The following is a 63,432-nucleotide window of genomic DNA, read 5'->3' on the forward strand; positions in this document are numbered from 1 at the left end:
AGCTAACATTAACAGTGCAGTGAATCCTGCTTGTGCCGTGATATTCAGGACTGCAAACCGAGCAGCATCACTGACTTTCAGCTTGTTGTGTTTGTGGATATATGACTGACTTTAATTATCCACAAAATCATCACATTCTGCCGTCTCAGTGTGGACGGGAGGCCAAAACGGAGAGAAAACGATGTTTTTGTATGAAAACGCATTAGTGTGGACGTAGCCATAGATAGAATAGGGGGGTAGAAACATCCCCCTGTGACACTCTTATCTGTCAGCCTGTCTCAAGTATCGCAGTCTAGAAAAATTGGATGACCTGAAGTTGAGGAATGGATATAGAACTTGCAATTTATTAACTTGAGTGTATACAAGGTCCACATTCATACAGAATTTGCAAAGAGCTAGAGAGGAATACTCAGTTTTTGGAGACAAAATAAGAGGCAAGACATGGTTTGGACATGTGCAGTGTAGCAGTGGTGGATGTCTTTGACAAAGGTTGTTGAATATGAAGAAAAAGAGAAAGAACTTGTTGAAGATGAGTTGGTGCAGGGTTGGTGAGACAGGGGAGGATGCTAGGGACAGGGCGAGAGGGAGGCAGACGATCGGCTGTGGCAAGCAGCCAAAAATAAAAGAAAGTTCATGCACCAAAAAGGTTATTATTTTTGTTTTCCATGCCAGATGTTACCATCAGGTTGACGTTGTTAAGTCTGTGTTTGTTCGTGTTGCTTTCTCTAGGAGCACAGTGTTGAGACTCCACATGGCGTCCTGCACGTGACCCTCCATGGCACGCGAACCACCCGTAGGCCCGCCATCCTCACCTTCCACGATGTGGGTCTGGACAGTGAGTAGCTCTCTCTCCAAGTCAAACAGTCTCTTGCTTGTTACCGATTGCGTTTTTTCCTCATTATCTTTGTTTACTCTGTTTTTGTTACCTGGCAGGTAAGAGCTGCTTCTCGCCTCTGTTCAAATTCGAAGAGATGCAGGAGATTGTCAAGAATTTCACCCTGATTCACATCGACGCCCCAGGACAAGAGGAGGGGGCCGCCGCCTACCCTGCAGGGTGAGACAGTCATCGTGTTTGATAAGGTGTCCTGCAGTAACCTTGCAATTTTTTTTTTAAAGTAAACTTTTGAGAAATGGAAACAATCTTCCGTACAGGCCTGAACCTAATCTCTTCTAAAAATCCTTACCATTCTCCTCTCTCACATCTCCCCCTGCACCATCTCTGTTCTCTAATGCGCTCTTGTCAGAGGTTTAAACAAAATCCCTTCTTTTCTCCCCCCGTACTTCTTATTCCTTCCCCCACGAGTACTTCTCTATCACTCCCTTTCCTTGTGAGATTATTTTAGTGGCTCAGCAGGATTTTGTTTCATGTATTGTGACAGATTCTCAGCTCTGACCCTTCGCTTCTGCCGCTGCTTCTCGAAATTGAAGCTCATTCTCTTTGTGGTCTTAAATCCTTGTGGATAGAGGTGTTAGCCGTCGTATTTACTTATGAAATTTATCTAATGGATCAGCGCTGCCCAGCTACCATGAATAGGTTGAGGAGATCTTAGATACGAATGAGTATTTCCTGGGTAACATAACATTCTTCACATATTTGTTTTCATATTAAGCCGCTTAATTGCATTAAGCTCATTTGTGTGTGCTGTTGTAGTTACCAGTATCCCTCCATGGAGACCATATCAGAGATGATCCCAGCTGTCCTGCAGTTTTTCAAGTGAGTTAACCGTATTTATAGTGATGTGACCGCAAGCAATTTTTTGGGATTTGTGTAACAGAGCTAAGTGGCCTTGAGACACACAGCACTACCTGCTGTGGTGACCTTGTTGAAACTGTTTTGCCTCATATCTTTGCAACTATTTCCATTTTCTTGTCAAAATATAAAGAAAAGGGTGGTTCAAGAATTTTGCACAATGCTGTAGATATATAAATAACCAGAGTGTTCAGCAACAATTAACACTGTGTGCACATGTGTATGCTGTAGGTGTTAATAACCTTTATCGTTCTGTCAGCTTCCGTACTGTAATCGGAGTGGGTGTGGGAGCAGGAGCATACATCCTGGCCAGGTTCGCGGTAAGCATCTTTTTCTTTTTTTTTGGTAAAGCTGTCCTGATGAGTCATTTCAGATCCTGCTTTAGCACTCGACAGAGGTCTTATTTTGCATTAACACAGGATGGTGTCAGTTCTTGTTTACAGTTTTGCGTGGGGCTGACTGTAAGAGAGAAGAGTTCAGCAGGAACACTTTGTAAAATAAATATGTTAAACTGTGACTCTTGTGGATATTTATGTGCAAACCTCTTAAAATAAGAAAAAGCTGAATGCTCATTAGCTTTGGTTTAAATGTGAAAATCAACATCATCTCCAGACAAAACGCGTCCACAAAATTAGTTTTCTTCTGGGTCACTTCCTGATGTCGAATAAAGAGTTCCCAAATAATTGAAATGGTTTTTAATTGATGTTAAAACTTCAAATTCAAAGGGCTTTTTATTAACGAACATTAAGTGCAGAGAAGAGGTCACTCGACTTTCTTATAGAGAGTTCTTCGGTGGCCCAGAGAGGCCAACCAGACTGCAACTTAAGAAAACACCAGCAATAAGAAAAATGCTGCAAAAGCACACAAAACACAATGGAAATAGGAAAAACAGATTTCCAAAAGCACAATGGAAGTGTTTCTGGGGAGACAATAATCCGACGGACCAGTTGCAGGAACCCAAAACATGGTAGATGTGTTTTATCATGATTCATATAATACTGATGACGGATTTTTAGGCTAATAGTTAAGCTAACACACTTACCTCTCATCTTTTCTTTCCTCACAAAAGCGATAGATCCTCCACTTCTTTTAAGTGTCTCCAGCACAATTCTTAGCATATTTTGGTTCCTGCAACTGGTCCGTCAGGTTATTGTCTGCCCAGAAACACTTCCCTTGTGCTTTTGGAAATCTGTTTTATTTCTGTTTTAGTTTTTCCTATTTCCGTTGTGTTTTTGCAGCATTCTTCTTATTGCTGGTGTTTTCTTAAGTTGCAGTCCGTTTGGCTTCTCAGGGCCACTGTAGAGTTCTGTGCCGTTCTCCAGAAAACAGCAGATCTGGCAGAGCTGCCACCGGTGAGGAGCTTCTTACTGAGCATGTGTGACAGATATAAAAGAGTCTGGACATCATGCTGCCTGAAATTTCCTGGTTTATTATACCCTGTTGTTCTTGCCCTAACTAATGTTAGGGCAAGAACAACACTGCTTCCAGTTTCGACTTTTCCTCCTGTACCAACCCTGATGTGGAGGTTTTGTGTGAATTGTAACACCTATCGCTCAGGAGAACACTATTTGTGTCTTCAGCGGTGGTATAACCAGTACAGAGCTGTGGCCACGTCACTGTTTGCTTGCAGCTCGACCGATGTGACTAGTTAAACTGGCTCATGACAGGTCTGGCAGTGGGTCAGTGATGATCTGAGGAAGCAAATCCTTTGAGGGTCACACAGGCCTCCACCTGTTAACTAACAGCACTCCTGTTGGGTACCAGGGTGAAATCTTTAGACCTTAACCTTATCTTTGTGCAGTGGATCCTGGTGTAAGACAGTGTCTAGCCTCGTAGTCACTGTACGTAGGCAGTTCCTAGAAAACGACAGCAATCATGTCACTGACTAGCCCGTGATCTGAATCCAAATGAGAACTTCTGGGAGTATCAGATTCAGTCAAATAAAGCCACTTACGGTCCAGGAGATCACTGAATCCCTGAACTTGGACGAGATCCCAGAGGACACCATCCTGCTTCTCATCAGGATCATGCACACACATTAGAGAGTGCATACATCCACATGGGAAGCACACATTCATATTACCGAACCACATTATGCCTCTGATTTTAATTTTTATCTGACTTTTGGTGGGATTTTTGAATCCAGCCTTCAAAGAGTTGATGGCTTTGGTTTCTGCAAATTAAATAATGTCAGCAAAGATCTTCATCCTGAATATTTCACTCATTAAGATCCGATGTGCGGTTTGTTTTCCCTTCACCACGTGAGCCGTAAATATAGATGTATGTGAGATAGTGTCACACTGTCAGTGAACACTTCTGCTTTCTCTCCTCAGCTCACAAACCCAGATGCAGTGGAAGGTCTGGTTCTGATCAACATCGACACTAACGCCCGAGGATGGATAGACTGGGCTGCTCAAAAGGTTTCTTTCTCTCTCGCTTCCTTCCTTCCACGTCAGGGCTGCAGTGGCCGTGTACACAGAAACATCATTTAATCTTGTTAGTCCTAATGGGAGTTACTCTTCAATGTAAAAATAGCTCTGGATATGAAATTACGTGACTTCACGCACGGTCTGTGTGTTCTGTGCTATTGATCATGTAATTGTTTATCGTATATTTCATCGCGCTTGATTAAAATAAATAAACTGCCTGAATGATCCCCCCTCTTTCCTCTCCAGCTCAGCTCCGTGACGTCCTCCCTCACAGAGCAGATTCTGTGCCACCTTTTCAGTCAGGTACATTATTAGATCCATAAGTGTTTAAATGACAGGTTTTTTTTTTGTAAGTTAAATAAAAAATTGAGAAAAAAGGATCAAATGTTAAACCGTTTTTCTAGGAGGAGCTGTCGTCAAGCACAGATCTAGTGCAGTCTTACAGAGAACGCATCTCCAAAGCTCCCAACCTGTCCAACATGGAGCTCCTGTGGAAATCTTACAACAGGTAAACATAACATGCTGTCGTGCATCATGACTTAAATACAAATAATCGACCTTACATCAAACTACCACTGACACCATTTCTTTCTCCTTACAGTCGTAGAGACCTGATCTTTGACCGCAACAGCGCTTTCAAGTAAATACCCACTCTCTGATTTTTTTACTAAACATTAATCTCTCAAATCTTCAAACTTCTAATCAGCACCTGTTTCTGTTTGACCCTCAGATGTCCTGTGATGCTGGTGGTGGGCGATCATGCTCCCTATGAGGATGCTGCTGTAAGTTTCTTTTATTATTTGACACTTACCTGAACGGCTGTTTGCACCGATTGTACGTTTCTGTGCAAAAAAAGGATGTGATGGGTTGTAACAAAGACTGTGTTTCTTTCTGTAACCACCAGGTGGAGTGCAACAGCAAAATGGACCCGACAACAACCTCGTTCTTAAAGGTGATTTTCATACCTGTGTCCTCAGTGTCTGCATCGTCTATCTGTCTTTGTTTTTTTTCACCTTTACTTACGTCTTCTGTCCTTCTGCAGATGGCTGATGCTGGTGGTTTGCCTCAGCTGACTCAGGTAAAAACACCTTAAGATTTCTATAATAACACACATGTGACATAGGTGTGGATGTTAAATCCACCCTGGGCAATATTTCAATGTGAAAAGAACATCTTGATACTTTTCCATTGTGTCACACTCACAGGCGCCTAATTAAAAAACAAGCCAAATTTTGGCTTCTGTTCCCACATAGCTGTCATGAAAGGAAGATTTAACTACAGAGATCAAGATCCATTTAAAACAAAGCAGTAAATATATTGATGTCTTGTTGGTTTGTGGGGATTGACTCGTGTTAGGAGTCTGCTACAGGTAGCCACAAGGCGAATTGTAGTTTTTCACACATATGCGGTAGCTTCATTGTCTTTTAGCCCCAGAGGTTGGCAAATGTTTTTAGGTGTCAAAACTAAAACGGATACCCTGGGCTTCCACACGGGGTCCTCAGTGAGCACCATTATTCAGTGCAGCAAACGAGTTAAACATGTTTTTGGCCTGATATGTAATGTCCTGTGTCTTTGTTGCAGCCTGCTAAACTTACTGAGGCTTTCAAGTATTTCATCCAGGGCATGGGCTACAGTAAGTTCACTTTATCAAGCAGTTATCTTCCTTATTTCTACAGAGACATGGCTTTAGTATTGTTTCCTATTTGCTTCATACTTTTATTTCGATACTCTGTTTAGTTACATACCCTCATCGTGAGCATGAATGTTGTGGTCATTTGGGCTTTTAATGATTTCTTTGAACTGTTCTTTTTTCCACGGTGTAATGATTGTACAGCATACATCTGACTTTAAAAGCTTTGACTTCTGGAGTGGACTTTGGGAAGGCCATTCCAGAAGCTTAATGTTAGCCAGTTTTATACATTCCAAAACCAGGTTTGATGTGTGTTCGGGATCCTGTTGGAACACCAAACCGTGTTTCAACTGTCCAGCTATTGATCTAAGAGGAAGTTGAAGAATTTGGAGGTAGTCTAGTGAGATGTTAATAGGTCTTGGCCTCATCTGACCCTGTGCAGATTAGAGAAAATTCAAAATGAATTGAAAATTGCCCCCCTAATCCTTGTTTTTTTAACGCTATTAAAGATGTATGCTGTATAGTCTTTCCATGCTGGAAAAATAACAATTCAAGTAAATGATTAAAGGCCACAAATTGTCAATCATGTCCATTATGAGTGTGGATGACCACAACTATGTGTTGTCAGCAACATTTCCTTACCTTTTGATACCTGACTGTTTCCATGACTTGTACTCTTACTGACCGTTTCTCTGTGTTTCTCCACAGTGGCTTCATCTTGCATGACTCGCCTGTCCCGCTCTCGTACCACCTCCCTCTCCTCCTCCTACTCCATGGATGGCTCCCGCTCTCGCTCCCGCACCCTGTCCCAGGGCTCGCAGGGTGGCCAGATGCCGCCCAGCCCCTCTCAAACGATGGAGGTGTCTTGCTGAAGCAAAACAAAATGATAGAAAGAAAGAGCGAGAGTGGGATGAGAGGAGGGTGGAAGCAAAAGGAAGGGAAAGATGAAGCATGACAATAATGCAGAGACAAGATGAATGGGTTACTTATTTGTCACTAAACAACTCCTTTCATTCCCCACAAAGAGCATAGGAATATGGATGGTTAGAGAGAGGGAGGGAAGGAGGAAGAGGAATAGAGTGACTTGAGTGGAAAATAGAAACCCTTCTCTTTACAACCTCAGCCCAAAGCAAAGTACAACCGGCTGTTCTGCCATAAACATGAGTCTTTAAAAGGCATGAAGAGATTATTAAAGCAAAGGAGGGGGTGACGAACAGCAACTAGTCCTCTCTCCCTCTATTGTCAGCCAATAGAGCCCTTTAATTTAGATTTACAGTGCAGCGTACAAAACCAATAGTAATAATCCTGAAAACGGTATTGTGGATGTTGATGCTGATGATTCTGATGTTCTTGATGATGATGATATTGAAGCTAATGATGATAGAAAAAAAACAGTAACTTTTCTCTTTATTACATAATGACTTAAAAACGACATAGACAAAAAAAAACGTACTATAGCAGAGATACTTATAACAATGTGTGTCTACTACTTTTAAAGCTAGTTTTTATTGTGTTCTTCTTTTTTTTTAATCATTTCTTTTATGGGATTTTTTTTTCTTCTTATATGTAACCTGTCTCAGCAAGGGGCTGAAGATACTGATTGGCTGACCCCATCATATGGAGACAGCCAATGAGAGCCATTGTAGTGACTACTTCCTCCTTGATGTTGCCAGATTGTTTATGTCTTCCATTTGGCCCTCGTCTATAAGTGACTGTAATCTTTCCCCCCCTCCATTGGATTTTGATGTGATGGACAAGAACATTTATTTTATTTTATTTTTTCTTCTGGACTGTTTGGAAGTTGCATGCCTGCTATCAACTCATGTTAATATTGAATGGATAATTTTGTTTTGTTTTGTTTCTTTTATATTCTGCTAAGTTGTGTGAATCTGTGTCCGTGTGTGTGCTGTTTCGAGTTATGGCCTGGAGGTAAACATAGGTGAGACTGAGGGTGTTTTGCGCTCTTTAATTATCACCCTATTGATAGTAGTCGCCGCACATTCAGAAGTGCTTCCAATACTGCTGGCAGTCTTGCACTGCGTGTCTTAATATCCACACTTGTGTTCTACCACTCACCAGGGAGCATCCCATCATCGGTAGCATGCTCGTATGGATATTGCATTTCAGTGCTCGGTGTGGCCAGAAAGGGATCACTGTGTTCATCATCTATCTGGGTTGTAATCTCTTAGCCTTGCCCATGCACGGATACCTCCAAACAAACCCAGCTAGCATACTTGACTTCATGTGTGCTGCGGTGGTGGGGGGGTGCGTACTCCTCTCCACCCACTTTATTCACCAACGGGGACAACAGAGTCATGTTTGCATATGTTTATACTGATATGTGTGAGTGTGAGAGGGAATGTGTGGGGGGAGAGAGAGAGCAAATGTCAGTGCTCGTGTCTTGTAAGCACAGTTAACCAATGAAGATGGAGAAAGGCCCAGGTTACCTACAAAAGTTTTAAGACCAATAAAACCCCTTGTGACTTATCAGTGACAATGAACCAGCCCCTTCACTGCCACCATGCTCAGATAATATATAAGAATAGAAAACAAGAGTTTCTTCAGCCACTCTCTGAACTCTGAGCCAACCGGTTGGAGCCAATAAGCTTAAGCATCCTGCCAAAACTAAAAGCCCCTCAAGAATCGAGGTGTTTATTGACCAAATTCTGCCATCAGAAGTGCTCCGAGCTAAACGTGCACCTTTAAGCATCAGTTATCATAAATAAATTCATCCAGATTCTCACTGAATTTCTAATACTTAATAATTGCAAATAAAGTCAAAGCTTACCACTGCCCTGTGCCAAGTAGCCATTACACGGACTGTGCTTTTAAAGGACCATGTTTGAGCCCAGTCCATTGCATGCGTTTATAATCTAATGCATGAAAGCACGGCCACTGAGTTGGAAGATGCCTGTTTCATTTAAATGCTATTTAATTCTCCTTTTTCCAAACCTGACTCATGAAGCGGACATGGTTGTGATGCGATGGAAGGCCTTAGATGTGAGCTTGGAATTATAATTGATGGTCAGAATGATGACGGCAACCTGTTTTTGAGTCACTCCCCTCCGATCCATAATAGGCTGCTTATGCAGTGCATAAATGGCCTATTGTACCATCAACATCTTTTGCAGATGTGGAAAACACAAATACTGATGATATCATGCCGCATGCTTGTGCATGATAGATTGTGGCATTAAAGCATGTGGGTTGCAGACCATTGTGCTGGAGTGTACAAAGTAATTGTTGGGCTCATTTCAGGATTAAAGACTAGAAATTTTAAAAAGGCCAAATAAGGAAATCAGAGTGGTTGAACAGGGCTGTGTGATTGTAAATGCTTGTCCATTTTGTCTTTTTTTTTTGTCTCATTTAGTTTTTACAATTGAATTACATTTTTTCTTTCCCCTTTGATTTGTTTTAATGATCTTTCTTTGTTTTATGTATGTGAAGTGTTAGTTTACTGTCCCGATGTGCTCACAAGTTAGTTAACCGTGTGATAGTTCTGGAGTAACTTTTTTAGCATTAGCGCTTATAAGGGAGAATAATATAATTAACAATTAAAAAAAAAAATTAAAGAGAATCAAACTTGTGTGGCTAATTGCTCTGTGTAACACAATGAACATCCTAAAAAAAAAAAGCAAAGAAAATAAAATTAATAGAAGCTTAAGAGAACTGTCTTGTCTCCTGACTTCTTTTTTCTGTGTTGTGTTCAGTATTGTACAATGTATAGGCTAGCTTGTACCCATTGGTGACACCGATGAGCTCAGTGCTGCTGAGCAGCAGTCCAGTGAGGGCACAAGAAATTAAAAAAAAACAACTTTTTTAAAGATGTTTCGTATTTGTTCTGTGCTAACCAAAGATTTTTTTATGTTTTTATTTTTGTATTATTCTGGAACGTTAGGGATGCAACGATACCAATTTTTTCAAACCGATACGATACCGATATTTGGATCTGAGTACTTGCCGATACAGAGTACGAAAACCGATACTTCTACCACACACACACACACACAAATGCAATGAATTGGAAGACAGGTTTTATTTTATTCTCTGCCGATAATAAATAATATCTTAATAAAAATGACAACAAAAAAATTTCAAGTGAAAAATAAGCACTTCTGTTAAATTATTGCAGAGTCTCCACATTGTAATTTAACAAAATATCACTGAACTATTGGCACTGTCTCGAGCTTTCGGAATAATAAATAAACACTTCTGTTTGGAATAAAATAAATACAAATTAGGTTTGAGAATAAAAGAAACTTTTAAATTGTTGCAGAGTGTCCATATTGTAAACAAACAAACAAAATAACGAAAGTATTTGGCATTGACGAACGAACTCCCCATCTGCCCGTGGATCATCAGTCCACTGTGCCGTTAAACCAAGGACTGACATCGCGCACACACTGCTTGTCTTTACCTCTTCAGAAAGTTTTGGCACCATTATCTCCCTGATGTGTGGGTGGCTGGGAATTTCATATCGCAGCTCGAGTGTGCTGAGAAGAATCCTATGTTTTCCACGACTGGCATTGGCTGGTCATCCAGAGCGATAAAATGAGTCAGAGCCTCTGTTATTTTAACTGCCCGTGGATTTTCTCTTGACATTTTTCATCGCTTTTTCAAAACCTGAGTTAAAGTTGGCTGTTCCGGTCCACACTGCTGACATTTTGTTTAGCCTAGCTACAGCAGCCTCCAGTTTCTCTTTTTTTATCTGGAGCTGCCAGTCTGACTCGTCTAACCCTGTGCCTGTTTAGCACGGGATGTCCCCCTAGTGGCCAATCTAAAAAACTACAACAAAAATGACAAGCCACCCTCTGATTAATGAAATAAGTTAGTATCGGTTCATGGTATCGGTTAACTTTTACGAGTATGAGTACACACACATTTTACAGTATCGGCCCCGATACCCGATACCAGTATTGGTATCGGTGCATCCCTATGGAACGTCAATAGTTGTTCACCTGGAACTGGTGGGTTCACATGGTAAGCAGAGTAGTGCCATCAAAGGACCAACTTGCTAGCATATAGTAGTAGTCTATAGTACTTTTTAAGCTAGCTGTCTTTTCACTTTTCTTATTGTTACTGCCTACTAACAATTGGAAAGATAATTTAATATTAGGTTCTGTTCCACACAATTTTCTCTACAAACACATTGCAATTTTCACATAAATGGATAAATAGGCTGGTACATGCTAAAATTTATTTTGAGCTCAAAGCTTTAGCATAATAGAATATTAGCATTTAAACATGTACATTTTAATAGATCTCATTTCTGAGGTTTATTTTCCCTTTATGAAAAGTTTTGAAGTAGATTGTACATTCTTTTACTTTTGAGTCCAAAAACTACACATTAGAATTTTTAACCAGTATCAGCTCTTTTACTTACCTGCAAATAAAAATCTATGATACTGCTTTACTGAGTCCAGTGCAGGTAAGCTTCACTACTACATTTCACCAGACAGTGGCAGCAATGAAGTGTCTCGTGCTTCTGGATGTAGCGCTGCAATTAAAATGTGATTAATAGATAAAACTACTAAGCTCTAAACAGCCACAGATAAAAGAAGAAATATAAAATCTTTGCTGTTGAACAATTTCATAGTGTTGTTTCTAAACGGATGTGAATACAGTGGAATTTTAAGTATATCAGATAAGTAGTCATTGACTATCATGTGGGCTGATATTTGTTTTGTTACACTAAATCAAAGTATCTCTAAGTAATAAATAAAAAGAGTGCATGTCTTTACAGTGCCTCAAAAATGTGTCCAAAAATTACTTCTGCAATCCTGCAATTTACATTTCCATTGTTTCCTACATTTAGAAGCGTTTTACACCTGTTCTTACAAAAAAAGCATAAAGATGTTGAAAGTACCCAAACACCTGCATAGATGAGAGGTGAAGGTAAAGAATTTCACATTTTGTAGCTGATAATTCTAATTAATACTAGCTTTTTTTCTCATCTGTCAATAACACTAATTTCTAAACTAATACACTCTGAAATCTTTAAATGATAAATGGCCTGTATTTGTATAGCGCTTTACTTAGTCCCTAAGGGCCCCAAAGCACTTTACACATTGAGTCATTCACACACCGGTGATGGCAGCTACATTGTAGCCACAGCCACCCTGGGGGCGCACTGACAGAGGCGAGGCTGCCGGACACTGGCGCCACCGGGCCCTCTGACCACCACCAGTAGGCAAACATGGGGTTAGTATCGTGCCCAAGGATATTTGCCATGTAGACTGGAGGAGCCTGGGATCAAACCACCAACCTTCCGGTGAGTAGGTGACCCGCTCTACCACCTGAGCCATAGCCACCCCCAAATAGATATAAATTTTTTTTTTTTTTTAAATGATCATAACATTGCTTGATTATAATGTCCAGTGTCTGCAAGCTTCAGTATGACGTTACACCAGAAAGTAGCAGCAATGAAATGATTATCAATGTTATGATTATCCCTGTTCAGCCTTTATGCTTTTGCCTCTAATGCTGAAATGATCTCCTGAACAGGGAGATCATTACTCTGGCTCTAAACAGGAGGACACAAAAGAAAAAGTGTAAGTATACACTACCAGGACATGAGAATTGTGATGCAAAATTTTATAGTAATATTTCTAGAAAGTTGTGAATACAGTGTACTGTTAGATCATTTGAAGTATAGTAAATAGTCACTGAGCACCACACTCTGCGTGGTTATATAAGTGTTTTGTTGAACAAATTCAGCTTGACTAAGTAATAGAGGAAAAAGTGCATTATTTTATAGTGCTTCAAAGTTGTGCATAAATTACTACTTGTAAGATAAAAACACATTTAAAAGTGTTATACATTCAAAAAACAAAAGACAAACCCCAGACATTTTGAAAGCACATACATTTGAATGCCTTGGTGCCTTGGATGAAGCTAAATGCATGAAAATAATAAATGCAACTCCACAAACCGTCTCACTTACTGCTGAACTTTATTTACATATTTCTATGGTGATAATTGAATTCATCAGGTAGGATCTCAACACTTAAAGGAACTAAATGTGTTAATGTCACTATGATCTCTTTAAACTTGGTCAAAACATATGTCTCAGCAGTCAACAAATGCTGGTAACTGGATGCCAAATAACTCAATTTAACAACAGCATAAAGTATTAAGTAACATAACCTTATGGTCCATAAAGCAAAAAACCCCCGAAACAAAACCAAATCTTAGAACGTTATAAACCATATGACATCTTTTCTTTAGTAATAAAAAAAAAGGTTAAATTAAGATAAACATTTCATCCATCCATCCAGTTTCTTTCTATTTCCTTGAGTTCAAGTCATGGGAGTAAGCCGCCTAAGCAAAGAAGCAAAGACCTCCCTGTTTCCAGCCACCTTTTTCAGCTTCCTTGAGATATACGGGGAGTGTTTGGGTAGCAGTCAAGGACAAAGGTCCTAAAGGACTAATAACTAGCTATCAAAGATAAATGTTTCAATTGTACAAATTTACAGTCATTATATTTTAAACATATCCATCCTCCATACTGATTCAGATACCAATACATCAGTAATTTTATACAACACGTTACAGGCTCAGTCTCAAATAGTGCAAACAAAGCAATGCATATATTACATATGATATTCATAGTCATAAAAACTGCTAAATAGAATTCATGACATTAGTGTTTTAATCAGTACTTTAAAAATATAAATAAATGCAAGTAAAAGAAAATCGTAGGTAACTTTTTGCTCGTGTAAACTGAAAACAAATAATGGAAGGGACACCTGCTTTTACTAGTTAAGAGATTTAAATTTGTATTTTTCTTAGTCTTGAAAGGATGTGGCTTTCAGTTTCTTTAAAATAGCTCTTGTTTGCTCATATTCATATTGTTTTGCTCATGCGTTGGAATACCTGTCTTCTAATCCGAACTTTGCTTTGTTTTTAGTGTCCTTCCTATTTTTGAGAAAAAGCCTCCCAGCGAGAAAATTGTGTCTAAAGTATAGATACAATTCAGGCCTAAAGATTCAAGACACCTAAGTTCATTTAGAATATCAAAGGAGGGGTCACTGATGAGTTGTTGCCGCGCCAGAGGGTTTCTAGAGTGGGTTACACGGAGTGTTTCCAGTGAAAGGTTAAATGAGGGCAGGAGATACCCCAGTGGAACCATAAAGTAGATTAGACTCTCTTCCACTTTTACATTCCCACCCGTGTCTCTGCTCCTCTCCACCTTCTTTATGGCCTCTGTAATGTTTTCTTTAAAAAAACTTAACACACTGTATCTGGCTGTGAAGTGTTTGTGAATTCTGCTGGGTGAATCACTGCTGTGGTTCTCAGTGTGCTGTTTGGAGACTCTATAAGTGACCTGAATTTGGTCACAGTAAAGCTGAACAGACTTGAGTGCATTTTTCAAATCATCCAAAGCTTGACTGATGCAGTCTCGACTCTGAGCCCTGTTTTGCTGCTTCAGAGTTGTAAAAGCTCGGTTGTAATATGCAATAGCCCCCCAGCAGGGGTCTTGCTCTGTGGCTTTAGTGTACATGTCGATGCTCTCTGCAAAGTTCCCCTTTTCGCGTAAGTCATTACCAAAGCTAATGTAGTGGTAAAGATTAGAAGAGGGTGATTCTCGTTGCCTGAGTTTTAGCCTAGCTGCGTCCAGGTCTCGCTTTAGTCTGCCTTTCAATTCCTCAGTAGAGTCTTTGGCATTGAAGCTTGTGAGTAGCCACATACCCCAAAACTCATTCAGAGCAGACAAATCTGAAGCTGCTGGCTTGTTGTTGCTGCTTTTGTACAAATCATCAAGTTCATCCAGATACTGATTGAAGAGCTCCTCCTTCTTCTTTATGTTTGGGATGTCAGACTCCAAGTAGCTTGATAGTTTGTGAGCCACTGAGCTCTCTCGGCCATTTTTAGCCAAGTTTATTTCTGGCTCTGACTTTAGAGTCAAAATTAGTTCCAGTATTGAAGACATGTCTTCAAATCGTTTATTATTGGGGCTTTTTTGATACATCTTAATCTGTTTCACAAAAAGATGTTGGTTAAGTTTAGTTAAATTCAGTAAATCATCCATTAAAGAGAGAAGGTTCCATGGTAAAAGCAGCATTTGAACTGGATCTGACAGATGACTAGAAGAGATGATGAGCTGAGCAGATCCTGGAGCTCCTTGTCTGGCACTGCGACCAAAAGCCTGCGCCTCCACACGAGCGTTCTCAGGGAGGAAGGTCTGCACAACAAACAAACCTCCGGCTCTCTTTACTTCTTCAGTAATCTGAAGGTCAGTCCCACGACCTGCGAGGTTTGTTGCAATTATAACTTCTCCTGCTTTAAGCTCCTTGGAAAAGATTGAACTATTGTCCATGTTGTTGTTTATATAAAGACTTTTCTCTTTGACTTTATCACCTAGAGCTTGGTGAATAATGTTTGCACGATTGATGGTCTCACAGATGACCAGCGCAGCTCTTGGATCCCTGTATGATGTGCGCGTTGTTTGTGCAATGACAGCATGACAGATTTTTTCAACCCATTCTTCTTCACTGCTCACGACCACGCCTTCAACCTCAAACAGCTTCCTGCGTTTGAATGAAGGGATCTGACAGGTTTTGATACCATCATAGATTTTCTGCAGAGTCTTAGTTTCCACTTGTTTGCCAAGAGTCCCAGACATCCCATAGATCTGATTGCCATACTTCTGAAGCAAGCCAACATTGGACATGTAGTTTGTTATGGCTGTCATGTCACTCAGCTTTGACTCGTGCTTCATTTCAAGAAACTGTTGTAATCCATCACTCCATTTCATGCAGTTTTCAACAACACCTGTGCAGCTGTAGTCTACAGGCACTATCCCATGTTTCTCTATGACATATTCATGATCCTTTGTCATGGTTTGTGCATAGAATGCATTTTTAATCCAAACATTTAATTTCGATTTGACCAGATCTGAAAAGAATCCTGGGACATAGCAGATGATTTCAGCTAAGCTCAGTTCACATGGAGTAAAGCGCAGTACACTTCTTACTTCTTCTTCTGCAGCTCTCAGTGCAGTGCTTTCATCAGAGTACATGTACTGACAGAGGCCGCCACTGGATAAAAGCAGTGACACTCTTTGTGCTTCTCCATCTTCACCTTCTGCCTCTTTGTTAAGTTCCTCTATTGTGCCACTGCTGTTTATGCAGTACAGAGCAAAGTGGCAGGATGGGAATCTCTGTTCTACTCTGTTAAAGAACTCAGCCAGCTCCTTAACAGTAACACTACTGTTGACACTTAGTAGAGTTAAGGAGCCTTGACTCTTTCTTAAGTTCTCGACTGAGCCGTTCGTCAGTATGCCTGTGTCTTCAGCTATCTGAAAAGTAATAAAACCATCATCTTCACCCTTTATGCTTTCAAGCGCAACCTGACAACACAGGTGTTTTGGCCCTACAACTGTTTTTGTATCAATCTTACCGTACTGGTTAACAGTGTTCCATATGAAAGCCAGGAGTGGGTTGAGATGCTGCAAAGCAGGCATGTCGCTGCTTAAATAGACCATATGATGCCCCTTGTCCAACATCAGTGAATCCACTTCATCCACTATTGCACACTGAAATGTTCTCTGCCCAAGTATGTCCTCCCTGTGAAAGTGGTGTCTAAGCCAGTCACCAGCAAACTGTTCAGCAGTGCCATAAACAACTTCACACTCGTAGCACTTTTTTAATTCTTCATTTAATTTGTTTGTGTTGCAGTCTACGCCGATCTTCAGAAGTTTATAAAATCTTTGCCATTCCCCAAAATCTCTTTCTGCAAGAACTGATGAACTTGACATGATGTCTACTTTTTCACCTCTCAGAGCTCTGAAAGCAGCAAACATGGCCACTATACAGGACTTGCCCTCCCCAGTCCCAACCTGAATTAACCGCCCTGTTTTTGAAAGAGCCATGAGACACCAGCTCACCATCTGTGTCAGTCGTGGCTTATATTTAAACGTTTTTTCCACTGCCCAACAGAGCTTCTGCAAGGTGTTTTTCAATTCCCTCCTCACAGAATCATCATTGCGATCCTTTATATGAAATGTTGATACAATGTCTCTGACGTCTTCTAGAAGTCCATCAACCTGGTTCAAATTTTCTTGGCGGATTTCATCAAGTATTTCATCCAGGGTCTTCTCTCCGTCTTCAGCCAAAAACTTCTTTAAGGTTTCATCTGTTATACTTTCATCTTGGACAAGATCCAGAAGTCTCTTTTCACCATTATGTCCGTCTTTCTTTTCAAGTTCCTTTGACTTTTCATCATTGTATTTCCAACGTGGAGAAATATAATGAATCTCTATGCAATGCAACATTTTTATCATCCATGACACTAGATTTGTTAATTTGTCATTGGTTGATTTTTCATATCGTTTCAGAAGAGCTTTGAACAAGTCACTGACTTCCTTTGGGCCCCACTTAATGTTTGTAACCAGACTGTCCAGCTTCTTGAGGAGAAGCTCCTCATCATTATCCATTTTCGGAAAAGAAGTAGAAAAATCTGGTCAGAAAAGAACTTAAAAGGTTGAGGTTATCTCTCTGAAATGAAAAGAGCTGCAGTCATTCTCAACATTGCATATTGTGAAGAGACAATCAAAAACTAAAACCTGCAACAAATTTAGCAGTTTTACGTTTTTTGTATTTTACGTCTGATACTCGCCTGTTAACGAGATGAGAACACAGTCGACTTGTGCTTGTCAACTCCTCAGATCAACTGCAGCCTCTTGTGTGTCATACCAGGTCTTTATTTAGTTTGTTTTACTTTCTCTTTCACCTGCCTACAAGGGAATTTCCTGCAATTCCCACCTTTATGATGCATTTAGTGTAATTTATTTACCTTCAAACTGTGTCCTTCAAATACAAAGAAGCAGATCTTGAGGAACCAAAAAATGTATTTTATTTGCTACTTAAAAACTCATCTACAAAAAAGTCTATATGTAAAGTCTATATTTTTGCCACAGCAAAACTTTTATCTGCATTTGAAAACAATACTTTCAAATCACATCTCTCTCTCTCTCTCTCTCATATGGGGTTTTTAAAAAGGGAATAAAGCTTTCATAATCATTTTATTTATTTGCTTTATTTATCTGCTTCATCCTTTCTAGACTTGGTGCCCTTCAGGTCAGGGCATTGTAACTTTAACTAGACACCGCAGGCGTTGCCTGTTTGGAAAGAGTCATGCCACATCTTTGGCAAACTTGTTTGTCTGCAGTAAGTAAGGTTGGGCGATTGGATGAATATATAAACTATCGATTTATTTATTAAGAGCGATTTATTTGTCCATGAGTAAGCTAATAATGTTGGTTGAAGCTAAGAGAAGCAGTCAACATAAAAAGTAATAGCGCTGTTTTGACAGCACCCTCTTCCTCATCAGAGTGCGCAAAATGCAGCGATTGATTTAAAATTGATTACGATTACAATTGAGTTATAATCCAAAAAGTAGCTTTAATAATACTGAAAGAAACAAGAGAAGAAGGCAAAATATTCCCTCCAAACCAAACTTATAAATTCTAAACGAGCAAATCAGTCGTGATTACATTGCTCCGCCCATCAAAAACTCACCTGAGTGACTATATCACCTATCGTAATTTAATGGGCTGACGATTGTCGGTTGGAAAACTGTTACATATCACCCAACCTTCCTCTGCAGAATGAATTTCATCATATGTGTTACACATGTGTGTAAAATACATGTTATTTTGACATGTGTAGGTTTTTTCCATCCCTTTGACAATCATGGATTTTCTTGATAGCAAACTATCAAGTCTAAAACACTTTATGCTCTGATTAACTGATGCAAGCATTTTTAATTTAATGTGATTAAACATTGAATCAGATCTAAATCCCTATAACTATTACAATCAATCAATTATAACTATAAACATGCTCCTATAGCATAACAGAAACATGGGTCAAACACTCATGGGCAATGATCTTTTTCTGCACATACTATTTTGGGCTTTTCCCTGTACGTGTATCTGACATGCCTCTCGCTTGCATCTTCAGAACCTCTTTAACTGTCCCGAAAGTGGACTGTGAAGAATGTTCACAGCAAAAATTAATAATTAACATCGTCAGAGTTGAACCCTTCAGATGCATTTTTAATATGTCCATGATATTTTAGATATGGTTGGACATATAAGAGTTCTATAATAATAAATAAGAGTTAGATATTCAGCCTCAGACTTTTCTACTAAACACTTCTGGAACTTATTGCTCTGTAGGGCAGGACATGGTGACTATAAACAGCCTGCCTGTTTGGCTAAAGTCATGTCACTTCTTGGAAGGCTTGATTGTTTGTAGAACGAATGGCATGATACGAATCATTGGTTTTATGGTTTTTCTTTCATTTCTTTGACACTGTAACAGTTTCTCTGTAGCAAGTATTAAGCCTAAATCAATTTGTCTGTCGTAGACTGGCAGAGCACAGTAGAAATTATTATTAGCAGACTAAACAGAGGGGAAAAGGCAGTAACCACAGAGTGAGCATTTGACATTTGAGCAATTTAAATAGTGGCAGTCAGGCATTGCATACTTCACAGGGCACGCACAAACACATGAATAGAGTTCATACCTGGCCTCAGGTATGCTTTTATCTCCTCAATGTGTTGAGCTGGTGCTAATTGGCCACACCTAGTCAGGTGTGGATGAAAGTATACCTGAGGCAGGCTTTTCAGGGAGCTCACTAGTCTTTGCCTTGGTGGCACCAGCCAGTTCAGACAGCAGGCTATGGTATAGCAGGCTGGCTGAAATGGCTGGTGCAGAGGAGTGTAACAGCTGGTGAAAATATGCTTTTCTAGCATGCTTAAAGATATCATTTTTAGATGTAAATAACAACAGTATGACTACCTTTTGAACAGTATTTACTTTAGATGGTCTATCAAAGTTGGAGAAATCAGTTCTCAGACTTTCAGTTTAACACTTCTTGGACTTACTGCTCTGCAGGGCAGGACATGATAGCCATAAAATACAGGTAATTCCAGCTTGGATAAAGTCATGCCATGTTTTGCCAAGTTTCTTTGTTTGTCTGTGGAAAGAATTGCATGATGTGTGTCAGTGGTTTTCCTTTCATTCTTTAAAAGTATTTAATTTATTGGTATTGGGCCAAAAATAGTTGATCCTATGGTTAACTGATACAAGCATTTCTTTGTAGCTTTTGATTAAACATTATAAGCCACGTGTTAATTATTATGAATAATTGTGTTGTTTAGCTAGATTTTTGAAAGAAATCCATTTATAAAGTATCTGTATTATTTTAGGAAGTTTACTCACGTATAGAGAAACTTCTGGTGGCATTTTACTGTTTGTTTACAATGAACTGAATAAATGATACAGGCATACAAACAAAAAAGGACAGTAGCACGAGCCAACCAGAACCATCACTGCTCATGTTGTGTCTTTTAATGAATGTGCTGGACAACACTACACAGCATTGTCTTTGGGATGGAGGAAGAGTAACACCTGTGTGAGAAAGAGCACACAAAACTTAAAAGATCCTATAAAGATTATGTATTAGAAAATAAAGAGTTACATTTGAATATGCTGTGTGTTGACATGCATGTGTGTCAGTGAAGCTGTTAGTTTCCAGTCCGTATTTAGAGTGGGCGTGGGAGAAGATTGAAAAGCTGATGAGCTTTTGAGCTGTCTGCGAGCTTGGTCTAATGAGTCATTTCAGCTGAACTTCCTGTTTGAAGGTTTTGCAGAGGCAAGCAGGTGTCAGCACATTTTACAGTCGCACATACACTTTGTTATGCTGTATTTTACAGTTTTCCCATACAAATAAGACCATTTCTCACAATCAGATTATACAGATCTTCTATAGAGCTTCTGGCATTGTTAAACTAAGAATCCAGTGTCTTCAGTCAGCAAAGGAGGCAAATCTTAATAATCTCCCTGAGTGGCCACATACTGCTATTCTTTGACATGACCAAAGCCCTGGAGTAACAAGGGGCTCTGGACATGAGGATGGCTTTTGTTCATATGGGTTCACTACTTGTATAACAGTTCAACTGAAGAAGAAGATATGATGTATTTCCTGTTATGCATTTCCAAATCTGAACAATAAATTGTTATTCAGTCAGTCTGCGTCGGATTTCATGCCATTTGTTACACATTAGAGAGCTTTGTTGTTTTCAAAGTAGGTGTCATAAATAACAATACACCGTCACGTCCGCCTGGTTAAGCTGGGAGAGGATAACCGGTCGGTTCGCACTGCAGCTAAAAAAACATCAAGAAGAAAAGCAGCTACGACAAGCCGGCCGAACAGGTAAGAGACCGGAAATTTACCTTCAAAATAATTGTGAAAAAACGGCTCTTAATTTAAACAAATTCAGAAGCATAATTTTTAGCTGTGGTTGCTCAACCTTGACATGAAAGAGCGATCAAAGGACAATAACAACGGGAAATTAAACAGGTGCTATCAAATTGTTATTATCGTTATTATTATTATTATTATTATTATTATTGCATTCTTGACTTTTTAAATGGCCGTGACAAAATTAAAGCATTAAAATATAATGTGTAGAGGTCTAAGGCACTGTTAAGCCGTGAATTTTGGTGTTATTTGGGCTTCAAGTGGACGGAACAAGAATCGCATGTGCAGAAAATCCTCTTATTTTGAAAATCCTCAGACCGGCCGACCTGTCACAGGTGAGTGAGACTCAGCTAATTATAAACGCCACTCCAGTAGGTCCAGAGGAGCTGCTGCGTTTAAATGTAACAGTGTGTAAAGGATAACTCACACAGGTGGGGAAACACATACCGGTTCAACTTCAACATCAAAAATTAACCAGTTTTGCTCATCATGAGGGAAGATGCGGCTGTGAGTATTAAAGAATTTCAAGTAAATAGCGAGTAATCAGTGTGAGACTGTTGCAAGCTAATTAGAATGTGCAGGCTGACGCTTTGAGGAGGTTTAAAACTTTCCATTGTCAGAAACTGCAGCTTCATTGTTGGTAATCAGTTACTTTGATTTGTTTGAATATTGTAGGAAAATATCGAGGGAGGGGACGAACACGGAGAGGCGACAACATCAGAAGCTGCATCTGGAGAGAGACGACGTGTGAGTACTTAAAAGTGCACTACTCAGTGAACCACTCAAAAGAAATTACAGTTTTCACATTATGTCCTCAGACTGGTAAGCACTCTCTCTTCATGGTTTCATGTGTCATCGCCAGTTTCCCTGTACTGCTGCTGGCATGTTGTGCTGTCTTTATTCAGGCAAACGAACTAGATTGACATACCCAGAATATCAAGATGCCTCCTGTCATGCGTGCCTTTTGCACAGCAAAGCTAATTTTGTGCGATCACTGCTGTTGGACTCTTCTCAATCACAAACATACAAATTCAAATCAAATTCAAATTTTATTTGTCACACACACACACAACCATACACAGTATGACATGGGGGTGAAATGCTTGTAGCTGTACAATGCCCGACCATTAAATGACAGAAGAAAAGTTTTACAATATTTACAATTTACAGTTTACTACAAAAATTTACAAATTAACTTGGCAATTTACAGTAAAGTACATACATTGATTCATTTAATTTCTAAACACGAGATTCTACAGGAGGAGTAGGCTTACCGGATTTCATTTTAAAGTAGATGTTGCGTAATTTCTTTATGTCATGCAACAGTCTAGTCTAAAAGTAAAGCTGCTTTTAAGCCTCTACATACTGTATGAACTGTGAATTAAAAGTAAAAGAAGAACCTTCTGCAGGAATACATCCTTAAGTCTCAGAAAGTTACATGTAGCTATTTTGTTTAGATAATCGTCATCATTTTAACTGCAATCTGAAAATATTCCATTGATACCAAACTCACTGGTATTGTACTCGCTGGCTCACAACAAAGAAAAGCGGACCATAATCCATGCATGTTATCTTTACAGAGTATTGCGGAACTGCAGAATATGCTGAAAAGAGTTCCCCAGAGTCCTTTCCATAATCGGTACAAGGTGAGCAGACACACAAATGCACGCTCTTGCTTTCTATCTACAATCCATACTTTCTTTGGAGGAAGAAGCGAGGGGGGTGTCAGAATTTCAGGTTGTCTAAAAATTTTGACGTAACAACTAAAGTTTGGTGTGTTGGTTTTTTTTTTTTTTTTTTTTTTTTGTTATTTTCTCCAAAGTTTAAATGAGAAAGTTACAATTTGTGACAACCTGAAATTCTGACTAATGAATGGCAAAAAAAAAACAAAAAAACAAAAAACCACAGAGGGTAGAAAGCAGTTTTTCACTTACACAGAACTGCAGGTTGTGTAAAATTTTTGGATGTGCCTCCGTCATACTTGTGAGTTATGGTTTAAACGGCACCAAAATAAGAGTTAGTGTTTAATGGACAGGTGTGGGAGTGCATGTCACATGCCTGAAAAAGTGTATTTACTGATTAGCATTTCAGGCAACAAACACATGATACGTCCTGATAATGTCATTATGTAAACACTTCACTCTAGAAATCTCTTTTTAGTGTCAGTGACTTTTTGCCCACAGGGTGGTGAGTGGTCAGATGTGACTGACAACGTTGAACCACAGGTGAGATTGTGTTATTTCAAACTCATCTTTGTGTTTTTATAAGTCCTCCTCTTCTGTCTGTGTCACAGGTTAAAGCTGCACCCTTTGTCTAATCACGCTGTTGTCAAGAGATCTTGTCTGACTGGACTTTTCTATTAATAAAGTGCCTTGTCAGCATGTTGTAGCATTTAATCTTAGACTGTCATTAAAAGAAGCATTTCTTAGCGATGCTTTCCAAATGACTTTGCGAGAGGAACTATTCTGGTGTGTGGCCATTGAAATATTAAGAAAAGATCAATTGTGGGCGATACTGAAGCAACTAAAGTTAAACTTGGCATAAATACTACCCTGCCACCATGAAACAATCTGTGTAATTGTTTGAGGAACATTTCCTGTTAAGCCCTGAGATGTTTTTGCATGACATGACTAAAATCACTTCCATTTCTCTCCTTTTAAAAGACGAATGGAGTCAATGGGAGTTCTTCCAGGATGAACCCTTTCTATGCATATTACTTGGTATGTATATTACACTGATTTCATGCTTTTAAACCCAGATGACAACATCACGTTTTTGTTTTAGTTTTTTGTTTTTTAAAGAATAATCTTGTGCTCCACTATCAGGAAAACAAAGGTGACAGAACAGAGGACCAAAAAAAGAAAACTTCGGAGAGCGTCGACTGTGATTCCCTTTTTGTGTCTCCACCTGACTTTCAGAGCGATTTTCCCTCTGAAAATAGGACTGAGGAAAATGGAGGCATGTTTCCTGAACCCAAGAACAACCTGTTCAAAAGCCAAAATGACAACAATGACCAAGACCTCTTCCACAGATCAGCACCAAGTCATAATGCAACTGTTAATGGTTTTCATGACGTGACCCTGAACTCTCCAAACTTATTTAAAGCAACTCCGGCTCAGGGGCAGAACCTCTCTAAGAGTTTTCCGTCCAGAAGCTCTGACCTCTTTAAAGGCGAAGAGGACGATCTTTTCCAGGCTGATAAAAAGGAAGATTTGTTCGAAACTGCATGGGCTAAGAAGGCGGACCCTTTTGATAAACCTGCCAGTACATTTGTAGACCCATTCACATCTCCTTTAAATAAGGAGGATGATTTGTTCCAGACTCCAAAATCTACTGTGGCAAATCCATTTTATACTGCCACTGAGAAGGCGGATGATCTGTTTCAGTCACCACAGCCATTTTACACAGCCCCAACCAAAGAAACTGATTTATTTCAGGCAGATTCAACAAAGAAAGACAAACAAGATACTAAAGAGAAGGAACTTGTTGGCTTGTCTTCTAAAGAAAACTTGAGTGCGTTTTCCACTTCATCGACGAATTCAGTTGATCCATTCGCAAGCCCGATCACAAAGGATTTATTCCAAGATGTCTCCAGTTTGGGTGACCCATTTGGTTCCACTCCCTTTACAAAATATGACCCTTTCCAGGATGTTTCTAGTGGGACCCCAGACATTTTTCAGCGACTTCCATCACAGAGAAGGGCCTCCAAAAATATTGCCTCAGATTCCTCATACTCTTCTCTTAACAGTCCTTCAGAATTGAAATTGGATGTGCCAGACGCATCATCTTCACATGTATTTAAAAAATCAAAAGCTCCGCCACCAGTTCCACCAAAGCCTTTCCAAAAGCCACAAGAGATTACCTTGACAACTCCTCGGGGAACCAAGCATGACATTCTTCAGCCGACCCCCATCATTCAGGCCGGGGATCTGTCTGACTCGCCCAGCCAATCTCCAAGTAGAATGAGCAACGTATGTAACGACCATCATTCATTATCTGTACATTCAAGTGTGCTGTGATGAAGTTCCCTTTGTGCAGTAGGTTGTATATCAGCAGCAAAGTTTAACTCTGATTTGTACGACATGCGCCTGATAGTTTCTTTTATAATCAATTTCGCAGATGCAGTCTTTTAAACGTCCGCCGAAGCCGCTTCCTCGAACTCGACATCGAAGGCCAGAACGGCCACCACAGCCAGAAAAGCCACTAAAACCTGAAATGGCACCACAGTTGGAATCCCCTGTAGGCTAAAAACTAAGTTTCCTCTTGTTGAGCTGACAAATATGCTGGATTTACTTTGCTTTTAACTGCCTTCTTTGTCTCCTCGCTGCTGTGTTTAGAGTGAACCTGAACCAAGCGTACCGAAGGTCTCTCCCAAACCATCCTTCAAAAATCTAAAACCGATTACTCGCCGTAAACAAAAAACTCCGGTACGCCATGGGGTTCAAATTTCAAATTTATGTGGCTAATTTGTTTGCACATAAGAGATTAAAACGGTAGTTTTTTATTTTTATGATGCTCTGAATAGGATATATTATTTTTATAAATATTAATTTATTATAATTGTGCAGGAAATGAAACCAGTGGAGCCTGAGAACTATGTTGTCTTTGAAGACATCCTGTTTATTGGGCAGGTAAGTTTCATTAATCAAATATGAGACTTTGATCACAAATTTTCCAGAGATTGCGATAAAGATGAGGACTTTCTACAGAAAGACCGAGGCGACACCGTTTATGAGATCCTATGGAAATGTTGGATGGAATGAACATTAAGACACTTTTACTACTGGATAATGTCAGTTGGCTTAATATGCATTCCATACAAAGATACAAGACCAGTGAAGCCAAATTTTACCTTTATGACTACCAATCGATCACATTCAAGGCAGTTTGTCTATTGGAAAATGTTATTATCGAATGATGAACTGATGCTGTATATTGACCTGATGGTAAAGAGAGACTGCGTCACATAAGCTCTTATGCTGTTGTTGTAACTTATTGTAACATGAATTATTACAAGAGGGTGGGCAGCTGGCAATATAAAGATCTGTTTTATTAACATCTTAAAACAGGAAAGGTGTGTGGAAGACTGGCCTGATGACAGTCCTCAGCTAGACCCAAACTTCAAACCTGTAAGAACACATTTCTTAAAATTGACCTTGGAGAACATCATGAACTCATGTCTAATCAAAATTATGCTAAAAACATTCAAGCTACTAAACCTGTGATATTTTTTCCCCTAGTCAGGAACACTGAGACTGCGAAGGGAGTCGCTGAAGGTCAGACACGTTCGTTATTTGACTAGCTTTTATTTATTTATTTATTTTTTATCGTTATTTTAAACCAAAAAGTAGCTAAAAGTCAAATATTTTCTTTAGGCAATGGCCGATTCTGATGGAGGAAGTAGTGAAGATGGGAGTCACAGCAAGAGCAAGGTATCATCGATCTCATTTTATTCATTGTTACACATTCCCGGCTGTTTTACATCCTATGTCTTGCATGTAGCTTCACCTCCAGTATTTCTTATAGAAAAAGAACAAGGCATTCAGAATGTCCCACTTGTCCAGGAGAGGATCAAAGGTACGCTACCAAAAACAGTTTCCCTGCTTCTTTCTGTGTGACTGTTTGTCATTTTAATGCCAAGGATTCTCACTTTTTAGAGCAAATCTCCCGATGTCATAAATAATGGGAAGAGCAACACGCTGCCCCTCACGAGTAAAGCGTCCAAGGTAACACTAGATTGTCCAAATTCTCTGTGGTTGTGCAATATTATAGGATAAAACTGGAAAAAAAAATGGGAAAACATTATTCTAGGAAGAACAAATAAAATGATCAATGCTTTGAGAAATGGTTCAAGTGGGAAACATTCCTGTACCTTGGGTGATCTGTGCCTTTCAAATGCTAGGCAAATCTGTAAACCACTACACTCCCAATAGTTTAGAATTTCCTTAAAGTTTTATAGTTAAAGTAATAAATATTAATAAAACCTGGGCATGACGTTTCGCTTCACCATAAAGTTGGTCATTATTAGATTCCTAGCGAGCACACTAATATAAGTGTCGTTCTTATTTTTAGGAACAGTTTTCAGAGCTGCAAATGTCTGCAGGAGAGTTTGAAGATAACAAGGAGATGGACTACAAAGTATAGATTATGTTCCTCCCTCTTCTAACATTTCAGTAGAATTCATAACTTTGTTCATTAACAATATGTTTTTATTACCAGAAGAAAAGTGTGAAGCCAAAGGTTGGTCACCTGTTTAGGAGACCATCTGCCAATTCCCCTGTGCTGGAGGAAAAGGACTTGAATGGACATTCACCTTATGCATCAAAGGTAGGTTGTGTGAATGTGTAGTTGGTATGGATACATTAATTTCCCCCAATCTTTGTGTAAATGCTTTGAGTTGCTGCCATGTGATTGGGGCCTGATATTTGCATTAACAATGGATAATGTGCATTTTACAGGGGGCAGCTTTGGAGCAAAGTAGTGGTGAAGAGGGGGAAGAAGGGGAAACTCACGGAGAGGTTGATGCTCTGAAATTTGTTTGCTTTTGTTATGCTTATGATAAATAACAGAGTCTGCAGACTGCCGTGCATTTTAAGAAATATGGTCTTTTCTCTCTCCAGAAAACCAAAAAGTTATTGAAAGTAAAGTTTGTGCCACGCAGAGGATTCGTCATTGCTCCAGTTAAGGTATTACACACACAGAGCACTATTTAAATTTCAGCTTTTACTGCTTTGTAAGTAAAAATCATGTAATTTGCAAAAAACAGTTTAAAAAATGCAAAAATGTTTTAAATCATTTTCTCTTCAGACAAATGGTGATTCAAAGGGAGCTCATGGTTATACACCTCATAAAGGCTCAAAGGTAGGAGTGTGTAAACTAGGACTCCTGTAGTTTGGACGTTGCATGTGAAGTTGCTCAAATGTGGTATTTGTGGTATGAAGGCATATCACATTCTTGAAACTGTTGTTTTTCCATGTAGGAGAAATCACATGACGGAGCTTTTGGTGCACATGGCTACACACCTGATAAGAAGGTAACAGTCAGATTTGGCTTGCATAAACCTGTCTTCTATAACTCGGTGTCCTGTTTATAACCAGTTTGCTCGCCCTTTAAAAAGGGCGAAGCAACAGAGTTAGCATGGTTTTGTTTTTAAGCACTTTTTATAGTCGAATGAAAATAAGTAAATAGGTACATCAAAAAGATCTATTCTTAACTAACCTAATTGTCATTATTTATGTGTTTAGTTTTTGTAATGAATTACTATTATTGATTACATTCCATATTAATTGCTATTTAGAAACCTTGTAGTTTGAAATGGTATTTGATGTAATGAAGCCTTGTAATCACTCTGCTCACCAATATTGTCATATTGTGACGTTAACATCAGAACTGATAAATGAAATTATCACATGGATGGGAAATTCAAACTGCAAGCTTACCAGGAGCTGTACCGATGAAAGGGGAAATATTTTCTATCTTACGATAATACATAGAATCTGTTTGCCTGCAATTAAGAGTTGCGCAATAAAATTTGACACATATTTTGGCTCCTTGAAAATGATCTATAATGTGATAATTATCTTATCACATTATGTCTTCATGTTGCCAAGCAACCACCTACCTACCAACGGGCTTAACCCATATTCTTTATAGCATTGCATGATATTATTTCACAATGCTAAGATGTTGTTTATAGCCACTAAATTAGGACGATGCCTCCTATGACACGTGTTGTTGCCTAGCAACCACCTGACAATGGACTAAAATCACAGACCAAATGAGCATGTACTAGTGTTATTGAATGCATGAGTTAAATGTGACTCAATGAACCCACCTTAAATCTTAATAGGACAAGTTTGCTTTGTTTTGATTGGCCATCGTTCATTTCATACTTTACAGATGATTGTGTCCTCGAAAGTTTAAAAAGATTATTGGATTATGCAAACTCAAGTTATTGGTTTCCTCTGAAGGGGAAAAATATGGCTTCTGTATCGCCTTTAGTAGCTTTTTGTATGCTTTGTGAATGACTTGTCCTCAGCAGGATTTAGTTACAGCTTTAAGGGTGAATTCATAACAGATTGAATATTCAGGAATTTTATTCTAATATTTTTGCTCTGAGTAATACTATCTGGATTCAGGATGGTGAGTAATGAGTTTTTGATTTCTGATTTTCATAAAGTTTCTTCTTTTCTTAATCTGATAAAGACCAGCTGGTGTGCAGAGGAGCTAGAAAGTGAAGAGCTAAATGAAATGGAGGACTGCAAACCGGTATTTTATTTTTTATTTTTTTTTATTTAATATTTCTCAAATTTGTGTTTTGTAACATTACCATTAAAATCTTTGAAACAAGGTATTTCCTTTTTTTTATTTATTTATTTATTTTTTTGCCGAGTGACTTGGAAATTGATTCTGATCTATTCGTGCTGTTAAATACATCTTTGTGCCGTCACCATGACAAATAAAATTGTTTTTTCCCTGCCAGAAAAAAGCGAAACCTAAACCTCCCCTTCCTGTGCCACGAAAAGCTAAGACAGCCAATGGACAGAGTGAACTAATCGGATTCAGCTACCACGCACCCCAGCATGCATCAAGTGTATGTTTATCTTACAATCATTAGCATAACACACTATTGCTAACACTTATTGAGCTTTGGGTTTCATTTATTTACTTCCTGCTTCTGCAGAATGTGTTTGCTGAGGACTACACGACAGACAGAGATTTCACGAGTCCCGGAGAGATGTATGATGAAGATAAACAGGATGAAGTGGACTTCTACAAACCGGTACTCATTTCACTTTGATTTACTTCTACTGCTTTCTTTTGCCATCATGTAATATATGACTGAAATACTTGTGTTTTTTGTCCTCCCCTGCCAACAGAAAAAGGCCTCAAAACTTCAAAAGTTGCCCAAAAAAGTCCCCAAAAAACTGAAACATAAGGTTTGCTAAACTTTGCAGGAGTTTTTCTTATTGCTGTCTGGTCTTCAGGTACAAGACCGCATCATTACTCTGTCTGTTTCATAGAACAAAGCCGCACATGCAGAGAGTGAAGATCCACCAGGAGCTGGTGACTACTTATCAGAGGCTGCTAGGGTGAGTTCACAACTTTTAACATGAAAAAAACCTAAATGTTACAAAAGTACTTTGACTTATACAGCAATGAATAGTCTGTCCATAATGCTTATCTAATCACACCAGTATTGATGTCCTAATAAGAAGCATTTACTTCCTCTCAGGTTATTCTGGAATGTGATACACATTCTTGACTTGACTGAGTTTGATAACAACTTCAGGCTCAGTTAAAACATTTTCCATCGAATCATCTTCATGGAGAATTTTACCTTTAAATAATCTTTAAATTAACAATGCTGTCATGATAAACTTGGAACACATATCAGTGCTGGGTACAGCGTTGTTACCAGTTTTACTATTTTACACTAATAACTCTGTTCTAAACCTGATTTAGTAAATGAAGAGTGTGTTGCTGTGACAGAACCAAAGCCTAAAACAGGATCAAACAAACTGTTCTGAGTGATTTTCTTTCCTTTCCTTAAGGACACTTTGTCGTTATTTATACATGGCAAACTTTCGTTTCTCAGTCGTCGGCTGCTTTTTGACAATGAAATGTTTTGTTCCCCACTGCTGCCTTCGTTCTGTTTCTCTCTGAACCACATTCCTTTGACATGTGGCCAGACTGGTTTAGTTGCGTAGTCTGACACACCAACTACAACTTGATATGTGCAAGGGCTCAGCTTGTTTTGATAAGTCATGTATGAATGTGTGCTGCAGAGACTTGTTGACTCAATCACTGGTTTGTTTTTGGTCACGTCCACCCCTCCTTTCCAATTTAGGCAGAGTGGCGGGCTGCTCAGATGGATGAGCAGGCTTTGGCAGATAATGAGAATGAAGATGAGGATGGGGTCAGTCTTTGGGTTTTTTTCTGTTCTTTTTTTTTTAAACACTGCAGATACTCTATTTTAAACAGGCTTGTTTCAAGTAAACCGTCACACTTCATTTTCACAGGACACTGATAGTTTGATGGAGTGGTGGAACACAGTGGAGCGTGAGTCACAATCAGACTTGTTCACATTGAAATAAAGGAAGCTAACACTTTGACATATCTTCAAAGCTTAAATAACACCTCTTGCTTGTTTTGCATTACAGAATGGGACGAGGTGGCATCAGACGATGAGGAGATAGTCATGAAAGATGAATCAAAGTACGTGCAGTAATTTGCAGCTTGATACCAGAAGTTAATGTTGTGGTAATCTGTCATTCAGTAAATAAGTACTAACCCCTCCTTTTTAAAATATTTTTTTCTAGGCAAATGGGTGCAGTGCTCATTTTGTTTTGTTTTGTTTTTTTCTTTGTGTTTGGTTTTTTTTTTTTTTTTTTTAATGTTCAAAAACGTGTGGAAATACAGTAGATAAGGTGAACTAGTTTGTAATGTGATTGAAAGTTAATTATCAGGTATTGGCCACCTTTATTCTTTATAATAGACTGAACTCTCTTAATGAAGCTTTCTTATAAAAGTGCTTCTTTGCCCCGTTGGCTGCCTTCTGCTCTGTTCCCTGACATTTTGATCCCATTGATGTCATTTTGATTTTAAGGTCACATTACATGCCATGTGTTGTGAATCATTTTGGTGGTGCAAAATTATGCCTGGAAAAAATAGCATTGCCTGTCAAATCTATGATATTGGTTCACTTACATTCTGGCTAAACTGGAAGCCAGGAAAATTGGCCTCTTCAGGCCAGGTCAGCAGACAAGCTGATGGGATCCCAGATGTTATTTTATCAAGAACCCGATTTTAACTCGCTACTTCCAATTCTCTGCTTTGGCTCTCGATTACTTCCCAGGTCGTTCACCATATTGGCAGACAAGGTTCATCGAGGCCTGCGTGTATTCAACAAGGTCTTCACAGAGCGAGCCGAGGTCCTTTGGCAGGACATCATCAAGCTCCACGCCATTGCTGACGACATCAACGAGTTCCACCAGAAAGCCAAGATTGCTGGCATCACTGGTGGCACCACCACAGCTGTGGGCGGTGTGACAGCTATTGCTGGTTTAGCTCTGGCACCCTTCACTTTTGGCGCCTCTCTGGTAATTACAGCTATAGGTGTGGGTGTGGCGACAGCTGGAGGAATAACTTCGGCCTCTGCAGCCATCTCGGACAATGTTAACAACATGCAGGACCAGAAGAAGGTAAGCTGCAGTTTTATAAAGCGCAGTGCTGTAGATTACTTGGAAACTTCTCAGAGCAGTGTTTTTACTTTTCGTTTGAGGATTTAATGCAACTTTTTTGTAAAAGTTAAAACTGAATATCACGTCTCATCTCATGCTTGAACCTGCCTTTTTTCTTTTCTGACTCTCTTTAGGTTGAGATAGTGCTGCAAGAGTATGAGACTCACCTGCTGGACATCAACAAAATCCTCCACTTTGTCAATGAGGGCTTGTACAAACTGCGAGGCCATCCGTTTCTCAGGTCTGGAACCCAGCATTACTCAGAGGACTGGGAGATCCGCAGGGCCGTCCAAATAATAAGCTTGGTCGACTCCCCCGTGATGCGAGCGACGGAAATGACTGACGGAGCGGTGGCCGCAGTGCAAGGACTCTTTGAAGGCATGGATAAGTTCTTCACCAAGGACTCCAGGGAGCTGAAGAAAAGCTGCAAGAAGGAGATGGTAGCTAGACTAAAAGAAGTTGCAGCCGTGCTCAATGACACAATAGTGGAACTAAACGCCTTCAGAGAGGAGCTTCAGGAGGCCACTGGAAGTATTTGAGCAACTCCAGCACATTGCTACTCATTTATAAAAGATTACCAACACCCTCTCCTGGCTCACTGATCGAACTGTTGATTCATTTTGCACCTGCCTTTAAATATGAAGTTTCAGATTGGTTTATTCTATTCGAGGTACTTTGAGTAAATTACAACTGTGCTGCAAGGAGTGCAACACATGTGACGCTTGTAATGGTCACTTTGGCTGCAGACAGTACAATGCAGTTTCATGATTGACATTCCTGTCACACGTATTAAAATGTTTGCAGTGGAAGTATTAGTAGTATTGTGTTTGGTAAATTTTACTCTTGCAACTATTTTTTATTTTTTTTTAATTATCTGTAAGAAAAACTTTAGAAGAGCTGAACTCATTTTAGATGTTTAAAGAGAAAATGTGACAGTGCTTCATATTCACAATCAAATGTTTGGGTAATTGTAATTTATTGAATATGTTAATTTATTTTTAATATATCATTGTACTGTTCTTCTACAAACAAGCCTAAAGTTTATGAAGAGAAATAACCCATTTGCATGCGCATTATGATTTTTTTTTTTTTTTTTTTTTTTATACTGGTGATGTCACTATAATGCAGCTTTTTACTGGTAATTTTTTTTTTTTTTTTAATTATATTACATGGCATGGATTTGAGATGTTCTGTGCTGCTAGATATATTACAGATTACTATCGATTTTACTTTGTTACTTTAACATTTTCCTTTTCTGATGAGAACCCTTCTTTTATTTTTGGTAATCTGAATGAGCCTCTATATTAACTGCTATATTGAACCTAACTATGAATCAAGGAAGGCTTTAGTTTGTGAATCTTCCTGCATTAGTTTTAACCTGAGTAAGATGTTTGTCAAGACAGTGAAATAAAGAAATATGCTCCTGTAACACTGAACCTTTGTCCTGTTTGGCAGATTCCTGCACTTCTGGTTGCATAAATTGAAAAGGGGTGATTGTATTGTACTGTAGACTACGCACAAACTGTTATTTGTGTACTAGTTCAACAGCTAAATAATCATAAAATGTAATTATATGTAATTTAACTAGGTCTTTAAAGTAAATATTTACTTCTATAATTTGACTTGGCAAACCTAACATAAATAGACATGAAATTAGCATTAGAGCTCAGTAAGTATATATTATGGTAGAATTAAAGACTGGGCCCACAGTTTGACGCTATTTTCTTCATTTTGTGTTTTGGCTGTCAAAAGCAAGTTGTTGTAAATCTATGGAAAATATGCTTTAATTGCTTTAAAAATGAAGTCATGAATAGAAAAAAAATACCAAAACAAATTAAAAATCAAAGAAATGAACAGGCTGTTATGTTAGTAAATAGGTTTGTAGGGTAGAGATGTGTATTAGTGAGAAGCTAGAATAAAAGGTTTGTTTGTAACTGAGTATTTACTGTCATAATTAAAATGCTAGAATCAATAGTTTGGGTTACAGAACTGATTCAAAAAAAAAAAAAAGACAGTGGAGGCACTCATTTTTCACCTCATATAATCTATCCAATATCCTAAGACTCTCCTTCACAGGACAGCTAGTTTATTCCATCTTGTCTAGGTGACTGCTAATGCACACACTGAGTCATGTCTTTGTCCAAAAAATGAAAAATCAAAAAAGCATTAAAAGATTCCGCTGTTAAGAAATATCATTTAAAAGAAAGGTGAGAAGAGCACACCTTACAGGTTAAGAATGTTTTAGCCATTAGCAGCTAACAATAAGGCAACTTTAAGCTGTGAAAATAATGATTCTTGATATTTCTTAATTTCTTTAAAAAAAACAACAACCACAGAGTAAAATATCAGAAAGTCCCTATCCAACTGATGTGAAACAAAGGTGAGTTCATATCCTGGAAACTAAAAGCAATCATTTGTATTGACAATTTCAGCTGAAAGCTTCGCAACACTGACATCAAGTGGCATTAGACACACTAAACCAGTGTGCCATTGGGTAGGTAAGGTATTTTAGAATAGAATAGAATAGAATTCAACTTTATTGTCATTGCACATGTCACAAGTACAAGGCAACAAGGAATCCAAACAGTCAGAGGCTGATGAAAGAGCATTTTAAAGTACCACAGTGACACTGCTTACTAATTGAAAAATAAAAATAAATCTCTAATGCACTTTGGGTCAACTTTTCTTGTTTAAATGTTCTATAAAAAAGGAGACGTCCACACAAAAAGGTTCATACAGTTTTCACAGTGCATGTTTGAGCTGTGTTTGATAGAAACAAATTACTTTCAATTCAATTCCATGCTATTCTATTCAATTCATATAGCTCCAAATCACAACACTGTCGCCTAAACCTTCTTTATATTGTAAGAAAACACAGAAAAAATCAGGACAGACCCCCTGTGAGCAAGCACGTTTGGTGACAGTGGGAAGGAGAAAAATTTTTTTTAACAGGAAGAAACCTGCAGCAAAACAAGGCTCAAGTAGGAGCAGCCATCTGCCGCGACCGGTTATTAGACAATCGCACTACCATTGATTCTGTACCAACATCAGTGTTGGCAGTGATACTGTAGATATCGGATACTTCCCCCACATCTATTTGAAGATGGTGGGAAGGATAGTAGAAAGGAGAATTAGAGGCACATAAAGAAAAACAAATTATTGAGCATTTTGAGAAAAAAAAGTCAAAATGTGGACATTACAGTTGTATCTACTGCCACAGTTGCTATGACCTCTGAGTTAGTAAAATTGTACTTCAGAATCAGTTTAAGTGACAACAAAAGACATTATTTTCCTTTTGTCCCATAAACATAAACTTGGAAAAATGCATTTGTACAAAATGAAACGTTATCAATGATTAGACATTAGAAGAGGATGTACCATTGTCACAAAATATGCGTCGCTGGCCTAGCAGTTTATCTTGAAACAAGAAATGTAATCTACTCAGTTTGATTTTTTTCTCTCAAAGTAAAATTCTGAAGATAAAATTCAAAACAGGATTTTTTCTACAATTAAAATTAGGACTTTAATCTCAAAATTTTGAATTTATTCTCAAAACTATCAATATTCTTCTTAATGTGGTGCTAATACTTGTTTAACAGAGAATGTTAAAAAAAAAGTCTTAGAAAACTAAGACTACCTTTGTAAAAAAACAAACAAACAAACAAACAAAAACTTTAATCTAATCCTTTTTAATCCTGTGGCAATTGAAATGAAGAAAACTGCACAGTCTTAAGTTTGATGCTCCAGGCAAAACGTTAAAAAAGTTAACCATGAGTAGGCTACAGTATGTTGAGAAATAAGGGCTGAAGATTGTTGTGTAATCCTGTGGGATGAATTATGTGTTAATTAAAAAATAGGTATGACAAATGAAGAAAGGCCCACAAAGGGTGTTTATATCCAGGCCAAACAGTTTAGTGTTGCCTCTGTGGATGTTTAATGCTCAGTCAGCTCCACATTTCTGGGCACACATTCAAAACAAGCCCCAGGGAATGGGTAAACGCAAAGCCACGCCCCTTATAGGTAACACGGTGCCGCAGGTAAAAACTGGTAGAATTAATGAAAGCATGGCGTGTCACGTTCTGCCTTCTCACAGCTGTCAGGGTGTCGAGCAGTGACGCCAAGTAGCTGTTGTTGGCCAATGTGCAGCAACACTGTGCTGAAATCAGAGCACGGTGTGACTGCCATGTCGCCCCTCCCTTAATTCTGAAGAGGAAGCGCACTACTCTGCGGTGTACACGTCTGAAAACTCGTTTGTGTTGTTAGGTTAAACACAGGCCCATTTACTGGGGTCAAGCTAGCGTCCAGTTTGACAAGTACAGACGAGCGAGTCCCCACTTTGTTGTGTGTTTTGTGTGTATACTGAGTATTATGGTAAGTGACGTCGAGACCTGATTTCAAAATAAAAGCCACATTCGATTGATTAACCTTCAACATTAACAAATACATCTGCCCATAATAACAATAATCAATCCACTCTCTAACGTTAGATCCACAGGACACACCCTGGTACTCTAGTAGTACCTCGTCAATATCAAAGCTGTCTTCTTTGGGATTTCAAAGTCCTCTGAATTGAACTTTTTGAGGTATTCTTTTAATAACTTTAGTTAAAAAGAAAACTCCAATTTCTGCATACTAATTGCAGTCTATATTAACAGTACCCTTACACTGGTACCATGTTAATATCAAATCAATCTGATTTTACATTTCAAGTAAAAGCCATTTGAATTTGCCTGTATATGAGCTACTCTTTGAGTAACTTCAGGATGCTGTTAAAAGTAAAATTCCTGTTTCCACAGACTAATTGCAGTCCATATCATCAGTAGATGATTCTCATGCTGGTATAACGTCGATCTCAAGTCAGCCTGATTTTAAAAGTAAAAGCTCTTTGAAATAACCTGTATCTGAGATACGTTTTATAATTAATGGAGGACGCTATCAAAAGGAAAATTCCTGTTTCCATTGACTAATTGCAGTCCATATCATCAATACATGCCCTTACAGTGTATCATGTCAACATCAAGTTCATCTGATTTTGGATTTCAGAGTAAAAGCCCTCAGAATTGACCTATTCTTTTAGTAACTTCAGAATGCTGTTAAAAGGAAAATTTCTGTTTCCATGGACAACAGTTCATGTCAACATATATCACATATAATCTAACAGTGGAGTCTGTAAAGGTTTTTATAACCAAAGATGGTCCACTGTGGAGCAGTTTGCCAGACAACTGCTTAGGAACAATAATAAGAATAAGAAAAAAATGTATTGATCCTAGAGGGTAATTCATATTTAATCTGATATTTGTATGAGAATTGAAAAGCCTGATGCTGTGAGTGCAAATAAGGTCTTTAGTGTCCATCTTTCCACTACCATTTCCATCGTGGTTCCAGTTACAGAGCCAGTTTTTCCCACTAGCTTGTTGGAAACAAGGATGCTTCCCCAGCAGAGTGCAGCAAAGAACAGCAGACTTTCCACCACAGACTGGTAGAATACTTTCCGTGTGTTACTGCAGAGAGAGCTTAGCATTCTGAAATAAAGAGGCAGTGTTGCACCTTTTTGTAAAGTTTGTCTGTATTCAGGGACCAGTCTAGTTTGTTATCTAAGTGTAAAATTATATATTTATATATTGTCACCACCTCTATGACCACCCCAACAAACTTTGACAGGCTGGAGGGGGGCATGAATCGTCAGAAATCTATTTATTTCCTTTGTCTTAGAGGTGTTCACTATGAGGTAATTTTTGTGACTCCAATTTGTGAAGGCTTTTACAAGACCCCTGTATTCAGATTCAGACACCCACTGCAATAGCAGTGTCATCTGAGTATTTCTGGATTTGGCAAGAAAAAGAATGTGAAAAAGAATGAGGCCAGGACGGTCCCCTGTTGAGTCCCTGTGCTGCTCAATAATGTCCCAGTAACGAATTTCCTGGATCTGACAAAGAGTGGCCTTTCTGTCAAGTCGTCTATCATCCAGGAAACAAAAGAGGAATCTACTCCAATCTCTGTGAGCTTGGTTGGATGGTACTGAAAGCAAATCAACACAAATCAATTAGCCAAATTACAAGCGTAATGCCAGGTTGACCTGTAACAGTTGTTTTCTAAATTCAAAAATAATACAATTACCAAAGACCTTAGAAACAATGTGTCTAACCAGATACTTTCTGAAGATGACCTTACCTAGGCCACGGTATTACTGTCAGGAACGTGGTTATTTTTGGTCAGTATATGTATATGGACTCCCCATGATGTACTGATAACTTGTTCTCCTCTACTCTCTCTTTCATTTACATGTACAGGTCACTATTAACTTTCATTACAGTATAAATGAGTATATAGTATAAATCTGAGGAAGTGTACGAAGTGTATCAATGTTTTCACATTTCGGGACGGACAACACAATAATTCTAAAACAACATATTATAGCGCTGAAGATCAACATCCTGTTTTTATATATTTTTACTATGTTGGTCTTCCAGTTCATCCAGTTGTAATCGAGGACACCCGGGCAGTACTACTGTTTCAAAATGTCAACATCCTGTCCCAGGATAGAAATTTGTCTTGTAGCGATAACTCTCTTTAAGAAATCAAAGAAGAAATCCAAGAGGCTAATTGGAGCTCTTTACTGTGACTGTTTCAACAAAATCCATTCTGAAAACCATTGTGTTTGCATCAGTAAAATCAGAATCTGATAAAGAGACAAGAAGAGAGAGCAAGGGACACCGGAACAGGATCGATGACATGGACAACAGAAAATATCTGAGCCCTACTCGCCCTCTCCCCTCACATGCCACGTGAGGAGTAACCAGATCAGTAAGGTGAAACCACACCCATTGTGACAATTTCCTGAAGGTGTTCTGAAGGTCTGAGACGTAGAAGGTGAAAGGGGTGGAGAGATCACTGTCTCCAGTGGAGCTCCTGTACTACACACCATCAAATCATACTGAGCTCTGCCCAGTCTCACATACTGTGGCCTGTCTGACAGCTGGCCAGCAGTCCATGAGATGGTGGATGTGCTTGCTGGCTTTTTGTGTACTGTCTCCCTCAGTAGAAGTAGAATGATTGTGTTACATTCACTTTAGAAATCAAACAAGGTGATGTTGACTTCCGAAGTTCTCACTGTGTGGCCACTGTTATCAGGCTAGGAGGACACTCTTAAACTGTGACGGTGTTGATTCATCAGGAACTGGGCAAAATATGTACAACATAAAATGTGTGTAACATCAGTATCTTCTCCTGCTTCAGAAACATTTTGTAAATGTTACTCAAGATCATAGACAGCTGGGAGAGTGCTCAGAACCCTGGGGCTAATACCAACCATAACCTGTCCTTCCTTACCCTAGTGTAGTTTCTCCAACAGTCTGCAACATAACCAGGACCGAAGTCATAGTCAAGCAAAGGATGTTTGTCAGGTTTATAGCAACAAAGTTTACTCGGGGATAAGAACAGGAGGAGCAGTAAAGAATCATAGGCATTAGAGATGTTTGGAGGCCAGAGTGTGCGGTGTAAGAGGCAGTAGAGACCTGTAAACAGAACCCCATGAAAAAATTGTTCACCTCATTTGCTCTCTACAGGCTGCTGACTGGTTGCCTGTCATCAAAACAAGAATATTCCTTTTAACAGTGTCCTTAACGTTCAAAAACTAGTTCATACATAGGTAAATTCAAATGGCTCCTACTAGCATCATGAAGTTCTTGAAAGTGTACCTCATATACAAGGAATTTCAAAGGACCTTTACTTTGAAATGCAAAATCAGATTGATTTGATATTGACATGGTACCTGTGTGAGGGTGTGTACTGTTGATATAGGCTGCATTTAGTATGTGGAAACTGGAATTTTCCTTTTAACGGGATTCTAAAGTCATTGAAAGATAGCTCAAAAAGGTAAAAATCTGGGCTTTTACTTTGAAATCCAGAAGAAGAGTGCCTTGATACTGACAGGGTACGACTAGAGTACTAATCTATCGTTAGAGTGTGGAAAGGAGACTAATTAACTATTGTTATAATGGACAGATAAGTTAGTTAATGTTGAACCTAAATTCACTTGAAGGGGCTTTTATTTTGAAATCAGGTCTCGACGTCTCTTACCATAATACTCAGTATACACACAAAACACAGAAAAAAGTGGGGACTCGCTCGTCTGTACTTCTCGAACTGGACGCTGGCTTGACAACAGTACCTCACTTTCCCCACTTAGTGTCGTGTGTTTGTGTGTGTGAGTGTTGGCTGCCTTGTTTTCCAGACTCGACACCGAGGTAGGATCCGTGCTCTTTTCGCCGTGCTGTTTGTGGCTCTGCTGCTGTCAAACATTCCTCCGGACAAAACGCCCACAGTGCACAGAGCTTTGAACGTGGCTTTGCTTTGTGCATCTCACGCGGGGCTGTGTTTAAACCCTGACACTTTCGGGCTGTGCTGCCTTTCTTGTTTATGTCGTCTAAAGTGACTCAATAAGCAGAAAGTTTTTTCCGCCAAGTTGCGCAGAGTTGCGCAAGTTGACGCAATAATAACAGTCGAGAGCACGACTGCAACTGTTATTATTAACTAACATTTTTAGTATTGGTGTTTGGCTTATAACGCAGGCATAGCGCTATAATTTGTTAAGTATGTTGTTGTTTAGCTTTGCCGTGAAAACAGTGAAAGTGCTTTAACGCACTAAAACAGCTCCTTAACAGAATACAATAGAGCAGAATTGCCCTTTATTGTCATTGTATATGTACAACGAAATTATGAAAACTTAATGTGTTTCAGAATGAATATATTCAAACGAGACAAAGGCTCAGCGGCTGCTACTCAGGTAGTCCCACCTATATCCAGGAGAGAAGTACAGGAAGTGTGATAACGTCCTGATTTTTTTTTTAATACTACATGTCTCCCTGCCATTCAAACAAGCTTTCCTTTATCATCAGGAGCTCGGCAGTGCCGTCAGACACAGCCAGAACAAGCAGGATGATGGGGATGGCTCACAGGTGAATGTTCACACTGGGACATTAAAACACAGTTTTTCATATAGGAAGACACCACTGAGGACGCTATTGAACTTAAACCAAAGACAAAGCTGAGAGTTTGTCTTTAGTTGGCACGATTCAATTTGAATTTTGCATTTATTTCCCTTTTTATAATAAACGTGTTGCTTTGCATAGACACGAGAGGGTGGGGGTGATGGGGGCATGCAGAAAGTTAATCACTTCACATTGACCTATCAGGTAAAAATGCACCATGAAGATGCTGGTGCCTTTCCTGACATAGTTGTGCAAGCAGATCTTCTTTTGAGACAGAAAAAAAGGTATACCTGAATGTGATCACAGGGAAAATTATTATGTTTGATAATAGTGAAAAACTCTTCTGTGGAAAAGCTGAGTACACACTAGGCAACTATTATGCAAATTGTACAGTATGCAAAGTGACTTCTGCATCAGTTGCTACAAACATCTGTCACTCTTCCAAAACAATTTCAATTTAAATCAGTGTTTTTATTTAAATATGTATTTTTCAATTTGAGTTAATTGTCTTATGAATTTAGTTTCAGCTACTTCCTACAGTGTGTTTGTTCATTTCAGTCTGATCCCGATGGTTTGCCTGTTTGTTTGTAGCAGTACAGCGTTGAGCTCATTTAATTTAGGTGAAAATCAGGTCAAGGTCACAACAAATTTGTAAATCAGTTGAAACTTAAGACTTAACTGACTCTTCATCGGTATACTAGGCCGAGACACGAGTACCTTGATTAGCTAAGCGTTAGATCTCTCCCTTAACCGTTAGCACACAATGTGAGCTGGAAAAAAATTCAAGAAACCATATTGAGTAATATATCATATGAAAGGGCATAGAGAGAGCTGTACAAACACTTTTTAAATTTTTTTATACAACACCACAAGACATCACAATGATCCCATAACAGGCTGACGTCACAATATTGTAATAAAAACACCATAAAACAAACTTTTACTACAGCCCTGGCCCTTTCCACTCTGAGTGTATCGTAGTTGTTTTTGAAAATGTTACAACTATGACTTTTTTTTGTTCCTCTTAAGATTCTGTGTTAGTTTCATGTTTTAAAATTTCAGTGTTCTTTGCCAGGGACTGATTTAAGAAACTCAAAATGGCTATTGCAGAACAAACACTTGATTCACAAGCTTTTACAGTTGTGTGCAGAAGCTTACATACACTCCTCGTGGGCATGAATGTCACGGGAAGTTTGGGCTTATAATGAGTTCTTTGAACTTTTCTTTTTCCAGGGTGGAATGATTGCACATGACTTAAAAAACAAAAGCAAAACAAACAATAATTGAGTGGAACAGGTTTGAATTTATTTTGGAGTTTAATTAATCCACACAGGGTCAAATGCAAACATATATTTCAATCTTTTATTAAGTGATGATGACCCCTCTAGGATGTTTTTTTTAATTTGACAAGGCCAAGGCCCATTCATTTCTTGTTGGTGAATAAGATTGACTTTAACTGGATGCTGAAAGAATTTTTTTTCATAATAAATGTGTTGTTATCATAAACATCAGAGGACGGGGGTGATGGGTGTCATGCAGATGGTCAATCCCTTCAAATCCACTGCTCAGGTAAAAATGCATGGACAGTCTGACACACAAGAGCTTCTATGTTCGGTACCTCATTGAAAATGACAGAACGTTAACTCTCTATGCAGGCCTCCTTCACGGTTAATACAACTCCCTCCTCAGATTCACTGGAACAACCTGCAGACACAGCTCAGGTGAGGTGTAAAGTACTGCTAATATGTGATATTCTTCTGTGTAAAAAGTACGCCATGGACGATAATTTTGCCAGTTGTACAGTTATGCAAAGTCACTTTTGAACAACAACTACCACTCCTCCAAAGTTATCCATCCATCCATCCTCTTTTGCTTATCAAGGTTGCAGTGGGGCTGGAGCATGTCCCCACTACTATAGGGCACGAGTACTCCCTGGGCAGGTCTCCAGTCTGTCACAGGGCTGACACAGAGAGTCAGACAACCGCTCACAATTAACCTATACCCACTAACTGAATGTCTTTAAACTGTGCGGGGAGGCCAGAGTACCTGGAGAGAACCCACGCAAACTCCACACAGAAAGGCCCGGTTTAGATGGTGGCGTCAAAATTTAGAACCTTGTTGCTGTGAGGCACCAGTGCTAATCACTGCACCACCCTGCTGCCTATCTTCCCAAAATATTTCTCTTGAAACCTGCTTTCTATGCTAAGAATTTATTTTCTTATCAGTGTAGTTCCAAATACATAGATAGCGACAGTAAACAAGACATTGTGATACCACAACAGTGTAAAATTAGCGAGTGCTGTATGGTTTTATCTTAAAACTGGATGCAGAAAGACGCAGCTTATTTGAGCAATTTAAAACTCTTGAATAAAGCCTTGTATTGGATGAAATCTACTGCGTTTTACTGCACTGTATTCATCTGTTGATTCAAAAATTATAGACATTTTATATAAAAGAGTCTGTGGTACAACTTGTAGATGGAGAGATGGAAGGGATGCATGACTGCTCTAAAAGTATGAACAACCCCCCCAAGAATGACCAGTTTCAATGAAAAGAGGAAAGCTCTAGTTCCAGCACCCTAAAAGGTTGATTCTGTTCATCTGGACGTAGCGTTTTCAGTGGGAGAAATGTTTCATCACTCATCCAAGTGACTTCTTCTTTCTCAGCTGACTGCAGGCTTCTGCAACCTTATAAACAGTACATTGCACAAAAACTAGTTCCAGTAATTTATTTATAAAGTTATTCCCATGTTTAAACAAATAAAGAAGACTTATAAAACAAAAAAGACATGACCTCTAAATCGTACAGCTGGTGCTTGTAAATGGTGGATGCAGATGGAGTAGCCAGATTTACCAAACACAGAGTTAAAAAAAACAAACAGTTAGTCATCACTGCTCCCCCATGTGATCCTCAGCTGCCAACATAGAGGGAAACAAAGAACCCAAAATGGAGCAAACAGCACCACCATCAGTCAAGGAAGGAAGGAAGGAAGGGAAAACTAAATATAATTTCCAACTGAAGGTCACAAAAATAGCTTCTTTTTATTCCTAGAAACTCACATCTGCTTTAAGAAGCTAAGAGAAAGCTAAGAAAAAAAACTAAAGACAAAAAACTACAAAATTTAAAAGTTCTGTCCTGATTATGAGAATATTCTTAATGTGGTGTCGGTAATTTCATTTAAGTAATGGGGTCTCAGCAGGGATTTCCTACAAGAAATGTGTGTTTTGAAGACTTAACCTCAGTATTCAATTCAATTCAATTCAATTCAATTTTATTTATATAGCGCCAAATCACAACAAAAGTCGCCTCAAGGCGCTTCATAGATACAGAGAAAAACCCAACAATCATATGACCCCCTATGAGCAAGCACTTTGGCAACAGTGGGAAGGAAAAACTCCCTTTTAACAGGAAGAAACCTCCGGCAGAACCAGGCTCAGGGAGGGGCGGCCATCTGCTGCGACCGGTTGGGGTGAGAGAAGGAAGACAGGATAAAGACATGCTGTGGAAGAGAGACAGAGGTTAATAACAGATATGATTCAATGCAGAGAGGTCTGTTAATACATAGTGAGTGAGAAAGGTGACTGGAAAGGAAAAACTCAATGCATCATGGGAATCCCCCGGCAGCCTATGTCTATTGCAGCATAACTAAGGGAGGATTCAGGGTCACCTGGTCCAGCCCTAACTATATGCTTTAGCAAAAAGGAAAGTTTTAAGCCTAATCTTAAAAGTAGAGATAGTGTCTGTCTCCTGAATCCAAACTGGAAGCTGGTTCCACAGAAGAGGGGCCTGAAAACTGAAGGCTCTCCCTCCCATTCTACTTTTAAATACTCTAGGAACAACAAGTAGGCCTGCAGAGCGAGAGCGAAGTGCTCTAATAGGGTGATATGGTACTACAAGGTCATTAAGATAAGATGGGGCCTGATTATTTAAGACCTTGTATGTGAGGAGCAGGATTTTGAATTCAATTCTGGATTTAACAGGAAGCCAATGAAGGGAAGCCAAAACAGGAGAAATATGCTCTCTCTTTCTAGTCCCTGTCAGTACTCTTGCTGCAGCGTTTTGGATTAGCTGAAGGCTTTTCAGTGAGTTTTTTGGACATCCTGATAATAATGAATTACAGTAGTCCAGCCTGGAAGTAATAAATGCATGAACTAGTTTTTCAGCGTCACTCTGAGACAGGATATTTCTAATTTTAGAGATGTTGCGCAAATGGAAGAAAGCAGTCTTACATATTTGTTTAATATGTGCGTTGAAGGACATGTCCTGGTCAAAAATGACAGCCAAAGTACTGCTGTTTCTTGTTTTCTCTCAGCGAGGTCGAGTCAAGGTGATTAGTTGCCTTCAGTTAGCATATTAAATGTGCATTCCTCTAGTCATGGTTTGGTGCACAGTGACTCAGTGTTTGCTCACTTTCAGAACCCTGGTATGCTGAAAGGGGTCATGCAGAAGGTCAACCCATTCAAGCCTACCTCACAGGTAATAGGATTGTTTCAATGTTACCAAGAAAATAGTGGCAGTAATAATAGGTCGTCCACTCAGCTGGGTTTCTCACACAGGTCTCCAAAGCACCATATTCAGAGTTGCCGGAGCGGGGAAAGGAAAACTCTACTCAGGTAGGAAAAAGTTGAGAATCTGCATGAATTTGATGTCAGAAATCTGATGGTAGAAAAAAAAATCACTTGATCATAGGTTCCTTCAAGTCACTAGTGACGACCTGTACATCCGCACACATTTCTTGAAACTGGATTTCCTAACATTTGAGATGACATTGCTGAAAAGCCCCTACAGATTTTCACAAGACAAAAAAGGTCAAAATGGGGACAAAATACCATATGACCTTTAACATCTGATCATCATGTTACACAAAAATTCACACAGATGTGGAAGGAAAAACCCCCAAAGTCTGATAGTTATGCTGTTGTTTCAGAACTCTGGAATGTTGAAAGGAATGATGCAGAAAGTCAACCCCTTCAAGTCTTCTGCACAGGTACGCAACTCTACCTTTGATGTCTGTTCTCAGCATGCGGCCTCGGAGGTCAAATCATCTTTATATGAACTATGTTTAAAGACACCGCAGTTTCAAAATTGTAAAGCTTTGTATCTTTGTCAGATGCCAATATCTAGTCTATGGACGACTGAATGAAATTTTCTAATTCTGCCTGTTGAATTCTTATTTTAATACAAAGTTTGGGAGTTGTGCCAATTGGCGTGTTCAGACTGATTACAAAGTTAGATACAAAGTCAATGCAAAGACACAGCAGGTGACGCAAGTAGAAGCAAATACTATGATGGGTCCTAAAGCCACTGGCAATGGGAAAACAAGGTCAAGCCTGTTGTCACTATTTGCATTCATCTGGAGCTCCTGTGGCGACACGCAAAGCAAAAAACATTAACCTGTAAATGTTTTCATAATAACTTTGTAAGGAAGTGGTTGTCTTGTTCATTGGCTCAGACATTTGTGGGCTGGCAACATTTCACTTCCTGTTTGGTCCGACTCCAATCTATTAGTTAAAGTACAAACTGAATCTGTAACATCTACATTTTAGTTGCTCACTTTGAGACCTTTTTCTGCAAAAAACAAAAACAAATAAAGAAAAAACAGATTTTGAACCTGACACTTCCTCTCATCTCCTTTGACTTTAGAGTGATCCTCCAGATGATTCTGCAAATCATCAAGAGACTGGGAAAGAACTTCAAGACAAACAAGTACTGCTCCAAGTTCTGCATAATCTACTACCCTCTGTGTTAATTTGTGGCTTGTTCTTGCAGTGCTGGGCCTCCTTATTTATTGACTTATTTTTAAATAATAATTTAGAATCCAGGAATGATTCAGAAAGTCAACCCATTCAGATCCTCACAGCCAAAGGTTTCATTTTTAATAATAATTACTGATAATTTAATTGTTGAACGCAAACAGAAAACTGTCCTCTTCTTGCATTTTATATTTTCAGGATGTCGAGCCTCAACACAATGACCTCACATGCAGCGCTGGAAGCCTGACAGGCAAAATCAACTTGCCAGAGAAGCAGGTCGATCTCTGTCTGTTTCATACCATTACATACACGTTTATTTTTCTTACCCACATTTAGTTTAAGAAAGTCAGCTGTGTAATTTGGAGTAGAGTACGCTCTCAGTGTTGTTCTTTCCACGACCACAAGATGTTGCCAAAGCAAAAACAATAGAATCTCCACAGACCAAATACTTCCTGACCATTTTGTTTCCTTTCAATTTTAATTTTGAATCCACTTCATGAATAGTGCTTACATTGATTGTTTACAGCTTTTAATAGACACATAGATTTAAAGGAGTAATGTCTGTTGCTCTTTTCTACTTTGTGTTTTTAGAACCCTGGAAGGTTCAAAGAGACGATGCAGAAAGTAAATCCCTTTAAGTCGTACACACAGGTATGATGTCGACGATCAATTCAGTTTTAGAGTTTCCCACTGACCTAGCTGGAGTTTCTACTTAATGTGAGTATGTTTGCCACTGTTTGTTTGCAATTTAGATTCAGGATCAATGTCAGAGAGATTTGACGGTTACCTCTGTCAAGACACTGGTAAGGCCTAAGATGGAAATAAAAAGATGCACATGTCTGGTATTTCTTATGGTTAAGGACTTTTAACATAACACATTTGACAGATTTTATTATAACAGAAGTGTACTTGGTTCTGTCTGTGATTTCCTGCGTTTTCCTCTCAACAATTATCAGGAAAACCAAGCAGATATTCACAGTGACAACTCCACCAGCTCTGAAAGCCTGGATGACAGCACAATAGAGAGACATGTAAGGCAATAACCACATCTCCTTGTCTTTAAAATGAACCCAGCCCTCCAAGCTCAAAGTTATTTCTTATTCACCTGCTACACACAGAAATGTATGACTTCATTTTGTACATCACCTTTTGTTAACCTAATTGCATTTCTTGTAATGGTTGTTTTATCTTACCATCTTCTCGCACTTCGTGATTTCCAGAACCTATTGTTCAGTGAAAAATACTAGCATGTTGTCAGTCTGCAAAAATGCAAAGCATGTGACCAGGTTGAAGCAGTGCTTACTTAAACGATCAGCATTTTCGTCATGATGTTTGTCGATGTCTTAACTGCAGCCATAACAAGGAAAATGGCACTCATATTTCCCGGACTGGTGAAGTTTGATAAGAACAGTGTACGGGAATGTGTCTAGAGCAGGGATGGGCAATCTCAGTCCACGAGGGCCCTGCAGGTTTTAGATCTCACCTTGGGTCAACACACCTGAATCACATGATTAGTTTGTTACCAGGCCTCTGGGGAACTTCAGGACATGTTGAGGAGCTAATTTAGCCATTTAAATCAGCTGTGTTGGTTCAAGGACACATCTAAAACCTGCAGGGACACCGGCCCTTGTGGACTGAGATTGCCCACCCCTGGTTTAGAGACTATGCTAATAAAGCCAAATGCACTGGAGAAAAAGTGAAGAAAACCAGACAAACAAACAAGAAACTTTGTACCTTCTGAAAATCTTTGTCAGGTGCATAAGTGTAACATTTACACAGTATTAAGCCCTAAGCACTCAGTTCACTCCCTTTCCAAAGTCTGTTTGGTATATAGATGCTGACACCAGCTGTGATGTAAAAACCCAGCCAACACAGGCCCAAAGGAGAACAACCAGGGTATGTTATGCAGAGTATTGGGTCCTTATGAATTCAGAATAAACTAATTTAATATTCACCATTGTTTTACATGTTGCCTGGTTCTTTTTATGTTGATACTGATGGTTTGATGTCACTGTTTTCATGTGGGTGGCTGAAAAAAATCAAGAAAAACATATTTGTAATGACTTTTTTTCCTCTTTCCTGAAGACTTTTAAACTATTTTCCAGATTTCACAGGAATACTGAAATACCACCGGCAGTTTCTTCTCAAACATATCGAGTTCTTATTTGCTTTGTTTTTGACTCCACAGGACTCTGCAAATGCATTTTCTGACACTCAAGCCACGCCCCAGGTTAGTAATGAAGTAAATGTATATAGCACCTTTCTAACTTACATGCTATCTTTACATTAAGCAATAAAGATAAATGTAATCAAATGCCTAAGGAGCTTGAAAGAAAAACATCTGGACTTCTTAGGTGTCTTGAAGATGTTTCACCTCTCATCCGAGAAGCTTCTTCAGTTCTAAGAGGTCAAATGGCCTAGGATGTGAGTGGGCGTTAAGGCGGGGATTTAAAATCTGGGACTTGTCACCACTTGCTCTTAGAACTCGTGAAGCTTCTCCAATGAGAGGTGAAATGTCTTCAAGAAAATTATAGAAGTCCAGACGCTTTTCTTCCCAAGTTCCCTAGACTACGGTGACCTGGATGGCTGAGAACCTTGACACACAATTTAATCAAATGTTTATCGGTGGTTTTTTTTTTCAAGATACAATTGGGAGGTGAGCATGCTAATAGGTTTGCACAGTGCTATTATGTCATTGTGTAAATAAAACTACACACAGACATTTCAGTGAGAATTCGGTCTTTATTTACTCATGTAATCTCTAATGCAGTACTTAGGTAGAATATACTGTGATCAAACTGTCAGAATTCCTCTTAAGAATAATTGTTTCATAAACTGGCTAATATAAATGCGACTAATACTGAAATCAGTGAGTTAAACGTGCTTACATCTATTGGAACAGTGCCTCATATGACAGCCACGTATACATAAGAAGATACAGCCTGCTCTACATTTGACCCATTGAGTAACGACAAACAAAGGAAAGAGAAACAGGGTGGTTTAAACTGCTATGTTTAAATACTAAACATATAAAGATGTTGAGGTAGGAATATTATACTAGGGTGACGTGGCATTTCACAACTTACCAGAAACAGTTGGTGATTTAAAAGAGAGATGTTAATTGCTTTTCCATGTTTGGTTAGCTTGTGACTTTGAAGTTGTCATTCCAGTTTTTGGTCCCCATGCTTGACATATTTTACTTTAAACACCTGGTAAACAACGCTGCAGTAACCTTTCAATTTGGGACTATTTCTTTTCACCAAAACTAGATCATCTATCATCTCATGAAGTTAAATGAACTAAAAAAGCATTATTAGTCTAATGCATGGATTATTTGGCTCACTTGATCTTGTCCTCTCTTTATCGAGTCCTCTTGAGTACAACATGATTTCATTTTTTGCAGTTCACGGGTTTCTGCCTTTCATATAACAAAACATTAAGAATTAATCTATTGCTGTCAACGTCATTAAATTTATATAAACACAAACAACATCAAAAACTCTTTTTTTCTAAGAAGTAATTATAGTGTTTATATAGTTTATAGATTTACATTTTTGCTGTTCCTGATATGATTACGTGACAGTTTAAATGAAAAAATAGAAAGGTGAAACTAGGTGGTTAGTCAGGTCTGTCGAGGTTGGCATAGAATTTTGGAGAGTAATAAAATTGAAGCATGTAAATACAGTTATAGTAAAGCTAAGGCGGCAGTGTACAGATGTTTTAAAGAGAAAAAAAAGCAACATTTTTTTGTTTGTTAATGCCTAGTTGTAGGCAGTTTTGTGAAGCTGTTATTTACAGCTTACATAAATATTTCACAACAGGAAGCGTCACTGTGTTAAACCTCAGATGATTTATAAGCTTTGCTGAAATCGCAACACAAACGCAGGTTCAATCTTTTTAGACGAGATTTTAGGCTCATTTAGAAATTCTGTCTAGTGTTCCATGTGTCACCTCTTGTTCCAGGAGGTAGTTAAAGTTCAGACATTGCAATTGGCTGAAGTACCAGTGCGCAGGGAAGGAACGGACCTGGATCCTCTAGACGTATGTTTATCTTATTTTTTCTGGTGTATGTTCTGTGGATTTTAAATTTCTTTCTCCATACAGTCACAAAGCAGTAAGTTAAAAGACTGTTTATTTCCAGGATGACGAAGGCCTTTTGTCCTGGTGGAGAACAGTCGAAGGTATCACTGATTTACTGTTAACCTTATTTATTGTTGTTGAAAGTTGCACCTCATAACGTCTTTCTGTGCCTTAGGTTGGGATGAGTGGAATGAGGCAAACCAGAATGATGAAACTGAAGAGTAAGTAGAACAATCAGTTTATTACACTCACTGACCACTTCACCTCTTAAACTGCACATTAGTGCAAATAGTTGGCCAATCATATGGCGGCAACTGAGGCATTTAGACATGTTCAAGCCAAGCAAATGCGATTTCACTGAAATTGATACTGATTTTAAACATAGCCTGGTTGTTGGTCCAAGTGTTTCAGAAACTGCTGATCTGCTGGGATCTTCCCACACAACCATCTACAGTTTACAGAGAATGATCCAAGAAAGAGAAAATCTCCAGTCAGCAGCATTTCTTTGGGCAAGAATCCCTTTTTGATGACCGGGTAGAATGGTCAGACTACAGTAACTCAATTAATTCTTTGAACCTTGAAACAGATCGGATACGGTTCATATGAATGCTCCAAAATTGGACAGTAGAAGACTGGAAAATTGTTACTTGGTATGGATGAGTTTTGGCTGCAAAATGAAAGTATGGATCCATCCATTCTTGTGTCAGTGGTTCAGGCTGGTTGTGGTGGTGTGGGGGATATTTTCTTGGCACACTTTGGCTCCTTAATGCCAACGTAACATCATGAAATGTCACAGCCTACCAGAGTTATGGAGAATTAAAATAGTAGCTGGTGAGTGAATAGCACAATTAACACAACTAACTTTAACCAAAGTGTTTCCCACCAATAACTGACTCACACATAGCCACAGAAACAACTTCTCTATTAAAGACTATTGCGTTATTTAGGATTTAGCAGATTCACAAACACAGGACTACAAAACCTTCAGGGAAGTCTAAAGCAGAAACAAACAACAGAACTATTCACCAACACAAACTCTGAAGAACCTGCCTGAAAGTTACAAACCGTAAAAAAACAAGGGTTTACTTCCCTAGACTAACAAAACAGGCAAAATAGTTATAAAATGAACAAACGCCAGCTCACACCTGAAAAAGCTGCAACTTACAAAAAATTACTGCTGTAGCTGGTTGGATGAAAGGGAAATCAAATTATTCTCTGCAGATTGTTGACATCTTCACTCCTTACAGAGGGTGTGGTCCTCAGCCTGCAGCCAGTCACCTGTAAGCTGTAGCATTGCTAAACCAACTGTAGGTTCCTGACTCAGGATGTGTAATCCTGGTTTCTGGAATACTGGAACAACAACATTGATGTCTCCCTATCTCCATTCTCAGCATTCTCCTGCCCACACATCTTGTCTTTTCTTGGTAGCCAGAACAAGACGGTCTCTTGTTTTGCATGTCTATCAGGTTTTTGTGAGACACCCTTAGCTTTAAGCCCATAATGGAGAGACCTGAGGCACTGATGGGTGGATCAGATTACTGTACTAACACACGGGATATATTGCTGTCCACCACCCTTCTTGTAAACACACAAATAACTGGTCGTTGTGCTTTCCTTTCTTTCTCTTAAAGACAGTTTCCATTCCTTTATCCCATCATATACTCCACCAGCCATAAAGAGTCGTCCAGGAAGTAGTTAGGAAGTGCTGAAACACACCCTCTCCATGTTAACCAGCTGCTTTACTGCTGGAATCTCACAGCCATCTTCTTACACAAACTGAGAGATCTCAAATATCACATTTCTTTGATGCACTTTGAGCCACATCTGAGATGCTGATCCCATTTAAAATCACACATTTGTGTTGAGAAAATAAGTCTTAAGCTCTGTTACAGTACACTGCCTAAAACCTCAGACTATTTTGCCATGACAGTAAAGTATTTACCATTCCATCATTTCTTGCTGCAAGGTAGACGTGTTCTTTATTGTTCACAGAATATGTTTTCCCATAGGAAGCTTTGCAATGTTGAGCTACAGTTTTAATATAAAAACATGTTTCTTGGTTGAAGTTCACTCATTGCTTTCTCTGTGAAACCCTTCCCCTGTGCCTTTTTCTCAGAGTGGTGGAACAAGCAGCTGATCGCGTCTTCATGGCCGCTCGACTTTTTGTTCGTTTTTTTAACCAACGTGGCGCCTCACTGCAGCAGCGCATCCTTGAGCTCCTTGCTTTGGCTGATGCAGCAGACAATTTTCACAAAAAAACGGTCACGGCCAGTGTCGGCGGTGGATTGGCCAGTGTCGCCGGGTCTATCACCACCATCACCGGCCTCATCCTGGCTCCCTTCACAGCTGGAACATCGCTGATTGTCACAGCTGTAGGCATTGGCATAGCTACAGCTGGTGGTGTGACATCTGCTTCGGCCAATATCACTGACACTGTCCATTCAAAGACGGACCGCAAGAAGGTGGAGAAGATGATTCAAGATTACCAGGGGGAGATCAAGGACATCAAAGAGTGCCTGGAGTTTTTACAGGTAAGAACGCACCAAGAAGGGAACACACACGATGGCTGGCTTACAAGTAGGGCTGGGTATCGTCACGTATTTCTACAACCGATTCAATCCCTCTAAACCTTTTAAATTGAAAATATTTAATTCTAAATTATTTGCCTATTTCTTTGCTATTAAAAACTCAGTGTAAACTATCTCAGTATAAAAACAAAGCCGACACTTGTGAGACTTCATCAGAGGTGCAAACATCACAGCAGAGGCCTTTGTGTCAAAGTGACTGAAATAAAAATATTCAGATGAAAAACTAAAGAAAACCGTGAATCAACCTATGAACATTACGTGATACTGCTGATACTGTATAAACAAGACGAAACAGCAGGCAGCCAAACGATTTTTGATGGGAAACTGGTTTTACAGCATACTGAAAAAGAGAGCTGTGCAGGAAGTGCAATTTTATCATGGTGGAAGCAAGAACACGAAAGTAAGAGGAAATTCATGACAATGTTTTTCAAAGGCGAAACGTAACTTTGCTCTTTTGTTGTTGGATCAGTGACTTTAGGTTGGAGAGTAATAAAACCTGCAGTTTTAGAATCTCGGAGATGTCGACGTTCAGCACCCGACAGCGTGTGAATTGGGAAATCTATTTTTTAAACCAACCCTACTTGCAAACTCTGCTCACATTGCTGAAAAGCGTTTCTGGGTCGTTGACCCAGTATTTTCAGTTCATGTTCACTGTTTATCCTCTGTACGTTCCACTTCCTGTTTTGTGTTACGTTACTCTGTGTGCATTATGTTCTAGTTCTTATTCCATGCATCGTTAGTTCAATTGTGTTCAGCTGCTCACTCACCTGTGACCTATCAGTCATTGTTCAGCCAGTGTATTTAAGTCCTCAGTTCTCGCCTGGTCGGCGTCGCGTCATTGATGTTGTCACTGCTGTCTATGCCCCATGTTTGCCTTCCAAGTTCAGATCAGTCAGCCGTTCATTCAGTTATTCAGTCAGTCAGCCATCTCCTGTTTTCGTCATTCGTCCCTCACAATAAACACCCTGCATCTTCACCGTGAGTCCTGCGTTTGAGTCCTTTTCTCCACATCCACTCAGCAACCCCTGACACTGGGTTTGTTAGTCCTTTATGTAAAACCTGTAAGATGTTGGTGAAGAGCTGGCAACATATAATTTATTTCTTAGCTCAAGAATTTGTCATGGGGCATAGGAGTGCATTGAATACTTTCAGTTTGCCACGTTTGAAAGGCTTCCATTTACTCAACATATAAAGAAAAATCTGATAATCTGAATGTTTGGCTCGAGGTCGTTGAAGCATCATTTAGCACTGTGGTTAAACCACATCAACTACAGTGTTTACAGAAGCATTGACAGATCAGCTGCCTTGTTCCTGTTGATGCATAGTTTGAATTGAACTTTCATGATAACCATTTACCGGAGTGAATTCTCGAGAAAGAAACAAGAAACACATAAACAATCATTCTGTCAATGAGATGCTGTCATGCAGCATTATTTTCATTTTTCCATCGTACCTGACTGTCAGGTATGGCTGTTGTTTTTTTAACCAACTGACTGCAATAATAATGCAAGGAAATATAGTAAATATACATAAAGAGCCAAGTAAGCTTTAACTTTAGATGAGTCTAAGTTTTATGGTGGCCCTTAAAGGTAAAATACACTCCAACTTCAGAAAACAGCAAATGGAAAAATGCAGCAAAAGCATACAAAACAATACTGATGTTGAAAAAACCCCCCACAGTAGAAGTTAAATAAAACACAATGAAACTGAAAAAAAAATGCTGACAAAACAATGAGGAAGTGTTTTTAGCGAGACAAGAATGTGACAGAAGAGTTGTGGAAGGCCTTTAGAAAAAACATACCTACAGTACTATATTAATCATGTGACTTAACCTTGCATCTTTTTCTCTCTCAGAAATCAGAAAATCGTTTTTTTAAAAGTGTATCTCAGTGCAATCAGTTTCAAGGACAAAAAAAGTCACTCAGCTAATCTACATTTAGAAATAAATTCTAGTGTTGGTATGGCCACAGCTGCTAATGTAAAATTTTCATCTCACATATACCTGACAGGAAGGGATGGAGACACTCCAGCAGTGGGACTTTGAGAAGTATGCAGAGAGCATCGCAAAAAACCACTTAAACCAGGACGTCAAGCATGTAATCAAAGAGGGTGGTCGAGCTGGCAAAGCTCTGGTGGTCAACACAGACAGTCTGATCAATACTGTTCAAGTCCTGAATGTTGCTGGTGGTGCTGCCAAAGCTGCCCAGGTGATGAGTGTCACTACCGGAGTAATGTCAGGCCTCTTCCTGGCTCTTGATGTGTTTTTCCTGGCAAAGGACTCCATGGAACTGAAAAAGGGGGCAAAAACAGAGTTCGCTGTCAAGATCCGAGAAGTTTGCAAGGACCTACAGAATGGCCTGCTGGAGCTGAACAGAATCAAGGAACAGCTTCAGAAAACTATGGATGGGATAGAAGTGGAGGTAGAGGAGGTGGAGGATGAAGAGCAGTTGAAATCTGATCTGAAGAAACTCACTGACCTTGAAGACTGAAGGGCAGTGTTTAGAAAACAAAACAAGGTCCTCATTGTCTTGTGTTGATACCAAAAATAAAGTTTAAGCAGAAATTGCTGATAAATAGTTCTCAGTAGTTTCTTATATTAATATATTGTCATTGTTTGTTTTAAAGTCAATTTTAATTAAATGTATTACATTTATTGCTGGTTTGCTGCATTGGTGAGTTGATCTGACTTACGCTCTGCAATACTTTTATCAGTGGACAAGGTGAGATGACCTTTTACTCAAACGGGTGGGGTCAAAGGCCAGAAATAAAAGAATTTTAAAGGTCGAGTCTGCCTATCTCATTCCTAAACTTATAATCATGAATTCCTAGTCTATCTCAGTTTTTCATCTGTCCAGGAGTTAGGGTGCTCCTAGCCATCAATCTTATGCTGACATGTGGCACATGCATGCTGAAGAAACACAGTTTAAATGACAGCCTTTGAGTCCGTACAGTGAGGGTTTCATATTACTTGGTTTTACTTTGGGGATCTTTGCAGGGTGCTGTTCCACCTTCAGATGGGTTTTGAGTGATCAGCTTTTATCTTACATGATGAAATGATGATAATAACTTTATTTGTGGAGCACTTTTTAAAGTGCTTCACAGTTTAAATAAAATCCACACATAAGTCGATAAGTACACATGTGAAAACAGAAACACATAAACAGACACATAAGGAACCACATGGTCAGACATTCATTCTAACACACACATATACACACAAGTATTTTCACTATGGCCAAAAATAATGGATATATGAAAGATTAAGGGAAACGTAACCTATGAAAATGAGTTTTCAGTAGTTGTCTAAAGCAAATAACAGAATCAGCTGACCTGGAAATACATGATCATTTCTGGCTTTAAACATCAGAGTGAGGGACAGTCAGGGGAACCTGGCTGGATGACTGGAGAGGTCAGCTGTAGTAATAAGGTTTTAGAAGCTCAGCTACATAAGCAAAGGACTGGAATAGGTGCAGGAATAGGTGTCATATGTGACCACCGGCTAGTTGTTTTTTTAGCAGCCTTGCTACTGCAATCTGCACAAATCTGGAGTGAGCTATAGAGGTCTCTGAGATTTCTGAGGTGAAATTTAAAAAAAAGTTGTTAGCCCGCCAGTTAGTGGAGGTGGACAGTTTGAGTTTCATATTACTCGCATAATCCACGCCCGTGCCCCTTTCCTTACCTAAAAATATAGCACCAGTTGAGTGTGGAGTAAGTGCATATGAGAGCATGAGGGTGGGAATGGATGTTTGTGTCTGTGTGTGCCTGTATGTCTGTGTCTATATGTCAGGTTGGGTATCAGACGCCACCTCTCTGGGGACATCTCAGGCCCTCCAAGGTTTGGAGGCCTATCTCCACCCACCACCACTTCCCCTGCCAGTGGCGGACTCCCTCAGGTGTCGGTGCGTTGGTGGTTCTTTGTGTCTGGGGGTGGGCGTCCGGGTACACACCGGCTCACTCCTTGGCGGCCGCTTATCGGGGCCTGGAGCCTGGGGCTCGCTCGGGCCACTTCGGAGGTGGGGTGCCCCCGGCCTCTCGGCCTGGGGCTCGGTCACTCAGGCACAGCTGGCTGCCGGCGGAGCTCACGGGCGCGTCACTGCAACTCCCCCTGGCTTCTGCTCCGCGGCTGCTGAGTGAGCCCTCATCTGGGACTCTCCTCAGCTCTTACTGGGACAGTGGCGCGGCTGCCCCTCTGTTGGTCTTCCTTGGTCTCTTGTGTTCTGGGGGCCTCTGGATGTCTGGAGTTTTGATCTCCTCCATACCTGCTTCATACCCTGGAGGACGGGGCTGTGGCCCCCACACTCCCTAGCAGATCGTTACATGGAGAAACCTTTGGAATGCAAGCATGCTGATCCACACAGGTATGCACACAGGTGTACACACGGGTATTCACAGACGCGGACTACAGCTTTCTTGGCTGCTGCCTCAAAGCACATTGTGCGCTGTCTATCTTGCGTGCTGCACAATATCGTTTATTATTTAGTATCTACTGATATCTACTGCTAGCTAGTTTATTGTGATGGTGCTGTTTTTTTTATTATGTTGCTCTTTGTTGTTTGCTTTCTCTTCTGTTTTTTTTCTCCATACAGGTGACCCAGGTGTTTTTTTTTTTGTTTTTTTTTTCTTTCTTCCCCCCCTTCTCACCGTCTCTTCTCCCCTTTGGTTTTCTTTCTCTCCCTCTCTTTCTTTCATTCTTTCTCCCTGTCCTATCCCCCAGTCATGTCTGTCCCGTTTGTAGCAACTGAAAATAAAATAAATTCATAATTATAATAAAGGTCAATCAAATGGACCAATATGGCAAGGCCATGATGATCCACTTGGTAAAATAAATCCGCTTGGCATCTTTCTTGGCCTTAAGACAACAATTCTGATGGCTAAAGATCCAAACGGGACACAAAAAAAAAAAAAAAAAAAAAAAAAAAAATAAACATAACACTTTGATTAGTCTTCCAGCCCCTGACATTTTGTGACATCTATACCAAATACAGCCTGTTTGGTTATTTTAATTAGCCTTATTTGATTGCAGACAGGCAACAAAATGGGAAATCCAAGACTAGTAAAGTAGCAAAGCAGAAATATTGACCATGCAATGACCAACAGGCAGTAATTGTAACAGCTTCCATTGTACCGTACTGTGCAAAATTCTTGAGCATGTGTGTGTCGAAGTAGAGGCTAATGGTATTTAATTTGAGCTGATGTAATGAGGTGTAGAAGCGTAAGCCGCATCCCACAGAAAAGTAAAAATAACCTTGCTGTCAGAGTGTGTGCTCTTTTCGGAAAGTCCGACTAATCCTGGGGATAAAGCTGGTGACGTAGACTGGTCAATCTTACGCACACAGAGCATGACAGAAGAGCATAAAGAAGCCTGATAATTATAACGTTATCGGTAAAACTTACAGACAACATCACGGATAACTTAAGAATTAGAAAAGAGTTGCAGCTGCTTCTCAAACAGAGATTTTCATGTAATTTTCAGTTGCCATGACTAATGTTGTACGGTGTGTATTTTAAGGGCGTATGCTGCTTTCTGAGTATTATGTGCACTGTGTAAATTTGCACTCTCGTACTTTGTATGAGAGCTTATCATAACCACAAAAGTTGACCATCAAAACCCTAATGGAACAGTGGTGACAGCCGTGTGCAGGTGCTGCAGGATGGCTGCACCGTCACTGCCAGAAAACTGTAATGTTGCCTGGAAATGTAAAGACACACTGCTTTGCACTGACACAATACTGTGGAATGTGAGTGTTTAGAGAGCGTGAAACATGGACGCCAAACACGAAGTACAACATTTGAACAGCTATCATTCTGAAAGTAATGCGTATGTTGACATTTGCTGATTTAAAGTAGAACCTTATCGTCACTAAACACACTCTCAAACATCATTCAACAAAGAACCTGCATGAAACGCAGCTCTCTTAACCTTCAATTGCCCGTAGATTTAGATGTGCACTTGTGATTTTTCATTTATCACAAGAAAAATATTTGGTGCATTGGTGTAGTAAAGATAAGGAGACCTGGGCTGGACGATAACATTTTTTACATTACCTGGGGGGCTCTTCAACTGGTGGGGGAGATTGTCACATCTTGCAGGAGCTTTCCTCTCTTCAGGAACTCTCTCTGCAGGAGGGGGAGATACAGGAGAGGTGGAGGAAGATCTCAGCCTGGGTGTCTATTGTCTTATGTAGTCTGGAAGATGAGTGGATGGTGGGGTGGGTGCAGTTTTCTCTGTGGTGGGGTTGGGTGGACTGTCCCGGGCTCTGTGGGGCCGGGGGGCGCTGCTGCACTGGGCCCCGGTCTGGATGGGCCTGGGCCCCCTTTCCCTGGCGGGTCGCGGAGTATGGGGGTGCCTACTGGGGTCAGCGGGGGAGCTGGCCCCAGGGAGGGGTCACTTGCCCCTCCCTTCCTTCCCTCCCCATCTCCAGCTGCCTCCCTCTTCCCGCTCCACCACAACCACCCACACATGCAGGGCCTTGGAGTAGGGGTATGTCACCAGGGTGCAGAGGAGGCTACCCCCCCCCTCTGTCCCCTTCTGGCTGCCTCTGCCTCAATTTTATCCCACAACTTAGACATTCACATTACTCACACTCTCATTACACATACATATAGGATCTTGGGGGTGGGCACGATACACGGATCCAAAGTACCATCAGGGTGTACACCTCACCCCTGGCGTCGTTGCCCACCTCTCAATTTTAAATACACGTAGACATTGAGGGCTAGCAGGAGGGACATGCGCTTACCTGCTGCTCTCTGGCAGGTAGCTCCATGCCCTCCTGGGTTTTAAATGCACCTTAGAACACACATGCATCAACATTACAATGAGCGGGTGGAGGGAGGTTTGGAGTCTTCTCTCACCCCCATTCTCTGCGACCTGCTGGAGCGGGGGGGCTAGGAGGAGGAGTTGGCCGTCCGACTGCGGTCTGGAGTGTGGGGCCTTCCTGCTGCTGCGGAGTCGGGGCGGTCTGCCTCCCCCCACCGCAGGGAAAAGGGTAACACCACCTGGGTCTGGGTGCAGTTCCCCCCTCCAGGGGCGGGGGACCTAGACCCGGTTCGTAGAGTACGCTTGGGGAGTGTGATCGTGTGTACAGCGTCTCTTTATGTCTGTCTCCACGTTGGTTGAGTGTGGAGTAAGTGCATATGAGAGCATGAGGGTGGGAATGGATGTTTGTATCTGTGTGTGCCTGTATGTCTGTGTCTATATGTCAGGTTGGGTATCAGACGCCACCTCTCTGGGGACATCTCAGGCCCTCCAAGGTTTGGAGGCCTATCTCCCCCACCACCACTTCCCCTGCCAGTGGCGGACTCCCTCAGACATCGGTGCGTTGGTGGTTCTTTGTGTCTGGGGATGGGCGTCCAGGTACACACCGGCTCACTCCTTGGCGGCCGCTTATCGGGGCCTCTCGGCCTGGGGCTCGGTCACTCAGGCACAGCTGGCTGCCGGCGGAGCTCACGGGCGCGTCACTGCAACTCCCCCTGGCTTCTGCTCCGCGGCTGCTGAGTGAGCCCTCATCTGGGACTCTCCTCAGCTCTTCTGGGACAGTGGCGCGGCTGCCCCTCTGTTGGTCTTCCTTGGTCTCTTGTGTTCTGGGGGCCTCTGGATGTCTGGAGTTTTGATCTCCTCCATACCTGCTTCATACCCTGGAGGACGGGGCTGTGGCCCCCCCACACCCTCTAGCAGATCATTACATCCTACCTCAAAGCACACTGTGTTCTGTGATCTTAGTGCTGCACAATAATGTTTAATATTTAGTATTTACTGTCATATTCCCATATATCATTGTGATGTTGTTTATTCTATTACTCTTGTTCTCTTCTGCTTGTTTTCTTTTTTCTTTCTCGACAGGTGATCCAGGTGATCGATATATGCATTTTTTTCCTCTGCATATTCTGTTGGTTTTTGTTTTTTGCCCTTCTCCCCCGTCCCTCTTCTCAGCTGTTTCTCTTTCCCTCTTTCTTTCTCCCCTTTCTTTCCCCCAGTCAAGTCTGTCCCGTATTCAGCAAGTGAAAATAAAATAAACAATAAAAGGTGAATCAAATGGACCATTATGGCAAGGCTGGGATGGTAAATTTGGTAAAGTAAATCCGTTGGGCATCTTTCTTTGCCTTTAGACAATAATTCTGATGGCAAAAGAGCCAAACGGGACAGGCAAAAAAACAAACAAAAAAACAAAACAAACATTTTTTACATTACATCTTTTGTTACATTGTAAAGTTCTGCAACGACCAGTAGTTAGCATCTAGAGTAGGAAGGTTTGCTCTTGCACCTGCCTCAAAGCAGACACTTAGGAATGGTCCTTTTCCTACTCTTTAAGTCACACACTCACGTTAATGCTTTAAAACCGGGCTTCTTGTCCAAACTGATGTTGAAAATTGAAGGAGAATTTCTTGTTAACTCCTTCTTTTGCACGAAAAATAATTACAAATTATAGCAAACCACATGACAACAATTCCTGCAATACACAGTGGTGTGAAAAAGTGTGTCCCTCTCTTCCCAATTTCCTGTTTTTTCTCTGTTTGTCACACTTATGTACATGGCCCTGTGTGAAACAGTGATTTTCTCTTAAACCGAATAAGCCATCTTTGCAGAGTTGCTGCAATTCAGCCTTGTGGGAGAGTTTTCGAGCACACACCGCCTTTTTAAGATCATGCCACAGCATGTCAATCGGATTCAGTGGCCCAATCACATTAGTTTTAGATTTGTTTTTTGAACACTGTCACGGGTTTCCAGGGCAAGCCGTGTGTGAATGATTTAGGACCCAGGAAGCACAGAGGTAAAAAAACAAACAAACAAAACAAAACAGGAGTATCTGAAGGTCCCAAAACAAAACACAAGTCTAAAATAAAAAAACAAAACACTGGAGCCCAAGAAAAACCAGTTCAAAGAGCCGACCAGGAGATCAGCACAGATGTCCAAAACAGACAGCTCAGGGGGCCGGCCCGGAGGCCGACAGCACAGGAGTCTGAACAGTTCAGGGGGCCGGCCGTGCAGAGGGCAGCGGCGGCGACGCAGGCAAAGGAGACAACGGAGCTGGTCCGGAGGCCAATCGTGCAGAAGGCAACGGCGGCGACTCAGGCGAAGGGGGTCTGGAGGCCGGCCGCGCGGAAGGCAGCGGCGGCGATGACAGCACTGGTCCGGGGGGCGACCGCGCGGAAGGCAAGGGTGGCGACTCAGGTGAAGGGGGTCTGGAGGCCGCCCACGATGATGATGACGCCCGACCAGTAGCCTGGAAAGTGTGGACGAGGAAGTGGCAAGTTAACCGCAGAACCAGACGAGGCTGGACCAGGCGACGCTGAAGGCGAAGACACGGAAGCTGGACCAGGCGACACTGGAGCCGAAGACACAGAGGCTGGACCAGGCGAGGCAGAAGACTCTGATGAAGCCGGACCAGGCGAGGATGAAGACTCGGATGAAGCCAGACCAGGCGAGGATGAAGACTCGGATGAAGCCGGACCAGACGAGGCTGAAGACTCGGATGAAGCCGAACCAGACGAGGCTGAAGGCGCGGAGGCTGGACCAGACGACGCTGAAGACGCGGAGGCTGGACCAGACGAGGCTGAAGACGCGGAGGCTGGACCAGACGAGGCTGAAGACGTGGAGGCTGGACCAGACGAGCATGATGAAGCACAGAGCGAGCGAACGCCAAGTGACAGCGCCACCAAGGATGATGAAGCTGCAGCAGGCGAGGATGATGATGA

General features: G+C 40.2%; 3 protein-coding genes across 6 annotated transcripts in view; all 3 read left to right on the forward strand.

The window, feature by feature from the left end:
* Nucleotides 1-9,478, forward strand: part of ndrg2 (NDRG family member 2) — a 46,101-nt gene extending 36,623 nt beyond the window's left edge. For both annotated transcript variants that reach the window (XM_005948623.3, XM_042214819.1), the window contains exons 4-16: nucleotides 730-835; nucleotides 934-1,054; nucleotides 1,652-1,714; nucleotides 2,010-2,070; nucleotides 4,084-4,170; nucleotides 4,426-4,482; nucleotides 4,584-4,687; nucleotides 4,781-4,819; nucleotides 4,910-4,961; nucleotides 5,084-5,131; nucleotides 5,222-5,257; nucleotides 5,761-5,812; nucleotides 6,518-9,478. In XM_005948623.3, the coding sequence (XP_005948685.1) occupies nucleotides 730-835; nucleotides 934-1,054; nucleotides 1,652-1,714; nucleotides 2,010-2,070; nucleotides 4,084-4,170; nucleotides 4,426-4,482; nucleotides 4,584-4,687; nucleotides 4,781-4,819; nucleotides 4,910-4,961; nucleotides 5,084-5,131; nucleotides 5,222-5,257; nucleotides 5,761-5,812; nucleotides 6,518-6,681 (990 nt within the window). In that variant the 3' untranslated portion in view covers nucleotides 6,682-9,478. The remainder of the gene's footprint in view (nucleotides 1-729; nucleotides 836-933; nucleotides 1,055-1,651; nucleotides 1,715-2,009; nucleotides 2,071-4,083; nucleotides 4,171-4,425; nucleotides 4,483-4,583; nucleotides 4,688-4,780; nucleotides 4,820-4,909; nucleotides 4,962-5,083; nucleotides 5,132-5,221; nucleotides 5,258-5,760; nucleotides 5,813-6,517) is intronic.
* An 11,733-nt stretch (nucleotides 9,479-21,211) lies between these two features.
* Nucleotides 21,212-33,760, forward strand: si:cabz01007807.1. 2 transcript variants are annotated; one of them, XM_042214816.1, is made up of 30 exons: nucleotides 21,212-21,589; nucleotides 21,758-21,829; nucleotides 22,663-22,728; nucleotides 23,266-23,307; nucleotides 23,746-23,802; nucleotides 23,908-25,053; nucleotides 25,202-25,321; nucleotides 25,420-25,509; nucleotides 25,651-25,713; nucleotides 26,152-26,211; nucleotides 26,323-26,358; nucleotides 26,458-26,514; nucleotides 26,609-26,659; nucleotides 26,740-26,808; nucleotides 27,155-27,220; nucleotides 27,305-27,409; nucleotides 27,541-27,600; nucleotides 27,703-27,768; nucleotides 27,890-27,943; nucleotides 28,062-28,115; nucleotides 29,288-29,350; nucleotides 29,565-29,675; nucleotides 29,766-29,864; nucleotides 29,962-30,021; nucleotides 30,106-30,174; nucleotides 30,933-31,001; nucleotides 31,105-31,144; nucleotides 31,246-31,300; nucleotides 31,941-32,286; nucleotides 32,460-33,760. In XM_042214816.1, the coding sequence occupies exons 1-30, from the start codon at nucleotides 21,572-21,574 to the stop codon at nucleotides 32,862-32,864; spliced, it is 3,669 nt and encodes a 1,222-aa protein (XP_042070750.1). In that variant the 5' UTR covers nucleotides 21,212-21,571; the 3' UTR covers nucleotides 32,865-33,760. The 2 variants fall into 2 exon arrangements, with proteins under 2 accessions (XP_042070750.1, XP_005948683.1); XM_005948621.3 differs by having other exon boundaries at nucleotides 21,214-21,589; nucleotides 27,302-27,409.
* A 6,575-nt stretch (nucleotides 33,761-40,335) lies between these two features.
* si:cabz01007802.1 lies at nucleotides 40,336-56,497 on the forward strand. 2 transcript variants are annotated; one of them, XM_005948618.2, is made up of 21 exons: nucleotides 40,336-40,571; nucleotides 41,065-41,110; nucleotides 41,223-41,282; nucleotides 42,828-42,884; nucleotides 42,971-43,036; nucleotides 45,732-45,791; nucleotides 45,872-45,928; nucleotides 46,243-46,302; nucleotides 46,959-47,021; nucleotides 47,131-47,181; nucleotides 47,267-47,344; nucleotides 47,660-47,719; nucleotides 47,821-47,871; nucleotides 48,025-48,099; nucleotides 48,887-48,964; nucleotides 49,257-49,298; nucleotides 51,032-51,109; nucleotides 51,210-51,249; nucleotides 51,324-51,369; nucleotides 53,265-53,679; nucleotides 55,746-56,497. In XM_005948618.2, exons 1-21 carry the CDS (start codon nucleotides 40,342-40,344, stop codon nucleotides 56,223-56,225), a joined length of 2,193 nt encoding a protein of 730 aa, XP_005948680.2. In that variant the 5' UTR covers nucleotides 40,336-40,341; the 3' UTR covers nucleotides 56,226-56,497. The 2 variants fall into 2 exon arrangements, with proteins under 2 accessions (XP_005948680.2, XP_005948679.1); XM_005948617.2 differs by having other exon boundaries at nucleotides 40,336-41,110.
* The last annotated feature ends 6,935 nt before the right edge of the window (nucleotides 56,498-63,432 follow it).

Source organism: Haplochromis burtoni, unplaced genomic scaffold, assembly GCF_018398535.1.
Source record: "Haplochromis burtoni strain Fernald_Lab_line unplaced genomic scaffold, NCSU_Asbu1 Contig_614, whole genome shotgun sequence".
Taxonomy (NCBI): domain Eukaryota; kingdom Metazoa; phylum Chordata; class Actinopteri; order Cichliformes; family Cichlidae; genus Haplochromis; species Haplochromis burtoni.

What these genes read in the sequence shown, in the direction of transcription:
- si:cabz01007807.1 (XM_005948621.3), top strand. An exon ending in CTTTCTATGCATATTACTTG is followed by an intron (nt 23,803 to 23,907) that starts GTATGTATATTA and finishes CTCCACTATCAG; the next exon opens with GAAAACAAAGGTGACAGAAC. An exon ending in ATTCACCTTATGCATCAAAG is followed by an intron (nt 27,410 to 27,540) that starts GTAGGTTGTGTG and finishes TGCATTTTACAG; the next exon opens with GGGGCAGCTTTGGAGCAAAG.
- si:cabz01007802.1 (XM_005948618.2), top strand. Translation starts at nt 40,342, where the DNA reads ATGTTGAACCTAAATTCACTTGAAGGGGCTTTTATTTTGAAATCAGGT. An exon ending in CCTTCAAGTCTTCTGCACAG is followed by an intron (nt 46,303 to 46,958) that starts GTACGCAACTCT and finishes CTTTGACTTTAG; the next exon opens with AGTGATCCTCCAGATGATTC. An exon ending in TCAGATCCTCACAGCCAAAG is followed by an intron (nt 47,182 to 47,266) that starts GTTTCATTTTTA and finishes TTATATTTTCAG; the next exon opens with GATGTCGAGCCTCAACACAA.